We start from the raw sequence: 72,089 nt of genomic DNA on the forward strand, positions 1-72,089 counted from the left end.
CCTCGTTTTTCGGCAAATTGTCTAGTTTTGCTTGTCATAGGATCACTCGTTAGGAAGTGAAACCAACTCGCCGTCACAAACACGACTTAAAGAAGTATTTTGCATAATACATTAGCATCAATACCATTTGTTTGTGACATCCCACCTGATCATAAGGAGTCGTGATTAAACAAAATGTTCTTCCCTACAGACATGAGTGGATTGATTTTATCTACCCACCATCATGTTTTCTGGTCATTAATGCTTCCGTCCCTCCTAATTTGATGTTAGGTTCTCTTTAGTTTGTGGCGTGTATGGATATTGTTTTATTCTAAGCTCCTTGTTAGAATACACTGTCTCTACTAGTCTCACGTTAAAACTTCTGTATTGTGGGTTAGATGTTCATTTAGTATATCACACTGCTATAAAGATAACTAATGGTAAAAGTTATAAAACACAGGTCAGATTATATGTGGTTTAAAGATGGTAAGGACAGGTAGCAAATCAAAGAATATACAGGAGTTTAGAACTGTGAAATTTTCGGATTAAGAAAACAGAACTCCGAGCGACTCATAAGAATTTTGGACACTATAACCTAGCTAAACCACTAGTTCAGCAAGCTTATAGCGACTCACGTGCAAATGAGTTTAGTCTCATCTAACGCAGTTAAGCCCTTTTGCTAACTCATTTAGCGGACAAAGTCATCCGCACTATAACAACTTATTGTACCCTTATTATTTTGTGCTTGTATGAAATACGTATGCTTGAATATTGCTTACGGCCTACGCATTTATTCACTCTGCTAGTCTTACCACTAACTGATTATTCGATTCGATTACTCATTAATTTCACATGCTATATGTATGTCCATGTTATTCACACTCACTCACTCACTCACTCACTCACTCACTCACTCACTCACTCACTCACACACTCTCGTTTCGCTCTTGCTATGGCTCTCGCTCGCTTGCTTGCCTTTCGGGACAACTCTTCTATGCTTGTTTAACGCATCTGCACATTTGGATATATGTGTGTGGTCTCGTAATAAACGTAATCATACACTTCGTATTTGCCTTCTGATTAATAAACCGTTGGGACGTTATATAGAACGGTTATCAAGACGAACTGTATACGAAGTTTAAGGATTACATCGAATACCGACCACCACAAGCTCCGGGCATTTATACGACAAATCCGATGATCATTTATATGGCATTGTGTCACATGCAAAGTGTCTTGGACATCATTCTCCATTTAAACTTCACCACCCAAAAATTTACATATCGAAAGTTCTTTTCGCCATCATGTAATCTTAGTATATTTTTCTTCAGCCTTCAAATTTTCAATACGGTCAGTGGTTGACAAGTCTTTACGGACGGACTTTATTGTTACGTCCAAGTTTTGCTCGTCCCAGTTATTGAAGTACTGACTATCGATCCACTAGCAAATTACGAACCCAAATTAACAGCAGAACCAAGCTCCAGTTTAGATACCAAGTTTATTCGCAATTCACAAATATTTGACCAAACGTCGTTCTAACAACAATAATTATAACAATTACAAAACAAACCTTCAATTTTGTAGGTTCCCGGAGCAAAACTATTAGATACCAAATCGACGACAAAGGGAAACCAAAGTGTCCGAAATAATGGTATGAACAAACAAGTTCAAAGTTAAGTAAAACAAATACATCCAAAAACGCAGTAAATTATTGATATACAATAAAAGGGTTTTAATCCGCCAAATGTCTTCAGTTCTCCTCTAACAGTTATGACTGGTCGCCAATTGTTATGTCGGAATCGCTTTTGGAAAACAAATCAAATGCTACACCGATAAATCATCACGTTGGATTAAATCAGAAGTAATACTGAACTAAATCACAATGAATAAAAGAATGCAATTTTGCTTCCTAATACCGTCATATCAACGAGAACTATCGGTCTGCTTAGTTTATGTCCATTCTGTAGCATTAAGCCAGTCATTGAAAGCTTTTACTGCTGTATTTAGCAGCCTTATTTGATTTCGTCAAAGGCTTTCTAGTCACATAGTCTATTAACCTTTAGTGAGGTGACGACAGAGAGATTTTGAGACAATAGCTGGTTGAGTAGATCATTCTCCAAATGAATCTCATGCTCAGAACCAGTTTTGAGCTCAGAACATTCCCTTTATATGACTTTCTAAAGGACAACTGACCTCTCACTATGATCAGTTTGAATTTCTCAGCTACAATTATGGAAATCTGTTTTTCCTCTATGATACTAGGTCCTTTCCTACTTTTGGTTAGATCTAGATATTTATTGTGCCTGTTCATTGATAGAATAATGGTGACGTTCTTTCGAGTTCAATCATTCAAAAGACGACAATACCCGATAAACTCCTGACAATAGTGTAACAAACTTTTAAAATGGAGCACACGGTACCCAAGAAAGGTGCTATAGGAAAGATTATAGGTACAGACGAAAATAATGGTACATGAACAGTACACTTGATAAAACCCAATTATCACAGTTGGAACAACAGCCTACTCAAAGAAGAAGGATAGTCCGATTTCTTGTGCTCCAAAGATAAGCAATCAACTGGAAAACGATAGTTGCATAAAACAAATTTAACTACTAGTGCATAATACAAAACGACGCAAGAACTATAAAAGAATGTACTTCAAAATTAATCACAAGAAACAAAGGCAACCAGCGCACAAAGTATACACCAAGGTACAAGAATTCGGTATAGCGAGGGCCTTAAAAACTATGCTAAGTAAAACAAAGAGAAAGCAGTTATTAAAAGCTTCAATAACATCAAAGAAGTAGAATTCAGAATTTGTAAACAATATAGCAATAATAACTGCAACACATACCAAAAATGAGAACAAATATATAACAAAATACAGACAACATTAGGAGAAAGAATACATAGTGCAGGAACGCAAAGGACTACTCATAAGAAAAACAGGCATGGATGGATTTTTTCGAAATTCGCACAGGAGCGTACAGAAATGGGTTTTACACTCTTACTTTGTACCCAGTATTCGTTCTTCACTGGAGTCCCAGTCATAGTGGTGTTAGACATACTATAAAATCCTGAAGAATTTTCAACAACTAGGATGTTCAGGTTCTGTTCAAGACGGACCTGGTCTTAAGATTGGGTTTTCCAGGAGTTTACTGTCTACTGCCATTTTGAGGGAGAGGCACACAATCAAATGGCATTCTTATTCCTGACCGACCTCTGTGAAGTGAATCCTTCGTGCCTCAGCCCATGTCAGTACATTGACTCTGATCTTAATTAAGAAGACTGCGAGTAGATTTGTTTAACTACATAGCTTTCTCGCTTGTACTTGTTTATATGCTTCTTAGCAGCGTTCGCCATTGCAGTGGCTCTTGAACACAATCCCTATTGGTTCTGAGCAACATTGTTGACACAACCACACGCATCCAGATTTATTAAATCTTTCGAAAGCTGCAGATGATAGGCTTCTGCATACCTCGTGATACCATTCTTTTGACTTACAGCAATGCATACCACTGTTGAACGGATGTCGACAACGTGGGTGATGACAAACGCCTTTTCTACACTTTCACGTCATCAGTCAGAGGTTTTCTGATAACTTATGCAAAAAAACACAAACAGATGAAGACTAAAACCTAGATAAAATGTTATACAAACTGTGAACTGCAGTAAAATAAGTGCAGCAAACAGAAAAACCAGTGTACCCAATAAGAGTAAAAACTCAAAATTATTTTCCAGATAGAGCTAAATATTGTGTCAACTAAACAGAACTTACTACATTTAAGTTGAAAACAGCAGTCTTGATCCGTGATAAACGATAGGAACTATACATTTAACCTAGCGCACTTGGTTGTACTAATTAACAACAGAAATCGGAATTGACTCACCTCGTTTTTGGAAATGTATCTATTTGGTATAGTGGTAATGTGCACAAACCATATTCGCAAGAAGAGGTTTATTAAGGTTGATTTTGTCATCGTCTCTTTGAATCAGACGATAAGGCTTTTTTGTGTTGCGAGAATTCATCCAGTCATCTTGGGTTTCTAAGCCTTGCGCTTGTAACGGAATCAATTACAGCTTTTATCGGCGCAGTGTTTCATGTTTGAGAATAACAGTAGGAATCTTTTGAACATGTTAACAACTCTTAGCACATTGAATTTGTGGTATTTGATATAGTGCGCCAATCGGAAGTGGCTAGACGAGGTCACCCAACAACAACCAGAAATGACTCGTGGGATAAATGCGTTTCATTGACCAAACAATGGTTTCATTTTCTAAGGGGTAGACACATGTATATATAGATAAGTATATGTGTATATGGCTTGGTAACTCAACAGACTTTCTCTTCCTCTCTTGTCTTCTCACTCAAGTAATCACTTTGGAGAGGCCGCGCGTAGTTCTTTGTGTATCAGTATCAGATCTCGGGCACCGCCTGTGATAACAGTAACAAACTTTTCAGACGATTAATGTAGATAGTCTGCAGTAGTCAATAATGAAAGCTGTATTCGAAGCATCTATAGATTTTGTGATCTGAATAAAGGTGGTTCACTCTTAGTTACCAGAATTACACAGTTCATTAGCGAGGGTTTTTAATCTCTAATCAGGATATTGAAATATCCGGGAATTGGCAGTTTGTGACCAGTAATCATAAATGTAGGGATATTAACATGTTATATTCCAGCAGAGGGTTCTAGTGATTTTAAGTTTCTAACTGAAATGATAGATTTGATACTTCAACAACGAAATCATGAAACAAAGCATTTATTATGTATAATTGTTTCTGAACGAGAAATACATTGTCAGAAGCGGTTAATAAAGAAAGCATATGATTATTAGCATCACCGATCATATTAAGATCATATTCATAAGGTTTATTATCACTAGTTGGGAAATTTGCGATTGTTCTACACACCAACATGAAGTATCAGATTTTATCACACTCAGAGCATTTAACATAAAATAATGTCATAACTTGTTTAAAATCCGCAAACTGTAGAGAAGTAAAAGGCCATCGTTAAGAACTATTGAAAATAATCCACTTTAATCATTATCAAATTGTGTATTAGTTTTGCTCAAAGATCATTTCATCTACTTTGATTGACTGTAGGACATTTGATCTCATTTACTCATTTACTAATGAATTTTTCTAGATAACCGTTCTCGTGGTTGGGAAAAAGCCTGTCTTCTCAAAACTTGGCTTCAAAGACAATGGAATAGCTGATTCGACTGGTTTCAGACTAAAGGGAGTACTAAAAAGAACATATCAAGCAGCCAACTTAGTGTCTCGGTTACAAAAACAAATGCTCATTGCGACAATCAGACGTGGACAAATACTCGCTTTGTCATACCTCCAATTGTGTTTACCAGTTTAAATGTGCGTGCCAAAACATATATATCGGAAGAATATAAAGTGGGATTTATGTCTGCATTTTCGAACACATTCGACAATAGTTGAGATTTAACGGACGGAAGACTTTCAACAGTGTAAATGCTAGTCACTTGCTCAGCAGTGGGCATAATGTCGAAGTTGCAAAATATTTCAAAATAATCAACAAACAGATGAATTCAAAACTGATATTTTATTAATTAATAATCAATTGTGTGTAAAAATAAGTATATAAATAAGTGTATTTTTGACTAGAGTCGTCACTGTGCCTTGGGGTTAATATGTGTTCAATTGTATCAGTCTTGATACGCTTACTTGTCGTAGTTCCTCATTGTTAATTATAAGTACTAAGCGACGCGGGAATAACAACAATGCTCAGCTTAATTTTAATAACTGGTCGAACTCATTTCATAAATCTCTATTCTCTTACCCAGTTGTTTCAGTATCGGATCTTACCGTTGACTGTGTTTCAAGACATTATTATCACCCGGAACACTTCATTATCTAAAGCTTAAAAACCATTTTGTTTACAGTGATTTTTTTATCTGGTGACATAATTTCTGTGCAAATTTCTTGTTTGATTTGTCAGTTTTATGTGTTTCCCAATAGTCTAGTTAGAATCCGAGAAAGTATTCTATACTAAAGTTTATTTAATAGTGACACTTCGTTATTGTAATAACGGATATCATAACGAATGGAAAAGTGGTTAGTATTTCAACTCTTACGTTTATTAGATATTCAACCACCTTTGAATATCATCGGATATCAACAGGTCGTATATAAAATTTGCTGTCCTGCTGGTAGTGTCCTATGTTTTATTAGTCTATTTTTATTTAATTAAAAATACGTAATAAGATTAAGTAAGATTATCCCGACGAGAATAATGAGTGGTAACTGTTGGGATCTATTTCTGGACTAATACTATACATTTATCTTTATTGTATAGCCGTAAAGAAACTAACATATGTATACTGATGTTTCTCTCATTATAAGCTTTATTTTGACCCATCGACTATTATTATACGATTTACCGTTCTTAAGTTATGCCCAGTCAATTAATTACAGTCTCCTGCGTTCACAGACACATTTGGCTAGATCTTGCACAAATGTTATTTTCTATTTTATGGTACGATGTAGTCTTTTTAAGTTTGTATATAAAACCAGTATGTTTGAAATACGTGATTGATATCGCATAGACTGAGATTGGTGTTCTAAACTTAACAGGCAGGTCTAGGAAGGAAGATAGGACCGATAAAGACTCTAGAATGCTCGTACGGGTTTTATGTGTCATTGGTCCGGTTGGTAATTCGTTGTTCTCTATTTGGTGATATCATTACGTCAGATATTAATAGGGCACAAGGCCCACAAGTTATAACAGGTTAGTCATTCAAAAATTGCAACTATAATTCATATTAACACTATCAGTGATTATAATTTATTAGACTATTTAAATCTGATTGTCAGTAGTTAATTATCTATCACACAAAATCATCTATTTACAAACTTACTAAATAAAAACAGTCTATAGATTAATTTATTTATCTAAATTTCGGTAAGACTATAATTTATGGACGAACCAATCACGTATAAGATAACAGGTCTCTGATTTTGGCGCGAAATTCATTCATCCATTCGTCCAAATAGCGTCTTAAGATTTAAGCTGATCTCAGTTCATGATGAAAACCATAAATCTAAATCCTCAATCTTTACATCAACTGTAAATCATCATCTTTATTCTTCAAATTGCTTTCTAATCTTCATTTAGCCCTATTAACTAGGTGGACACTCTCAAGGTCACTTTGATATCTTTCAAAGGTTGTCCATACATTATAGTCTCACAGAAATTTCTTATTTTATTTTAGATTTACATACATCAGATGGGTTTTGTGGAGATTGTAGTAATTTCAATCGTTAAGATCATGAGTCAGTTGAAGCTAGACCATTATGAAAAACCTGGAAGCACTGGACGGCCGTTTAGTCCTATTGAGCAGTCCCACAATAGGACGAAATGGCCATCCAGTGCTTCCAGGTTTTCCATGGTGGTCTAGCTTCAACTGACTCATGATCTTAACCATTGAATTTACATACATCATTTATTTACAATCATCTGGATTTATGATTAAAAGATCGAGGAATCTATAAAATAGAAATTAATTTTTCTATTTATTTCTGATTCTTGAAATATGATTGGTCAATTGCAAGGATACATTTGATTGGTTAATTTATAGTTTGTATTTTTGTTTAAAAAATTTTTTTGGCGGCTAAATTATTCATTATATTCATCAATAGATAATGTGTATCTATAAAATAAAAATACAAACGATTTCATTTCAATTATTCTAAACAAAATGAATTTAATTTATATGAAATTTGATATAAAATTATTTTATTCTTATTATACAATATTTTCAATATTATTCATAATACATTTACATTTATCATTCATTAATTGTAATAAATTGAATTCTAATTGGAATGAACATGTCAATCCATATAATCAAGAAAATAATAAAAATAATCATTTTATAAGAAATTATTATTATAATAATCAACGTCATCATCGAAATATATTACCATCTTATAATGTACATGTGAATAATGACCAGACACAATTTCCATATAGTAATAATCAACGTTCACCTTATAGAAATTCACCTATTTATCGAAATCCTCATTTACAACAATCTAATACATATCGATTTCAAAGACGTTGGGTACCATATTCAAGAAATATAGAATATGTTAATCCTTCAGTAAGAAAATATTCACAAGAATGGTGGAAGAAAAATTTTCTGTCTAATAATTATCTTAATAGAAATATTGATTATAGGAGAAGAAATCATACATCATCAGATCGTGAAGTGAATGATTATGTAAGCATTTATTCATCAGGTAGTCCGATTGAATATGGTAATACAAAGCCTGAAAATTATTTTGAAAGTGTTATGACTTTATCCCATCCTAACGATCGTGTTTGGAATGCGAAAGAACAATATTGGGGTTATGCACCAAATTCATTTAGTACACAACAAGGAGCTGAAATATCTACTTATTTATGGTCACAAAGTGCAAGACAATTCGATGAATGCATACCACCGTTTTGTATTCCTGCTCAATGTGATTATTATTCAGATGGTCGATCAACTTGTACACAAAATCCTCCATGCTTGGGCTCTACACCATGTTATCAGAACGATCCATCATGTACACAAGCAAACTATGGTGTACAGTGTAATGTAATGAATTCAACAGTTTGTAAGCAAATGTTAAATCTGCAATGCAGTTTTGGCTGTGTTAGAAACGGTTCTAAACCTTCAGATGTATTATGCGTATGCAACCCCTGGGCATTACAAAATAACGATTCATCCTGTGTTTCGGTCGATCTAGATATATTCAAATGCCCTTTAGGATGTAATGGAAGAGGTCGTTGTGATCCGAAAACTGGGAAGTGCTTTTGTTACCCTGGTTTTAAGGGACAATCATGTGAATTGGAAGATAAATGTCCATCAGGTTTAACAGGACCTAACTGTGAGTATGATGTTGACGAATGTCTAAGTGGTAGGAGTGGATGTGAACAAAGATGTGTTAATACTTATGGCTCGTTTCGGTGCGAGTGCGAAAACGGTTATGTCGTTGTACAAGACAACCCAAAAAGATGTAAACCATCAGAGTGTTTGACAAAATGCCACTTAGGAAATGGAAATTGTGACACGACAGGCAAATGTCACTGTTTACCAGGTTATACAGGAGAGTGGTGCAATTTAGACATTGATGAATGTAAATTAGGAACACATAACTGTGAACAAGTATGCATTAATACTCCTGGATCCTACCTATGTGAATGTCACTCAGGGTACAAACTTAACTTGACTGATAGAAAATCTTGCCATCAAGTTACGTGCAATCCTAGATGTACTATTAATCAAGGATTTTGTTCTGATGATGGAATATGCACCTGCCGACTGGGATTTACCGGACCAGATTGCAGTGAAGATATGGATGAGTGTAAGACAGGGACACATAACTGCTCTCAAAGATGTGTTAATACATACGGTTCTTTTAGCTGTGAATGCTATGAGGGGTATGAATCACAAAGTGGTGACGGTTTGAATTGTAAATCTAAATGTTCAGAGAGATGCATGTCTAATAAGGGAAAGTGTGATGCCACTGGGAAATGTTTATGTCGTCGTGGATTTACAGGTCTTGACTGTTCTGAAGACATAAATGAATGCGAGTTGAAACCTAAGCCTTGTGTTCAAGGCTGCGTTAATACGTATGGGTCATATTATTGTACGTGTGATAAAGGGTATCATCAGGATCACAAAGGTCACTGTCTTCCAAATAAATGTAGTCCTGAATGTGTTCATGGACAAGGTGAGTGTACATCTGATGGAAAATGCCTGTGTAATCCAGGTTTTCGGGGGTTATCTTGTGAGACAGATGTAGATGAATGCGCCGAAGGAAAACATAATTGTCAACAAGAATGTATCAATACTCTTGGGTCTTTTAAGTGTTCTTGTCATTCAGGCTACAAATTATCCACTGTAAATTCATCAAAATGTGAACCTATTTCTTGTCCTTCTCATTGCAGTTTAATAGATGGAGAATGTGACTGTGAATGCAAGTTTGGACATTTTGGACTTAATTGTAAGCAAACAGTAGATTCATGTGCAATTAAACCATGTGACCAAATTTGTGAGGATTTAGGTGATGGGAAGTATATATGTAAATGTAATGAAGGTTTTGAACCAAGTCCAAATAATCCTAGACGATGTCAGCGTATATGTAAAGATGGTATAGACTGTATATATGGAAGCTGTCGAACTGTGTTTTCAAATGACACAGATCAAACTTTATGTACTTGCTTAGAAGGATTTTACGGAACAAACTGTCAAAACGATGTAAACGAATGCTTGAATGAAAATGGTCAAAAACATTTTTGTGAACATCATTGCATCAATACATTAGGATCATATCAATGTTTTTGTGATCCCGATTATGAATTACAATCTGATGGTCGAACGTGTAAAAAACAGTTTAAACATGAAACGAAGTGTCCTGAATACTGCCAAAATGGTGCAACTTGTAAACCAACTGGAGAATGTGTATGTCAACCTGGCTATGAAGGAATATATTGTGAGAAAATAAAAGATATTTGCTCAGTACTTAAGTTATGTGATCAAAAATGTTTTCCCAAAGATGTAAGTTGTCTACATTATTTAATAACAGACAACATTTGTGATATTGTATAGAAATAGAATATTACAAAACTAATTTATAAGGTAATGATTGTTGTATAAAACGTTTACATCAATCACTGATTTTGGTTATGTAACCGCTGCAAATATGAATGAGCAGAATAGATGTTGTGCCTTATTATTAGTCTTTTAAACGGCGTACAACTACGATCCCATGAGAAGTCGAGCTAAAGATTTTCAGATTTGATGGTCATCATTTAACTTTTATATCACTGAATTGGTACTAAATCCTGTAAAATTTCATGCAAATAGATGATGTAATATTGAATAACATCTAAAACGGGAACCTGAATTGGGACTTATTACGAGTGTTCACAGGCAAGCTATGATTATATAGGGTCAAACTTAGAACCGTTAAGTCCTCAGGTTAATAGGATAGCCTATATCAATTGATTTTACCTATAATGATAACAATTTTCTATACTTACTATTCACATCAAATCCATAGCTTTTGATATCATTCCATGCTAAAACGTACCTTTCAATATTTTAAGTGTTGATTAGACTGTAATAGTAAGCAATGGATAGAACAGTAGGTTAATCAGGAGATAAATCATTTCATTAAACCATTTCATTTTATTCTACTACTTAATTAATGTGCAGGAAGCTACATTAAGAAAAGTAATTACCCTTAATAAACTATTTAAAATGACTTAAAATACATGAAATAAAGTGAATTCACTTCTTCCTAACAAGTTATTTGGTGAAACTATAATTTATGGACGACCTTTGAGTGACTCTAGACTGAACTTGAAAGTGTCCATCTAATAACCAGGACTAAATAAAGGTTAGAAACCTGTGTGAGGAATTAGAATTATGATTTACAGTTGATGGTTAGGGTTACAAATTAGATTTAGGATTTTCACCATGAACTGATATCAGCTATAATGCCAAAACTCTATTTATCCGAATGAATGAGTGAATTTCGCGCCAAAATCCAAAACCTGTTATCTTATACGTGATTAGTTTATCCATAAATTATAGTCTCAACGTTTTATTTCTAGAAAATGTTCTTATTCTATGAAAAGAATTTATTTTATTGAGAATAAGCATTGATTACAATATTTTCATAGGTGAATTCATGAGTTGATCTAAGCTAGACAACTATGTAAAACTCGAATACACTAGATGGCCATTTCATCTTAATATGGGACTTCTAGTTAAATAATTAAATAAATTTGTCAAACGATTACATGTTACCCACTTTGTTTATATTAATTTTCAAGAGGGTTTCACATAACGATAATCGATTTTGTTACATAGTGCAGTAGGTTTGATTATGTCTAAATAAATAATAACGTACACTATACATATACATTGTAGGAATTGTTAAATTTTGTAGTTTAATATAACAGATACACTTTAATTAGACAATCGTTCAACGTTTCGCCTGATGAACGAGTGCTTACCATTCAAATCTGTGTGTTGACATTCAGTGGTTTGTGTGTTTAAATTCAATTTGTTTGCAATAAATCATGACCATTACCAATTTTCATAGATAAAATTTGTCTCATAGAGGATATGGATAATGGTTTCATAATATCAGTAATTAACTGAAGATACAAGTACAAACCACTAGATGTCAATTCAATGACCTGAAGGTCAACTAATCGCAGCAAGGCTTGATGATACTAGGCTTAATTCCTGATAGGATCGTGGATAGTTGCTTCTGAAGAGCACCATACTAAGACGAAACAGCTACTCAATGTCCATGGATTTCCATTTGTTACCAATCCGTGATACAAAACCAAAAACGTCAATGTTCTTTTGCTATTTTTATGGTTGTAAGAATACGATATGAAGTAATATGGTTGCTCAATATCGTGGTTTGGTTGAAGTTTGACTTGTATATCGTTACATAGCGGTTTAGTGGTTCAGAGATTAAACTTTTTCGCGTAAGACTGAAGGTATTGGACTCAACCACAGGATGAGGAGTCGTGGTGAGCATTACTGAGGGATCCTATACTAAGGTGAAATGTGTGTTCCGTGTTTTCAGGATTTCAATGATTTTCTGAGTTAGATCGGCTTGTATTCTTGGCATAAATACAAGTTTATCCAAAAATTAAATCTGTAAACTTTCAAACTTTTATGGAGGTTTCTTGCACACAATAATAAAAACTTTATTCAGTATTATATCTTTAGTGCAATATAAAACTTTCAGCACAGGATATTTTATGAAGATCCTCTTGATGTTCTGAGATGTCATTATATATAATGAACAAAGAGTTGGTGGGGAAAACCAGTTCATTGTTTTATGCAGAATTACACAGTGTTTTTGTAAAATATGAAAATCATATATTGAATACATAATTTATATATCTTCCTTGGGTTGTCCTCTACACACTTCTTCGTTCTCCCAATCCCGTTGTTAATCTGATTGCTCTCTCTCTCTCTTTCTTTTCCTTCCTGTTCCCTTCATTTCAATATTCTTCTGGTAAGTATTCCATTTCCAATTGCTACTACATGCTACTTATATCTATCTCAATGAGTAGTGTACATTACATATACAATACATGAATAATTAAAGTAAATGAATAAAATTATATAGAATAGGATAAAAAATTTTCTAATAAAATCAAAAAAGCTATACAGCAATGGATTGACAATGCTTTCAAAAGTATAAGTTTTTATTAAGGTCAGCTCTTACAAGATGTTCATGTTATAGCATATATGCTAGATAGGTTATTGTAGACGTTTTGTACATTTTTTTTCACTGGATGGATTCTAATCTATAGGCTATACAAGAAGAATATATGAATGGAGTAAATAATTTTTTCTGATAAAACAAAACTTACTAACTTTATTTGACATTGTTTACTTGAATCTTCCCATTGATACTTAGGTCTGCAATTGATCAGTCTTTTATTGGTATATGTGCATACTGTGGACACTGCCTTGATATTGCCTTAATTCACAAGCATTGTGAACAAAGACGGATATTAGCTAGCAGTGGAATCAAGGATGGGCGTTTTTTACTTTTTGGAACTCGTTAGCTGGATGTACCCGCATTTCAGAATTGATGTTCACTCTGGGACTCGAATCCAGTACCGTTCACGTCAAACGCCACTTAGCTACTGAGTCCGGATATCCACTTGCTTGTACAATGGTGTGAAGCTTAAATTCACTTAGTGTTGTTAACTTGTATCTTCTCATTGAAGTTTAGCACTGAAATTGATCAGTCTCCTACTAACTGTCCATATTACTTCACATTTTAGAAGTAGGTGTTAAGTAATCAATATTAACTTATATTATCTTTCATAGAGAAACAACAATGATTTGAATAAAGTAACATGACGATTATTTTTGTTAACTTCTCATTAACTGTCTAAAATATGAAATATGAATAAAATTAAAATGTACAGTAAAAGAATTGATTATTATCCAGAGTGATGAGGTTTCAAATTGTTTCTTTATTATCAGAGAAGGGTTTTTGTGGATATTGTAGTACTTTTATTGGTTGAAATCATGAGTCAATGGAAGCTAAATCATCATGGAAAGTTGAAAGCACTGGATGGCCGTTTCGTCCTATTATTGGACCCCTAAGCAGTGCGCATCTACGATCCTACCTCGCGAGATTCGAACCCAGGACCTATCAGTTTCCCGCGCGAACAACTAATCACTAGACCACTGAGCCAGCATTTGTTTATTATCCTTGTCTTCTCTTACCATTCATTTCTAGTCTAGTTGGCCTTTTATTTTTATATATAAATGTTCTTAACAAGTATATAATATGTGATCAGATTGTTCGAAATGTATTCGGCTAATGTATTACATAGTCCAGATAATCTTCGACTTCTTATTACTTTATCGAATCGATTATGAACCTAATGTTATATTAAGAAACAACTAACTAATTACAGTCACTATCTGTTATGTAACATTAAGTTATTGCACTTTAAACTATAGAAATGAAATTATATAATAGTAATTATATGATTTGATAATAAGTTTGCAAACATGATAAACATTAAATTCACTTAGTATTGTTTGTTTGAATCTTCCCATTGATGTTTACAAGTGTAATTGATCAGTCTTTTATTGGCATATGTGCATACTGTTCGATTCCCAGAGTGAACATCAACTCTGAAGTGCAGGTACATCCAGCTGACGAAACATGGATTCCTGGATTCAACCGTTAGTCACTATCCATCATTACATACAATGATAAACAATATATATTAAGGTCAAACATTTAAATATTTAGTTTTTGGTAATTTATTTATTTGAAAAAAAAAACATATATGATATGGTTATAAGTGTACTTACAGAACATGTTTATACATTTTTCTAAAGTTTGCAGAATTCTATTCCTCGTTTATAGGCATTAAATAATGTTGTATGCAATCACTGATTGACTGTATTAATATCATTCAGTGATATAATATGATATAACTGCTTTGAGGTAAAAAAAAAGTTGTTTGACATTAATGTAATTTAAAGGGAATAAACGAAAAAAAAGTGAAGAAAGAAAGAAAGAAAAGTTCAATGAACTTACATGAAAAGTACAAACATATATGTAAACTAAATATTTTTGTCATGTTTTGGATAGTTGCTAATAGTGCAATTCAAGACGTGTGTTTTGTTATATTTTTGGGATTGATCAGCGGAATGAATCTATATTACAGTGTTGATGTGTTATATTGAGTCTTGAACTTAGCATCCTTTACATCAGATTCATAACACTGATATGCTCGACTGATAAGTTTCAAATATGACGAAACTCATGTCCTGGATAGCATTGCTAACCATTATCCACGTTTACTGGAATACTATTGAATATCTTGGAATATCAAGAAAATCCAATTACTATACATATATGATCAGTTACACTCTATAATAAATGAATACGGAGGTACAAATACTTACGAAATAAAAGTAGATAAAATAGTTGTGATTTTCATTTTCGTTCCTTTTTAAATGATAATTTATTCATATTTTAAATAATTGAATTGATAAGTCAGTTGAAGCTAGACCACCATGGAAAACCGGGAAACACTGGACAGCCGTTTCATCATAGTATGGGACTACTTATCAGTGCGGGATTCGAGCTTAAGATCTCGCAAGCGAACGCTTAACCTATGAACCACTGAGTCGGTATTCAATGGTGTTAATGTCTAATTTCAACCAATCCAACAAATTGAGCAACACATCCACAATTGTCTTCAGTCAGTTACTATCTCACAACAGATCCGGTTGAACTGCACTGGTCACTAGAACTCCAGGAAACATCTCTTGAATCCCTAGTGAGCACATGATAATTAATATCAGACGAGGTTTTTGTAGAGGTTTTAGTAATTTTAATAGTTGAGATCATGAGTCAGTTGAAGCTAGACCACCATGGAAAACCTGGTTAATATTATTACTTATTCTTATGGTAAATAAATTCATGTAGAAGAAAGATACTACTAATATTTATAATAATCATAATGGTAACAATAGTATTAGTTTTATTTTATACCGTTGGTTTGGTTACACCATATTATTATACAATAATGAAACACATTTCTATCTAACATACATTCAAGTTGTAGTTTTACTTTGAAAAATACATTTACATTAATTAAAAGCTTCTGTCAGTTTCTATGCATTAACCATTGTTAATTCATCTTATCTAAGGTGAATCAATTTCATTGTATTCGTCTCTCGTTTTTTTACCATAAATTGCAATGTTTCTTTATGACTATTCCAACAACCAGTATCATAATAATCTGTAAGACTTTTAATATAACACCTGAGTACATATAGTTAACAATCATAATTATTCATTCTAAAGAAATTTATAATAAGTAGTTTAATTATTATATTTATACAGTTGGAAAATAGGTGATAGAAACTATTGAACCAACTTCAGTTAACACTTGATTGATATATTATTTGATAACAATTGTCATAATAAATTAAAAACAGTAAAGAAATTATAAGCAAAGATGGATAGTGACTAACAGTGGAATCCAGTTTGATGCACGTTTCGTCCTATTTGGGACTTATCGGCTGAATATACCTGCGTCTCAGATTTGATGTTCACTCTGGGACTCCAATCCAGTACTGTTCACTTCAAACACCATTGCATTATCCACCTAGCTACTGAATCCTGATAGACACTCGCTTGTACAATGGGGTGAAGTTTAAATTCACATTGATGTTGTTTACTTGTATCTTCCTATTGTTGTTTAGGACTGCAAATGATCAGTCTCTTGTTGGCATATGTGCATCCTGTGCGTATTGCCTCGATATCGCCTTAAGTCACAAGTTTATAAACAAAGATGGAAGGTGCTGGGTTCAAGTTCCAGAAGGAAAATCAAATCTGAGATGCAGGTACATCCAGCTGATGAGTCCCAAATAGGACGAAACGTGCGTCAAAATGGATTCCACGGCTAGCCACTATCCATCTTTACTTATAATGCTTATGAACTAGGGCAATATGCACAGTATGCACATATGCCATTAAGAAACTGATTAATTTCAGCCCTAAACATCAATGGGAAGATTCAAACAACCAATACAAAATGAAAGTAAAACAATTAACTCTGAAGTAATCTTTAAGTATAGATCTTTTTCAATCTAACTTTGAACTATTTTGATCGTATATATGGGTTAAAATTTATAACACTCATTTTACATAACTCATACTTTCAATCAATTTCATCATTTCAGTAATTTCTATTGGCATTCTTCATGTGAAGTCAGTTCATGAAAGTGTTGCCGTAAATTATTTAACCAAACTGTAGGAATATGATAATAGTATTATGACATATTTAAGCAAAAGATGTTCCTGTTCTGATGAAAAAAGAGCAATAAATGTTCATCAACAATTGATTTTTATTGCAAATTCCTTTCAACAAGATCAGCTACATCTAGTTTTTTTGTTGAATTCATTGAATTCATGTACTTTTAACTCTTCTGTGTTCACATTTATATGTATTGTTCAATATGATGAGGATTTTCTAGACTGATTTCTATAACATAAGGCTGCATAAACCGTTGATTTTAATTGAGATTACGAAGCAATCTAAGTTGGACAACCATTAAAAGCCTGATGGTAATGGACAACTATTTGGTCCTAGTTTATGATTAGCCAGTCGTTTACATCGGCGATCCTGTGTTTGCTTACGAAATCGAAGGTCTTAAGTTCGATTTGCGGTAGTGGGATCATGGATGCTCACTAGTGAGGAGTCACATACCAGGACGAAACGGACATCCAGTGGTTTCAGGTTTTCAGCAGTTGTCCAACTTAGATTGACTTAATAGATAAATTAAGTATATCAATATACTTAAAAATCTTAGTCTGCTAATTTTTGGATATATATATATATATATATATATATATATATATATATATATATATATATATATATATATATACAAAGAAGCAAATAGGTGAAAGTGAACCATACTGAAACCTGTCAAAGAGTGATGATTATTTTGCCTGATTTTAAGAAATTCTAATTACAATCAATAAGAATATCTCTATATCGATATGCTTAAACTAAAATGAAAAAGAAGGGAATTAACTTCCTATATTTAGTTTATTCAAATTACTGTTAACATTTATCATGGTTTTCTTTAAAAACGTTTTTTTTATGTAGCCTATGAAACACCAAATAGAATTTGGTGGAAAAAAACAGAGTTAATTAGTATGGACTAACAAGAGAATAAGTTTACTAATCCCTTGATATGATTCACAGTATAAATAATGTCAGTTGTTTAGGTAAATCTGTCAGTATTATATAGAGAATAGGGTTTCTTTAGTTTTCTATATCATAAACTATGTCTGACATATTGAATTGAATTATAGTAGTAAATAATGTTGTGTTTTTATTTTCTTGTTGTTGTTGTTGTTTGAATTTACGTCGGTTGATAATTGGCGTTTATGAAACGGATTGTACTGAGAAACAGAAATCTTATGTAAAATTAACAAGCATTATGATTAGTTACTTGAATCGTTCAATTGATATTATGAAATGCGACTAATTAGAGTATTATCTTGATTTTACTATAATTGGAAACTGTCTGTTAAGACTGATTATAAGGTTGATATCAAGTCAGTATTTGTAGTAGTGTACAAAAGCTTTCAAGAGAGTATACTAAGGTTTATTGAAGTCTTGGTTATAAGGAAACTGAAATCCTCTTTATGTGTTTAAAAACAATTGGTTCTCTTAACCTTAACCTACCTTGGTAATGCTGATTTATTATCCAGTGTGGTTATCACATTGTTTTTGTTTACTAGTTCACCTTTTATTTTTCATATAAAAATGTCTTAACAAGTATATGTGTGTGATCAAATTGTTCGAAATGTATTAATATCAAAAGGGGTTTTTGTGGATATTATAGTAATTTCAATAGTTGAGATCATGAGTCAATTGAAGCTAGACAACCATGGAAAATCCAGAAGCACTGTATAACCGTTTCGTCTTATTGTGGGCTCCTCAGCAGTGCGCATTTACGATCCCACCTCGCAAAATTCGAACCCAGGACCTATCGATTTCGCTCGCGAGCCACTGAGCTGACATCCAACGTTGTTAATGTCTAACTTCAACCAATCCACAAAATTGAGCAACACATTTACCATTGTCTTCAGTGAGTTACTATCTCACAACAGACCCGGTTGAACTCCACTGATCACTGCTTCTCACTATTGTGTAAATATATTACATAATTCTAATAACCTTCGTCTTCTCCTTGCATTATTGAAATTTTAATAATCTGTTGCTAACAAACGATTGCTTTATTTCATACATGTACTTTCTTTTATCATCTTGAAGAAAGCCAATTATCAACATTCTACTCACAATCTATGATATTTTCAAGACAGAATTATCATGAAAATCGACCTAACTAATATCATTGATATTAATTAGATGTATACATATGTATCATTATGGATAGAGTGAAGATTTAAATCAAGTTAGTATGGTTGAAAAACAAATTTCATTAAAATTTAAGTTTTTCAAGATATTCAACTAACTACCTACAGCTATTACACATGTATTAAGTAATTTTTAAAAAAATGATTGTAGAATATCGTCACCAAGTTATCCATGGTGGTCTAGCATTAGTTGATTGATGAACTCAACTATAAAAATCAAATGAAATTATCACGATGAAAATTTTCATTAATTTTCTCTTAATTTACGAATAGTTTCTTAGCCTTAAATTCACTTAGTGTTGTTTTACTTGTATCTTTTCATTGTTATCTAGGACTGTAGTTGATCAGTCTCTTGTTGGTATACTGTACACACTGCCTTGATATTGCCTTAAATCACAAGTTTTATAAGTAAAGATGGATAATGGCTAACAACGGAGTCCAAGATGCACGTTTCGTCTGATTTGGGACTCGTAACCTGGATATCATAGTTGATGTTCACTCTGGAAATCGAACAACACTAAGTCAATGTAAATTTTAACCCATTGCACAAGCAGGTGGCTATCAGGACTCAGTAGTTAAGTAGATAACGCGATGGCATTTGAAGCAAACGGTACTGGATTCGAGTCCCGAAGTGAACATCAACTATGAGATGCAGGTATATCCGACTAACCATTTTTAAATAGAAGGAACGCGTGTCCTGGATTTCACTGCTAGCCACTATCCATCTTTGCTTATAATTACATAGCCATTTATTTTCTATGTTATAAGCTTTATTTATACTGTTTCCAATGAGAAAATGTTGATTGAATATTGGCATGAAAAACTGAAAAACAACAAAAAAGCAAACATTAAATTATATTTCTCAGTTTACAAGGTATTCTAGTTGAACTGTATTCTGCTTAACGAATAAGAACTGATGAAGAAAAACATTTATTACATGTATTATATTACAAGTGTACATTTGTAAAAAATGGACAACCATTATGTTTCTTGGTACATGCTTAAAACATGAAATAATATTAAAAATTATAGATTAGATGGTAAACAGTATAATTTTGCACTCTAATTTTATCCTATTCGGTACCCCTTAAATATTATATGTACGTGTATCTGAGTGTTAGATTGGAACTTAATCACGATATAGTTTGCTACAAACTCTAAAGTATTATCCATTTCAATGGTTAAGGTCATGAGTTAGTTGAAGCTAGACCACCATGGAAAACCTGGAAGCACTGGACGGCAGTTTCGTCCTATTGTGGGACTCCTCAATAGTACGAAACGGCCGTCCAGTGCTTCCAGGTTTTCCATGTTGGTCTAGCTTCAACTAACTCATGATCTTAACCATTGAAATTACTGCAATCTCCACAAAACCCATCTGAATATTATCCATTTGTTTATTGAATCCAGGAAGCTATTAACTTGTTGAATATGTATGATTTTTATACTATTTTAAGGAAGGATTTAAATTATCCTGTTATTCATGTGTTTAAGTAAACTTTAACTTTGGCTTTGTATAGTAATTTTATGTAAACTTTATTGAACAGATAGATTGTGAGTAGCAGTGAAATACAGGAAAATGTTTTAGCAGTTATAACAAAAGAGACTAGATTCAAGTTTTGATTTGGATATTAACACTTTGAGGAAGATACTATACAATTGTTGAGTCTTAAATAAGGTTTTACTTAAGATTTCCTTACTTAAACACAATTAAGGAATACTAATTTTAAATAAAAGGAATTTCAGAAAAAAGTTTTAGGGCGAGACTATAATTTATGGATAAACCAATCATGTATAAGATAACAGGTTTTGGATTTTGGCGCGAAATTCACTCATTCATTCGGATAAATAGAGTTTTGGCATTATAGCTGATATCAGTTCATGGTGAAAATCCTAAATCTAATTTGTAACCCTAACCATCAACTGTAAATCATAATTCTAATTCCTTACACAGGTTTCTAACCTTTATTTGGTCCTGGTTATTAGATGGACACTTTCAAGATCAGTCTAGAGTCACTAAAAGGTCGTCCATAAATTATAGTCTTTTGTGAAGGCCCGTTATTTAATCGTCATTTAGATCGAACGATGTTGTTGAAGGGGCTCTCCGCTTTAGTGGCCCGTGGATCTGACTCCAAGTAGATCATATGGATAGAATGGGCTGTCCAAAAGCTAGAATAAGGTATATGGGCGTAACATAATAACCGACACTACTAGTCTTACCAGTTTTAGATAGAATACTGATAACTTATATTAATGTTATATAAATGACTAGTCATGCTCTAAGCTGTATTACATCCGAAAAGATATAACTGGTGAAGTTTTAATTACCTGTTTACACATGATTTTATATAGTGACGATTACCAGTGATGGACTGACTATCTATCGTCATCTAAAAACTACATTGATAATAGAAGACATCTGTAATGTGTACTGTAGTTGAACAAGACATACTGTCAAGACTGATTCGTATATAGTTGACTGTATTCAAAATAAATTCAATTAAAATAGTTTTATCAAGGATTAACATCAGTTGAAGAATCTTTTAAAATCCTAAAGCACTGACTAACTAGCAATATTTAACATTTCAACCACTATCTCATACAGGATTAAATCTAAAATTATTAGATATCATGGGAGGCAGGATATCAACACATCGCTCAGTTGTAATATTTTGCAGTTGTAATAAAGTGTAATGATCATTTAATGCTATTATTGATAGTCAACTCACCCTCGACAGGGCTAGACTTCATCAATCTCCATGACTCACTAGCATTGTCCAACTCTACATGATTCCCAAATTTTCTCTAAATAATAACATGATATGTAGTATGGTAATGCAATTAAAAAAACTGTACTGTCATCGATATCATTGTTAACAATACTATTTTTTAACTATCCAATAAACAAATGTAACACTTGGAAAGTATGTGATATTCAATATGTTAAATGTTTCTAACCTACAATTTGAAGTTGCTTTACTCCATGTTATTTATTTTATAAATTATTTGAGGATAAAATTCATCAAATGAATATGTGATCGTGGATGGGCACTATTGAAGAGTATCATAGTAGAACGAAACGACCGTCCAGTGCTTCCAAGTTTTCCATGGTTGTCTAGCTTTAATTGACTCATGAATTCAACTATTAAACTGATAAAATCACCACAAAACCCGCTTCTGAAAATGAGGATGTATTATGCGCTTTATCAACTAGTTTACTGATAGAAAATGAAGGTAAACAATGAAATTCTTGAACTTGAGCTTCCTTAGAAACTACTTATGTTCTACAAAGATTTCTACAATTATTGCCAATACCTTTAATTTCCTCGTTTGAGTTAAACAACTATGTTCATTTTTAAAACTCTATATAGATAATATGAATTATGGTAGTGTTTCTTTTTCAGTATGTATCTTCAGACAACCGTAGCGCTGTTGGTCTTTTATAATACAAAAAAACCTATCTATCAATTTCTTCCTGTGATAAATTTATGTAATTCGCAACTGACTATAGTTTTTTCCACAAGACAATGTCACTTTTCTCATTTAGTGGCCCTATATCGGACTCCAATTAGACTATATGCTGATTGTTATCGAAATATACATTTTGTCTGCTTTCGTATATAATCATCGACTTAGATCGTGTTAATGAATAACGGAATTAAATAAGTCAAATACGAGAATGAATTTCGTATACTTGTATTTCATACAATCGTTGATCCAGACAAATGATCGGAGAAACAAAGCGAAGAGAAGGAAGCGAAATGACGCGCGGTGGAGAAGGCTTCTAAGCCAACTCTATTTAGTCAAGCGTGAATCGATACTTATGGTCGAACAAAATTAAGTTACAGACACATAATGATTAGGTTAAGTAATTGGCACACATAAGATCATCTAAAAACAGTCACTGTTAATAAACGAATAACTGACAGGGTAAAAATATTTCCTAAGAATAATGAATTGATTGATCTGTCCAATGTACGCCTGACATAGTACCAGCCCCTAAACTCATACAAAAACACAATTTCAGGATAATTAAGGATTTTGACAGATAAATAAGAAAGAGATAATTGAATGACAATAACGACAATGACTGATATTAATTAGTTTAACAGACAGTAAACTAAATGATAAGAAGTATTTCAGTCAAAAGCTTGTGTGAAAAATCTAAACAGTGCGGTAAAATAAATTATGAAACTGATTGTTTAACTTAAGCTGCAATGCAGGCACAAAACTGAATATATATATACTGTTGTATTCTGCTACATCGGGGTGGTGAAATTTGCACTTAATACAACGGAATACTCTACATGTACAATCAATTCATTTATACTTTTATACATCCTAAAAAAATGGTTCAATCATAGAAACAGTAACTATTTGCCATTATAATATTAGTAGGTCCTATTTTTTGGAAATCTATTAACAACTAATAACAGAAGTTTCTAACTTAATGGGTAATTTATCATAGATAATACAGACATATAGTTGAACTGTTTTCTTTTATCAAAATCTTCTAAGCTTCTGTTTGTCTGCAAGAAATCCCACACTTATCTGACTCAGGAAGAGACAGGGATGTCACTTATTTCTTCTGGATACATAAACTACGGTTAAAGGTTCGTATCCCTTTAGCTTCTGCTATCTGTTGGGAATGACAAAATGACTCGATATACCACTCGAAGTGATTTGGTTTATCTACCATATGCTCACTATTAACTAGATGTACCGTGATAGAGCTAGGTATTATCATTGTCTTACCCTTTTCATAACCAAGCTCACTCATTCATTATTTAAATCACCTGGTAGCACGACTAATATAGCTATCTCCACAGGTGTAGTTAAATTTGTAAATGCACATTGAGTAGAAAAACTCAAGCAACTGATCTTTTTTTTAAGTACTTACTTACTTACGCCTGTTACTCCTCATGGAGGAGCACAGGCCACTCACCAGCACTCTCCATCCAACCTTGTCCCAGGCAATCCTTTCCAGCTCTTTCCAGTTGTTATACATCCTTTCCATATCCGATTCTATTTCCCGACGTAATGTGTTGTTTGACCTTCCCATTTTCCGCTCCCCTTCAGGATTCCATGTTAGGGCTTGCCTCGTGACGCAGTTTGGTGATTTGCATAATGTATGTCCTATCCAGTTCCATCGTCTTTTCCTAATTTCCTCTTCCGCTGGAGGGTGGTTTGTCCTCTCCCACAGTAGGCTGTTGCTGATGGTATCCGGCCAATGGTTGTTGAGTATCCTGCCTAGACAACTATTTATAAATACTTATACCTTCTTGATTATGGTTGTAGTAGTTCTCCAAGTTTCAGCTTTTTTTTCAAGTAGATGTTCACTAATACTTATTTTTATCAATTAGGATTGTTGACAACTGTGTTTAGGTAAATCCAAGTTTAGTTTGAGTACATACTGGCTAAATGGATGTAATTGAGCTAATAATATTTTTTGAGGCTTTATTAATTTGATTTTCCGTATGTATTTTTTTAAAAAAACATACAGGATGGTACATATCATTGTGGTTGTGATCCTGAATATGAACTTCAAGCAGATGGTCATAGTTGTGAATTAAAATCTTCTTGTGATTTCGAATGTCAAAACAATGGAAAGTGTTTTGATGGAAAATGTGTATGTACATCAAATTTTGAAGGAGAATATTGTGGAAAAGATAAAAATGAATGTGATCAATCTATTTTTGAACATGGTTGTAGTTATGGATGCATTAATACTTATGGATCATATGAATGTATATGCCCAGATGGATATCGAAGACTTGCCGATAAACGTACATGCGTTGTAAGTTTAAAAAGATCTTTTCATTATCCCTTAAATTACTTAATTATGTAAGACACATTACATCACTTGATATTTCAATGTTTTGTATTTCAATCTTCATAAATGTTTCCCCTTAACTTCATATGATAAATATATGACAGATAATTCTCATTTATTATCAGAAGGGCTTTTTTTGTGGATATTATAGTAATTTCAATACTTTAGATCATGAGTCATTTGAAGCTAGACCATCATGGAAAACCTGGAAGTACTGGACAGCCGTTTCGTCCTAGTATGAGACTCCTCAGAAGTAGGCGACCACGATCTCACCTCACGAGATTGTGACCCAGGACCTATCGATCTCGCGTTAAGCATTAAAATAAAGAAGTTCAGCAAAGGGATCTCTTTTCAACGAATTTATTATCAAGCTGTACAATCGTATATATATATATATATATATATATATATATATATATATATATATATATATATATATATATATATATATATATATATATGAAAATGTTTTGTTAAAGTACTAGTTCCGTGAAGAAATGTGAACAAGGAATAACCAAGATGATGTAATAGAACGATTACAATACCAGATTACTTAACATGAGTAATAACAATAGACTTAGTAGGTTAGTAATGAATTATAATGTGAATGTAGTAAGATGATTAAAATGTTTTTCTAACAATAATTAAAGGTTATTAAAGGTCATAGGAGAGTAAAAACAAATAATGTGATATCATGAGCATTTATGAAAAAAATAATGAGAATATGAGGCATAAGTAGAGGGCGAAATGCAGTTATAGTAATAAATTAAGACCAAGGTAATAATAATGATAGGATGTGCTTCTTTTGTACGCATAATTCTAGCTTGAGCTCATGGATGATAAGCGCTTCGGCTATTTTCAGAAATTGGATACTAAGAAACCTGGATAGATGTGGACGAATCGTATATACAACCTTAAAATCAAACTGAGGATACGTAGAATGATTACAGTCGTTTAGATGTTCAAGTATGGAACTTCTAACTGCTTGCCTCTCACCTTTGTATTCGCGTATCCGAGTTGAAAGCGAGAGCTGTCTACAGTCAATATACCATGATTTACAAGAGCAAGTGAACTGGTAGATGCATATAAAGGCGATCAGACGGGGAAGCTTATCTATTACGGATACAAAAAACAAGTTCCTACTAATGGAAGTTATTCGCAGTTTTGCTGCATAGAATGTTCTTTTATCGCTGTCATTAAACGATTTTTGATTACATCAAATGTTCGGTCACCTTTAAATTCCAATCTTATATAAAGGTTCTTCTTTGGAACGGAACAATCAGATTTCTTGTCATAACAACTCCTTTTCATATTCTTAGTTATAAAGCGGTCTTAATAACCATGTTTCGTCAGAGTTTTTTCTGAGGAATACTTATCCTTTGTCAATGCATCCCATACTACATATCTGATGTATTCGGTAACTTAAAGGGTGAATAACATTTCTCATTCTGTTTAAAGACCACTTAGTTTAATCTTTTAAAAATTCTAAAGTTATTTTACCGTGATATCGTGCTTTTAAAAACTTACCTGGATAACTATGAAAACAGGACAACAAATTATCACTTATTCAAATAGTATAAATACAGAATGATAGTTATTTTGGACCAATTATACTTATGAATCAGTTATAATGATGAAGTCCAGACAAGTTAGCTGGACAAAACGTTGGAATTAGTTAAATTTCAATCGCTGAGAATATTTCAAATATAATTTTCACATATAATGAGTTATAATGGTTTTTTTATCAAATGAATTCATGAGTCAATTAAAGCTAGACAACCATGGAAAACCTGGAAGCACTGGATTGATGTTTCATTCTAGTATAGGTTTCTTCATCAGTGCACAACAACGATGGATGAGCATATGAATGCTATATTCTTAACACAACAAATATTGTGACTAATACTGTACTAAAAGCGATTACTAATACTTACTTAAATAACCATAATATATCACAAGTAAGTATTAGTTTATCATAGAAATCAGTTGAATATGGTAAGAACATGATGTGTAAAGTGTACTAGGATTTGTCAACCATTAAACATGTACAATAAATTCTGATCTAAAAACTAAATCGGTTTAAAATCAAATGTATTGATCCTTCAAGTCATATTTTGTCATGTTCCTCTTTAGGTGACACAGAAAAAATATGAGAAGAGAGATAGTCACTTAATATGAGAGATTAAACAAGCGGCACAGTCATGTTAACATACCCTATTACGTTATGTTATATTTTAATAGGATCATTAAAATGATGTAAATAAACATTTGTAACTAATAACTTATCTTTACAAGAAAAAAAAAGAAAAAAAGGAAATCTAATATATGTTCTTCATTTAATGATAACGTTTTAGCATAGATACGAAAAGCTGAGACTTGTTAACTTTCAACATTGGGCTCAGCAAAAAGTGGCCATAAATCATGTACAAAAACTAGAAAGAAAAAGATAAATACAATTAAAGATATGAAATAACTAAAAAGAAAGCATGATTTACTGTATCTATGGGAAAACCTAAACTATAACAATTATAATCAGAGAGGGATTTTGTGGATATTACAGTAATTTAATACTGAAGGAGCTTTGTTCTCAGAGCTGGATGGTTTGGTCGTGGAGCTTTTATCGTTCTTCTGAACGACATCATCAGTAGCACAAACTTCAGATAGAAGTGAAGTGTTCGAAGAACGATGATAGCTCGACGACCAAACCATGCACCCCAGAGAACAAAACTTCATCAAAATCATCCACCTGAGCTACGAATCTTCTCCACAATCTCAGTAATTTAATAGTTGAATTCATGAGTCAATTGAAGCTAGACTATCACAGAAAACTTCGAAGCACTGGACGGCCGTCTCCTCCTAGTATGGGACTCCTCAGCAGTGTACATCCACGATCCCACCTTGCGAGATTGGGACCCAGGACCTATCATTCTCGCACACGAACGCTTAACCACTGAGCCGGCATCCAACGGTTCTATTATCTAACTTCAACCAATCCATGAAATTGGGCCACCGTCCACCATTGTCATAGCAGTTATGTAAATGTTAAAGTTTTCATAGGCTATTTGTCATTAAATAATATTATCGAATTAGTTTACTGTAGTTCGTAGGTAGATAGAAATGTCTACAAGTTTTAATTATTATCATTTTATTAAAAGTTATCATTGTTATTCATATTTTTTATTAACTACCATACTCAACTTGTGATATTCGGTTACATTAGTTGCTATAAGTTTGTTAACAGAAACTAACGAAAATTAATTGATTTTTTTGTATGTTGATTAGCACTTTTTCAAAAATCTTATTTAAACTTTTGAAGTGACTGATTCTTTTTGTAATATTAGAACTAGTATTACTTGGTAACATAATCAGAGACTGCTAGTGAGATTGTAGAGTGGTGACGAGTCGCGATTGACTATGAACACCACTACAAGAAGACTACGTGCCAGTTAGCCGATAAAATCCCCCGTAAGCCAAATATCAGAAGGCAGTTGATGGCTGTAGTCGAGATGTATTTGTTGGCGATCTCATGGTATTGAAAGGATACCGAGATCGTGCCAAAGGAGTACAAGCATGGTTACCGAGCGTAACCGAACCCGTGCAAGGTCACGATCGAAAGATAATGGAGCAGTAATATGGCTGTCTTTAGCACAGTTAAACAATCACTGGTACAATTGGTTATAATAATGATTGTTTCCATTAAATCAATCGCATTCTCTTGATAAAAGTAGGTCACTACAAGATATTCAGGGCCTAATTAAGAAGTTTACACTAACCATTCATTGAGTAGTAACCAATTTCATGATATCAAGCTTATATAATAGACAGTAAGATATGTAATTTGTGTTTAAATAGACTCCGACTAATTTAAACAAGTGAGATCGAAGTTACTCTAAGATTTCATAATTCAAGTATCTGACCAAGTTGATAGAGATGTTGTTTACTATAATTATTATAATATCGAGTAACAATAATTGTTCGTCTTTTGTGGAAACTAGGAAACTTTATAACTTATTTATGGTAGTCTGTAGTATTTTTACTCATCATCTATCATATCACCTCCAGAAAACAAAAAGGCAATAGCATGATGGTGCTGCAGCTTTGGGTGGAATGTTGAGGCAATTCATATTTGGAAAGACAACAGATGTAAAGTATTTTCTTTATTTTTATATACAACTCTGAAATATGAACTTAACTTCCTAAAAAACCTAGCCAGGAGTACTAGACTTATTGGCTCCAAATGTATACTTAAAGAGAGGCCGAGTAATTAGTTACTAAGAAAAGATACATGATATTTACATTCAATTTCAGTTCCATGGCAAAAGTGAACTGTTAAATAATATATTGTTCTAAGTGGCTGTTATTTTTGGAACATGGAAATAATGTGACGGTAACAACCTCAGTCTAAACAATCAACACTTAAGCAAGTAGACTCTCATATCCACTCAACCATACATACTCATTTATACAAATATAAGGATATATATATAATAGGAGAATTATTATGGACTAAAATAACACTATCTGTCTGCTAAATAAGTCGAATCAAAGGCTTAAATAATGTAAGCATACACAAACTTGTGTGTGAATAAGATTACTTTAAATGTGAAAAAAGTTTATAACCCTTTAGATTTCAAGATGAGTACCAAGCAGTGAGGCAATTGAAATAGTCTCCAAAACCCCATGGGAGAGAGGATACGTATCCGTGAATTTAAGGTGCATCTGTGTTTTGAACATTCCATGTGTATAAAGTATCAAGCATTTTCAGACCGTCGGTTGCCCCGCGAGGCGGGGCCGTGGATACGCACTGCTGAGGAGTCCCACGGCCGTCCAGTGCTTCCAGGTTTTCCATGGTGGTCTAGCTTCAAATGACTCATGATCTCAACTGTTGAAATTTTTTACTTCATTTACCGAATGTATGGTAGTTATAAGTGTATAATTTTTAGTTGGAATTTCATTTCAAACTCTAATTTTATTTACCTTTTTAATCCCTCAAGTTCGAATCAACTACAGGGATGCATATAAATAGTTTTAGACGACAAAACAAAAATCAGATGCTTAGTTGAAATTGTGTTCTTAAATAAGACACTCATTTATAAATTGAACGGAAAAATTCCCGAAAATTCTAGGTGAAACAATTTTATTGAACGTTGAATAAAGGATGTATAATTTCACAGTTCTCTTGTATGGTTATTGATGGATAATTTTCCAATATTATTTAAATCCTTGATTACATCACTGACGTCAAATGGATTAATTCAATTATAACAAGATTTATTATTTGTATAGTTGAACGCAAACAAGATAACAGTAAAACAATTGAAGATATATGAATTGTAAAGCTATGAGATAATATATTGTTATAATAGAACACAAATAAAGATAAACAATAATAAAAATATTTCTAGTATACGGTAATTAAAACAGGCACTCATCATATAAACATAAAAAAAGAAGAATGATTATACATTAACTTGGTAACACGTATTGAATATCAGATGGGTGAGATAGTCACTCAGTGAAGACAATGGTGGATGTGTCGCTCAATTTCGTGGATAAGTTGAAGTTAGACATTAACACCGTTGGATGCCAGCTCAGTAGTCTAGTAGTTAAGTGTTCGCGCGCGAAACCAGTAGGTTCTGGGTTCGAATCTCGCAGGTAGCGAGGTCGTGGATGCACACTGCTGAGGAGTCCCACAGTAGGGAGAAACGGCCGTCTAGTGCTTTCAGGTTTTCCATGGTGGTCTAGCTTCAACTGACTCATGAAATTACATATTGAATACTTAAGAGAAAGAAACCTATTGCATAATTCCTGTTACAAATAATATTGCACTTATATAAATTATATACTTTTGCAAACTGTTTTTGAAGGATAGAATGAATTGATTTAATATTATGATATTTCGATCCGCCATAGATAACTTTGACTTACAACAGATGTTTAAAGCATATTAAATGATTGATAACAATAATAATAATATTTTTTGAGAATGTCCCATGGACACTATTATTCATTACAATAGAATCGAATTTATTACAGTTGAAATTTAATAGCTTCTTAGCATGCTCCTCCACGAGGAGTAACAGGTGTAAGTAAGTAAGTAAGGAAGGAAGTATTTAATATAAATGAATGTTGACTTCTAATTTCTTATATGTAGATAATAAGAAAACAGTTATCACTGTGCATTAGTGTGAAACAATTATCATTTGAGAAACTATTCATTGTTATTTCTGATTTCATTTATATCTGGCCTATGAAAGTCGATCAAACCCTTTAAATTGTTATCAGAAAGGGGGTTTTGTGGAGATTATGGCAATTTAATAGTTGAATTCATGAGCTGACTAAAGTTAGACCACCATCGAAAAACTTGAAGTACTGGACGATTGTTTCGCCCTAGTATGAGACTCCTCAGCAATGCGCATTCACGATCCACGGCCATCCAGTGCTTCCAGGTTTTCCATTGTGATCTAGCTTCAAGTGATTCATGAATTCAACTATTGAATTACTATAATATCCACAAAACCCCTCTCTGAAAATATACTTTTTCAAACGTAAAATATAGAAATAAAATATTATATTATAATTCATTTTCGTATTGATTTTTTGAATCTTCCCATTGATATTTAGGACTGTAATTGATCAGTCTCTTATTGGCATATGTGCATCTTGTGCGAATAGCATCGATATTGCCTTGAATCACGAGCATTATAAGCAGAGATGGATGGTGACTAGCAGTGGAATCCAAGACGCACATTAAATCTTATTTTAGGACTCGTCAGCTAGATGTACCTGCATTCTAGAGTTGATGTTCACTCGGGGAACCAAACCCAATATCGTTCAATTCAAAAGCGCGTTCTGGATTCCACTCCTAGACACCACACATCTTTGCCTATTATATTATAATCGTTTCATGTTAAGAGTTTACAAAGTACACATTTAAGTGAATTACATAAATCTGATGAGTATTTTGTTTTTAAAGGTTTGAATCTTCCTGTTTTTTGATGTTAAAAATTCTTAAAATTGTTTTCAGTTTTGGCATATATGGTTGCTGTACGGAATACCTCACTATTGACATAAGTGTACATGTTTCTAAGTAAATTTAAACTAGTCTCAAAATAGGATGAAACTTAAGTTCTGAATTCTACTGATAGTCACTAACTATTATTGGTTAAGTGGTTAAGCACTCGTGTGCGAGACTGATAGGTCCTGTTTTCGAATCTCATGGGGCGTGATCGTGGATGCGTACTACTGAGGAGTACCATAACTAGGACGAGACGGCTGTCCAGTTCTTCTGGGTTTTCCACGATTGTCTAGCTTCAACTGACTCATGAACTCCACTATTAAATTACATATATTTGTTTTTAATAAGTTTGCAAGAAACATATGTTGTCTTTGTCAGATGATGGGAAATGTTAGTCAAAATATATTTAATTCATAATTCGTACTAATACCATCTTTCATCACTGATTAAAGAAAACTTGACCGATCACATATTATTGTAAATCGATTGATACTATTTGTTGTACCGATTTTGGTGAGGTTTATACCTCTAATCAAACTGTATATTTTAATTTTATTCAGTCTAGACTGGTATCTAGGATAAATAGTAATCTCACCGTTTTACAAATATTTATATTAACCTAATGAAATCATTGAGAAATAAACTAAGGAACTGAGATACTTATTATCATTTATACATAACAGAATGAAATAACGAAGAAATTTGATATATGAGGTAGACGACTGTATTGTATTCACATATTATAAATAGTATGGTTAAATAACAATGGATTATTACAATGTCGAAGTCTGTCATAGTTAAACCAGTCAAATAAAACTTACTCAACATTAACAATTGAGTACTTCATGTTGCTTAATTAATTTATTCACTTTTATATTGATTTTATGATAAAATATCGGTGAGACTATAATTTATGGACGACCTTTGAGCGGCGCTAGACTGACCTTAACATTGTCCACCTGATAACCAAATAAGAGTTATAAATTAATGTGAGGAATTGGAATTATAAATTACGGTTGATGATTAAGGTTAGGAATTAGATTTCGGGTTTTCATCACGAACTGACATCAGCTATAATACCAAAATTCTATTTACTCAAATGGATGAGTGAAAATCCGAAACCTGTTATTGTTATACATGATCGAGTTCATTCATAAATGATAGTCTCACCAAAATATTTATAGAACTTAGAAGTTTTACCATTAAAGATTAATAGTTGAATTTATGAGTCAATTGAAGCTAGACAACCATGGTCGTTTCGTCTTAGTATGGGACTCCTAAGCAGTGCGCATCCACGATCCCGCACCCCGCGAGATTCAAACCCAGGACCTATCAGTCTCGCGCGCAAGCGCTTAACCATTGGACCACTGAGCCGACATCCAACAGTGTTACTGTCTAACTTCAACTAATCCACGAAATTGCACCATTGTAATTAATATAAATTTAGATTTTATTTACCAACAGTACGAATAGTACTTTGAAAATGTTAGAAATAAAAGTTTAAAATGTAGTTTTAAACAACAACAAAAAATAAAAACAAAACAAAAAAACTTTTTATACCAATATTATCAATTGTATAAAAATATAACGAAAATATACATTAAACATACATAAATCACAACAAATTGATTTAGTAGGTTAACATACTGACCTGAGAAAGAAATAGTAGTTGAAAAAAAAACAATAAAACATACCTATTTCACTTAGTAACTTTATCCTTCACCTTAAAAATTTCAAATTCGAATCATTTTAATGTGACCGTTTTTAATAGAAATACGAACACACTCAACCACCCAACCACCCACCCACCCAGATACACACATGCACAAAAGGAAAGAAAAGTACGATTTGAAATAGTCTCTAAGTGTATTTATTATTTTGTATATGAAGAATGAATAAATAGTGTTTAAGAAAATGATTAAAAGTAGTGGTAGTAGTAGTAGTAGTAGTGTTAGTGTTAGTAGTAGTGTTAGTAATAGTAGTAGTAGTAGTAAATGTCTGTACATTTTTCAAGTGCAATGACCTTCTAACATGATTCTTATTTAATTGTTTAGATAATTAAAAGAAATTTACAAGTTATTGCAGTTTTTCTTTTCTTTTCTTTCCTTTTCTCTCTTTTTTCTTTTTCTCCAATGTAAAAAAAAGCTTACACGGAGTACATGCATAATGTATATAATGAAAAAAACAACAAGAGAAAGTAAAATCTAATTGAATGGCCAACATTCATTCTTTTTTTTGTTACAGAAATCTAATTAATTCAAATCAAGGTGAATAAATAATTATCAAAGTGGTTAGATAAAATATACTACTGAATTAAAAGGTTAAAGCTTATAAGGGATATGTAATTTTATTTGAAAACTATTGGATAATTATTATTATCAATATAATGTGGAAATAATAGTAACTGATAATAATAGTAATTCTACACAGATTAAATAGTTTTTTCTAAGTTGAAATATATTTAAGGAGTATAAGGAGAAATGAGGTAAGGATAAAACTAGAAATCTGTTATGGGTGTTATAAAACTAGTAGTGTGGTGAATAAACTTAATTACACATTACATACTTAATATCATAGAATGAATATGGTTAAATAGCCAATGAAATACGGGGAGAATTGAATAATTGTTTCATCGTAGTTTAGAAACCGTTAGCGGTGAGTATCTACAATCGCATCATCAGCCATCCAAATGCCCTGGTATGGCCGAGAGTAGGGAGAGTCCACTCTCCTTCTCGAAACGCTCTCACATGGTCACGGGTATATAGACTCTGTCAGGGAAGTCCTACTCACTGCCTTCTCGTGGCGGGGGTGTTGTTTACGAAAATGAGAGGACGAAAAGCGAATGTCCGGTGCTTTAACAGGATTCCAAACCAATGGTGCACATGGGCTCCAGTATCCTGAAGGAATAAATGGCGTATGAACCAATTGTCGGTCACCGGCTTCCATGGGACTGCATCTTCTTACGATGCTCCACTGCATTGTAAATCAGACCTTCAGGTCGAAGGCTCGGGGTGTGGCCCTCTAAGAAACACACCTGCTTCTTTCTGGGCACCCGGGCAGTATCACGGCCCTCACACATATCAGATGAGATTTGTGTGGCGCCTATGTATTTGGTGCCTCCTTGTACCAATATCTATGTGTTAAAATAATAATAATAATAATAACAATAATAATAATAATCGCATCATCAGAAATCGAGCACAGGACTTTGGTTATATATGAACAATTAATCTATAGATCAGTGGTTTCCATGATTAATTTCAAGCTATTAGTAATATCACGTCTATCTATGTATCTATCAATGTATTTGATAAGAAAAATTTCCATAAACCCATATAACAGTCAATTAATTATATTTCAATAGTTGAGATCATGAGTCAATTGAAGCTAGACCACCAGGAAAGACCCAGAAGCACTGGACGGCCGTTTCACGTGCACATTCACGATCTCGCTTCGCCAGATTCGAACTCAGGATCTATGAGTCTCGCGTGCGAACGCTTATCCTCTAGATAACTAAGCTGACATCCAACGGTGTTAATGTCTAATTTGAAGCAATTTACGAAATTGCACCACCGTCCACCATTGTCTTCAGTGAGTTAATTTCTCACAACAGACCTGGTTGAACTCCATTGGTCACGGTTTCTCACTAGAACTCAAGAAAATATCTCTTGTAGTCAGTCACTAGTGAGCACATGAAGATTAATATCATAAGGGGTTTTATGGAGATTGTAGTAATTTTAATAGTTGAGATCACGAGCCAGTTGAAAAGATACGGTCATCCAGTTCTTCCACATTTTCCACGGTGATCTAGCTTCAATTGACTCATGATCTCAACTATGGAATTTACTTTAATATCCACAAAAACCTTTTCTGAAATTAATTATATAATTAACATTTTTACAGATTGAAATCTATAAGAATTGTTAATATCAACGGTAGATTTTGTTAGATAATTGAAGTTGTACATTCATTGAAATAAACAAAATCAGTCTATATAAAATTTAAAAACTACCATCTAATATTCAGTGTGTGGGACATAACATCTGATACCAAAACATTTTATTAGGATTATTTTACTAAATCTAGTGTTGTTATCAATGATCAATGTGAGTTAATATATACAGAGCTGTATTCTAGGGGTTATGTGACTTCAGGCAATATCGAGGCAATCTGCACAGGATGCACATATGCTAACAAGAAACTGATCAATTACAGTCCTAAATAACAATGGGAAGATACAAGTAAACAACATCAAGTGAATTATCTTAACTATTTTAATGTTAAACGTTCACAATATTTAAAGTAAATATCTTTTCATTAATCACATAAAAGCGTACTGTACTTTTCCTTAAATGAACTAATGCTTTTTAATAGTTGAGTTCATGAGTCGATGTAAGCTAGGCAAATATGGAAAACCTGAAAGCACTGGATGGCCGTTTCGTCCTCAGCAGTGTGCATCAACGATCACACTGGCAGGATTCGAACCTAGGACTTTCGGTATCACGTGAGGACGCTTAACCTCTAGACCACCGAGCTGGCATCCTACGGTGTTAATGTCTAACTTCCATCGATCCATGAATAACTGTGCAACCATTCATTTATTGTCTGACGAAATTCACACGTATCAGTTATTTATTCATAAATAATGATGGGCCTGACACATATGTCCATTGCGTTTAGCTACCATACAACATCAATACAGTGCGACGAAGTTATCAAGAAAAATGGCAGAGTTTTAGAAATAGTGACAGTGTTGACAGTAGTAGGAAAAATTTAGCATAAGCAAAATACTTCAAGAAGAAAGTTTATATTTGTGGAACAGAGTGCACAAGATTATTGTAAAACTAAAAATTTCAGGCTAGACAAAGAGTGAATGCATCTGTTGTGTCTAGTACTAGGTCAAGCACACATGGATTATTCTAGTTTCCAGACAGACCAATCAACTTATCATTATGACTCTTATTTTGAATTAGTCAATTATTTGCTTATTAACCTTGACTGTGTTTATATGAGCGCACGTATGCGTACATCTCTTACCCTATTAATCATATATCAGTTTGTTTTTGTCTGATTATAAATATTGAGTCACGCTTTGTCAAGACGAATTGAGAGGTTTTCCCTCTCCGTTCTGCTTTTCCGCCTTGTTTCCCTGATTAACTGCTTGAATAAACGTGTGTCTGAAATAAATTCATCCAACTTAATCCATATTTGGCTTCTTATTACCGTCGTCACACTAACGCGGTTAATCCAGGTGTAATATACGGAGTTAAATGGCGTACTAATACGTTCATCCTAATCGCATTCTGATCAGTGGACCACAGAATATTTACGCCACTGCTAATGATATGATTAACGTTACTTAACGTATCTGATAATTGGTCACGACAACCGCAATGACCCTAACCAGGAAGTCTATACCTGCCAACATCGTTACGTAAAGTGATCAGTAACTTCTTGAACTGATATCGCGTCATCAAGTGGTCTATCCTCACTTTTTTTCCAAAATACTCCTGCGTTAGTAAACATCGCGTGTCGATGTAGGCAGCAGTTAGGCATGAGCATACATATTCCAACCTCATATGTATAACTTTCGGTAATGTTTTTGGTCTTATAGTTAATCTTGTATCTGTTTGCAAAGATTCAATAGCTTTCATCACCAGGGTTCTATTATATAACTCTTCTTCAGCCTATGGTCAACCATGAAACAATCTTTAACGATTTGCCTCCGAAGACAGCCTTAACCTAGACTAAATCCCTAGTTGAATTAGTGCACAAAATTATCAATACTTAATCTGCCATAAAACATCTATCGGTTGTCGAGTATTTCAACAACCGGTTGAGATACTATTCTAAAGAATGTCGGTCACTAGATAGATTTTAGATTTAACTTCCCACTTTTATACTACCACTGGATGCAAATCTTATATATCTGTCTGATAATTCTCATGAGCAACTTTTTCTCACTTTTAATCTCATCTTTTGAAGACGAGTCTTCATAAATATTTAAGATTCGTAGAAGGCATACTATATACTTTAAACCTTATATAGGCTGTCTTAAACATACATGCTCAACTTCAAAACTATTTTTCTTGCTAATCGAGAAAATGAAACTTTGATAAATTTTCCACCTTAACACAGAATCAATCTTCTAGATAACAAACACTGAATTCATATGAGCTAACATTCAAATAAACTTGGTTGTTATAAACAAAATTATTAATTTAATATTTGAACTCATCAATTGAAGTTAGACCACCATAGAAAACCTGGAAGCACTGGACGGTCGTTTAGTCCTAGTATGGGACTCCTCAGTAATGTGCACCCATGATCCCGCCTCGAGAGATTCCAACCCAGGACCTTACTGTCTCGCGTGCGAACGCTTAACCTCTAGACCACTGAGCCGACATCCAACAGTGTTAATGTTTAACTTGAGCACCTATGTCATGATGATGGTTCCATCTTTATCCACAAATGTTTGTGACATTGACTATAAGCTGGAAATTTTTATCTGTTTTCAGTAAAGATTTAGTAGGTTCCATCGATTTAACTTGTTATATATCTTTAGTAATTAAGAAGGAATCTAACTTCTATATGTAAAACGTCTATAAAACCACTAATCAAAATCATGAGAAGTTAACCATGTATCATTGTAAATGAAATTCTTCCAATACTATTAACATTCTTAATGAAAAGGAACATTTATATGAGCATATACAATTTTGCGGTTGAATAACAAACATCAGAAGGGTTTTTTTAATGAATATTATAGTAATTTCAATATTTTGAGATCATGAATAAATTGAAGTTAGACGATTATGGAAAGCCTGGAAGTATTGGATGATCGTTTTGTCCTATTGTATGACAATTTATTGGATAATCCTTTGAATTGCATAATGCAATTCTTTGTTTTTTTACCATCCTATAAATGAATACATTTTCATAATCTCTAATAAACATTTTGAAACTAAAGCCATGTGTTAGAATAGTTATGTAAATACATGATTCATTTATTATAGAAAACAGACTATAACTGTTTTCAAGAATCAATATGTTTACAGTTCACAGACATCTTGGAGATTAAGGTGGGCGTTAATGATATAAAGGATAAATGTGAAATATTTACATATTACATAATTAGAATTTAAATCTAGACGAATTTTATTGATTTTTTCTAAGAATCATTTTATTCAGAATAGTACTGTGGTGCGTGCTACTTATATTGATATAAGTAGTATGTAACGCGAGTTAAAGGACGTAGTGTCTGGCAGATTGTCTCCACCCGTGTTCTGTTCACTACATTTGGTGTCGCTGCCAACCAGGAGAAGAGGGGGAGGCTGTTCTGCGGATGCCGTTGCGGGCCTGGAGCTGAGGTGCGAGTTGAGGCAGTCTGGTGCGGAGAGGTGGCGTCGAGTGGAGTGTTCTGGCGGGGCGGCGTTGGCTGTAGTGAGTGCTGTCGACGGAGAGTAGCGGTGGGACGTGCGGCTGCTGGTCGGACATCGGATGTAGTTGGCTCAGCAGGCCGGTGGAGCACGGGTGTTAAGCGTCGCAGTTGCCGGGTGGATGTCGGATGTGGTTGCCCCGGCAAGTCGACGGAGCTACAGAGGTCAGCGCGCCGCAGACTCGACATTTTGACGAAGAGTGTGGCACAGACTGCAGAGACGAAGAATGTGGCACGGCGAACATGGACCATCGCAAGAACGACTGCTTTAAATGGGGGATGAGTGTGGTTCATGCTACTTATATTGATATAAGTAGTATATGACGCAAGTTAAAGAACGTTATGTCTGGCAGCAGAAGATGGAGGAAGATCAAGAAAGGAAGAGCGAGAACACAATGGAATTTGTAAGAAACCGCATGAACAATGAAATGTGAAGCAATGGATTGATGTTTGCAACGGCAACAGTTCTGTTTGATATGATAAAATGATATTTTGCAAATTAACGATTTACTATTTTATCGAGTAACTCTGTAATTTTGTGCTAATTGCATTCGATTGTTCCCACCCATGTTCTGTTCACTACGATACTGTGATTGACTAATTTACACGAGCTAATCACTAATCACTTTATATATGATAAAGCCATAAACTGGAGTGTGTTTATACTTTGAGACCCATAACAAGGTGTATATACAATAATAAACAAGAGCTAACATTGAACTGTTTGACATAGGGGTTAGTGTGAAGACTGTAGAATAATGACTTGGAATTGGCTGATCGAATTTTCAGTTTTCAATAGTTCATGATACAGCACAACCACACCCTCTTCTTCATATGATTTTTACCTCATAGATCATAACATGTCAATAGAACTACAGAAAATTCGTCTCAAAGTTAGTGATTAGTAAACACTATAATGTTTTTTAAGAGGGTTAAACATGGAAGTAATATACATTCTTATAATGATCACAATCAGTTGAATAAATTTTAAAAGATAGGTACCATTAAACGTTTATTCCATCCTTGTCTCGAACTTCACATAGGATCACATTCACAAAATTATTTTAAAATCTTATAAATGCTCCTCAAGATTATTTTTTTAATCAAAGATAGAACAACATATAGATCACTAATGTAGATGGTTTATGTCTAATGATTGGAGGCCTACTCGGGTTAGAAAGGAATGATGTGACCAATAGCTAACTTTGAAGTCACACCTCACAGTCAGCAGCTAACGTGGATAACCCCTTCAGCGTATCGAGATACTATGGCTACTTTTAAGACTGTATAACACAAAGGACGTTATTACGGGAATATATTAGTAAGAACAAGCACAGAGAAAATTCTGAGACCACCATCGTATGAGCCAGTTCATGGCATACGATTAGCTGATGCGCATTGGTTGTCCTTGACCTTAACAGGGATCGATAATCTGTCCGATATTCAGTGACGAAACTGCCGAATCATTTATCTAGGGCTCAGTGACAGTTAGCTGGACGGCGAGATTATAATTTATGGACGAACTAAGCAGATTTACGATACCAAGTCTTGGATTTTGGCGCGAAATTCACTCATCCATCTGGCTAAATAAAGTTTTGGCATTATAGCTTATGTCAGTTCGTGATGAGAACCCTAAATATAATTTCTAACCCTAACCATAGACTTTAAATCATAATCTTTATTCTTCAAACTGCTTTATAACGCTCATTTAGCCCCAGTAAGTAGGTAGGCACTCTCAAGATTAGTCTAGTGTCGCTTAAAGGTCGTCCATAAATTATAGTCTCGCCCACTAGCCCTACAAACATATAGTTCGGCTGATTAATGATGATCAATGAAATCTATACAAAAAAACAACAATTAAGCCACAATACGATAAATGCGCAAAATGTACTTTTTTTCATAATCAGTTTTTTATATAGATTCTGTACATTCTAATGAAAGTAATCAAAATGAACATATTGTACATTAAAGTTAAGTAGAAATTGCGTAAGAAACTGGTTGGATAACTGATAAAATCAAGAGACTGTGGTTGTTTATCATCATGTCAGAATTTATCTTGATATATGCATCAATAATGTAACTAGTAAATAGTAGATTTTAAATGAATTAATGCTGAGGAACTCCACAAAAGGACGAAACGACTGTTCAGTGTTTCCAGGTTTCTCATGTTAGTCTGGCGGTAATTGACTCATGATCTCAACTATTAGAAATAATGTTCACCAAGAATTTAATTTGTTCTTTTAACATTCTCTTCATTTACACTATTAATCATTGAATGTAAATGTTACATAATATTATGAAGGATAATTAATGTTAATTATTGTTAATACCATGAATGTTGTTTAAATGACGTTAATAAAATGTGTATAATTAAGACTGAAATTACGTTCTAATAAAGGTATTAATTGGATGAACTCTGGAAATTAAATATTTTAATATTTCAGTGTTTGAAGCTACATATCAACTTTAAATGGGTTTGCCCAGTTTAATAATTTATGGGTATTTGTTTAATTATACATAAGAACGCTTACATGATTGACCTGATATAAACTGGAGAAATAGTTGGAACCAGAAATCACCAGAGAGTTATTTTGTTTTATATTAGATATTCAAAAAATTCTCGCCCACAACTTTATATGAAATTGAATCTAATATACTGAGGTTTTTCTATAACCACGTAACCATTAGAATATTGAGTAACAGATCATTCGTTTAGTTCTGTACCATTATATATGCCTAACATAGTGTGATGAACATTTATTGAAAATAAAGTTATCTGTCTCAATCCTGCTATGGTTAAACTCTTTCAGTTGTAGCTGACAACTAGAACCAGAGAGTAAACAATGGTCATATGGTTTAAGTAGTATTTCATGGTTACTTGATAATGGAACCTAGAATGGTTATTTCGTCATATTTTGGACTTGTCAGCTTTATTTACCTGCATCTGCACTGACATGAGAATACTAATACTTGTTGTTTCAAGAGTCAATGCGTTATCCACAAAGGTACTAATAGCCGTATACCAAATATTCTAAAAAAAAATATCACTATTTTTACTTCGTTTGCTTGACATTTACATATTTTAATTATTAACGATATATCTGTTGTTTTTACTTTTACTTGATTAGAAAGAAGACAATGTATCTTGTAATCCACCTTGTAAAAATGGTGGTATTTGTCGACTTGGCAATCTATGTGAATGTACACGTGGTTATGAAGGTATTCAATGTGAATTAGATATAAATGAATGTGTACGCCTTAGACCATGTGATCCAGATTATGGAATTTGTGAAAATACACCTGGTGGTTACACATGTCAATGTGTACCTGGTTATAAATTAATGTATGATGGACAACATTGTATTGATAATGAACATGCAAAATCAAATCCAAATTTAGTATTTCGTGGACGAGGTACAAAAGGTGTATCAATTGCTACACGTTTAACTAATACAACTCATATAAATCAAACAAAATATTATCCTCGTCAACTAAATAAACGTAGTCTTCAGCCTATCATCAAATATACATTAAAATCAACTCATCCTGCAGATCTTCATAAAAATAAACATTTTCATTATCAAAATCAACAATCTGTATTATCAACTAGGCATCATTATAAAAAATTATCATTAAAAGGTGATCCAGATATTATTACTACTAGAAATGGTAAATAAGTAGTATATTATTAATATACTACTTATTAAAATCATTGTTTAGCTATAAAGTTCTATATATATATATATATATATATATATATATATATATATATTCATTCTAATCCATTTCATACTTTCATACAATATACAGTTGAATTTTCAAAGTTTATAACAAAGAGATAAATCGAACGTTTGTATTTTCTATTGAATGGCCTATGAAATTGCATTATTATTATTATTATTATTATTATTATTATTATTATTATTATTATTATTATTATTATGTAATATTATACTCAGATTATTGTAACTGTATGCAACAGTTTCCCTTTTTCTTAATAAAACAATCTCTTTTCCCCATATATTTAGTACATTTCTTGTCTATCAATATACTACTAATAATATAAGTAGTTTATAACTAAATGATTGAAGTCAGTATTTTGTCCTACCTCTTAAATGCTTTAATGTTTAGAAGAAGAAAAAGCAAATACTATACTATTACTATTATAATGATTATCTTGTGATTACAAATATGTTTATCATCTTGTTTTATGCAAATACTGAAATCTTAGCTTTGGATCAGCTACTGATTTGTACGAAATGATTTGTTACTATTACCATTATTATTATTATTGTTATTATTATTATTACTATTATTATATAGATATGATCATTGTTTGACAAAAGTCATTCATACAGACATCAATATGATGATGTCGGAAAGACAATTTAGGATATACTATATTATGTACTGTTTTGTTTATGCTAAATAAAAGAATAATAATAACAATGATGACTTCATTCGGAGTACAGTATGCAGTTCTGAGGATACTATGTTTGAACAAGTACTAATGTAGTGAAAGAGAACATAAATAAGGACAGTCGAATATATTTGAGCATAAAATCTGAGAACCATACAGTAAATTCTTCATTTGTATAATGTCAATCAACTGTATCAGAATTTATTGTTCCATCTTCTGCTGCCAGACATTCTATTCCTGACTAGTGTTATATACTACTTATGTTGATATAAGTAGCACACGCTACATCAGTTGGTGTTTGTAAACCTTACTATGTATATATATCAAAAAAAGTAGGCAAGATTATATAAAGCTAAGTGAAATATTTGTAAGAAAATACGGATCTATGCCACAATGAATTAAGTACATGTTTATGAGTATAAATGTTTCATTAAGCCATCTTATACAATCTGTTTATTACAGAATGCATATGCTCATTACAGTATATTTCTAAAGTTTTAAGTGTATGAATTGAAATGTCTCATTCTTCTAGCAAATATACAAAAGGAAATTTTGGAATACAGTGGATTGTTGATTTCTGGTAAACTAGCAATGGTTAGTAGTTTGCTAAATTTTGAATGTTTATCCATAACCATAATGGTAATGAAATCAAAAGATCCGTTATGTACCTTAATAGTCTTCTTCAATATTCACCATAATATAACCGAATCTTTTGTTAAAGGTCCAAAAAGTAATAATAATAAACAGTAAGATACACAACGGGAAAAGCAAGATTCTCCGATACAACACAGAATGCACCGATCCAATCACAATTGACGGAGAAGATTTGGAAAATGTAAAAACCTTTACATATCTGCACAGCAACATTCATGAACACGGTGGATCTGATCCAGATGTGAAAGCGCAGATCGGTAAAACAAGAGCAGTGTATTTACAACTGAAGAATATCTAGAACTCAAAACAACACAACTCAACCAACACCAAGGTCAGAATTTTCTATACAAATGTCAACACAGTTCTACTGTATGGGGTGGAAACCTGGAGAACTACGAAAGCCATCATCCAGAAGATACAAGTGTTTGTTAACAGCTGTCTGAGCAAAATACTTCGGATCCGTTGACCAGACACTATTAGCAACAACCAACTGTGGGAAAGAACAAACCAGATCCCAGTGGAGGACGAAATTAGGAAGAAGATCTGGAAGTGGATAGGACACACATTGAGGGAAGACCAAAGAACACATTATGCTGAGTAATGGAGACAGGCATGACAAGAATGAACAACAGTCGGACAGAATTAGAAAGGAAGGCCTAGGAGAATGCTGGTCGGCGCCCTATGCTCCATTAGGAGTAACAGGCGTAAATAAGTAAGTAATATATAACAGGCATTATACATGAATTTAGGAGTCGTTAATGCTGGAAAATAAAGAAATCATGTATCTTTGTTTAGATTATAAGCGCGATGAAAAACTTTATTCGATATTCACAGAATACATGAAAGATATGACAAATCAAATGTAAACTTTATGCCAAGGTCAATGACATTTGACATAGATTTTATTACCGAATCTCCAATAATACAAACTTCATGTGATTCCAACAGGGTGCTTAGACACTTTTTATATGTCTCCCTAAAGTGAACAGTTTAATATTGAAAAAGATTAAATGCGAGACTATTAAAAGAAGACCATTCTTCAACGAATATTGTATAGTCATCGATTTCAAGGGGATTTGGAGAAAAGGTATTGTTCGAATATTTTTTACACTTAAGCCATGTCACAAATTGACATTATATTCATAATAACAGAAAAATATTGGTGAACGGTTGTTTGGTCTGAATCATCCAATAAAGTATATTGAATTTTAAAAGTAAAATTTAGTTAGTGATGTCACAGAAACAATCACAAATAAATTGTAAATGAAACGTTATTAGTGTTTAGAAAAATATGAAGAGATTTGTAGGGTTCGAAATTGAGATCATGTGGAAGTAGGAAATTGACTAAATCTGTTTTGAACTTCCCTGTATTCAAGCAAGAGCTCTAAAATTCTGAGGTGTATTGTTTCTGAATGATTTTTTATCTTACAGATAGTAACTAAAACAATTCTGTGATTCAAGCAATATAAGCAAAGATGGATAGTGACTAGCAGTGGAATCCAGAACGCGTGTTTCGTACCACTTGGGACTAGTTAGTTGGGTCCAGAACATAATTTTTCAGTGTTTTACAGTTCATAAACATAAAAATCAGACGTCGTATAAGATATTGTTCCATCACTGAAAAATATCTATCATCTTGATTAAATCTACAGAATCAATGTTTTGCTCCTTATAATTTCCAATAATTAACCATCTTCACTATGGTCGAACGGTGAACATTTTATAATTTTGTTCAACCATGGTCAGTAAATCATGTAGATGGATACGGTGATTACAGATGAAAGAGGTTAAGAATACCAAGATGTGATCCACAACGGACTCGATATAAATGATTATCTAATCAGATTCACTCAAGCTAAAATAAAACCCATTGCTAGTACAATTTTTAAGAAGCTTATATTCCTAATTCGAGATAAGTCATTCCCGAACTATTTTCGAGCAAATAATAACCACTTTTATGGAGTGTTCGGATGACTACAATTTGTTTGTTTAGTGTACTTGACATTTGGTTGTCTGACTGGATTTGCATTCATTGGTTAATCTACGCTTTTCTCCTCAAGTAGTTCCTCAGTTCTCCTAATATATTCTACATTTCCCATAGTAACTACAGTACATGTTTTATCCTCTGAAACTATGATAACATATTCTCTAATTCTGATTTTCTCTATGAATTTTGTTCTTAAATACAAAATCATAACAACGTTAATGCATGAATGTTGAATGTTTGACCAATACACAAAAAATATTACGTATTCGCATATGATGTATATAGAAAGTGTACAGTTTGAAATTTACATTAGAGACAAAGTTCAGCTAAACCACAATTGAAGATCAAGAAAAAAACTAGAAGATTATTTTATCTGATTATGAAACTTCTTGACAGTACTTACTTACTTACTTACTTACTTACTTACTTACTTACTTACTTACTTACTTACTTACTTACTTACTTACTTACTTATTTGCTTACTTACTTACTTACTTACTTACTTATTTACTTACTTACTTACACACTTACGCCTGTTACACTTCGTGAAGGAGCATAGGCCGCTCACCAGCATTCTCCATCCAACCCTGTCCTGGGCAACCCTTTCCAGCTCCTTCCAGTTCCTACTGATCCTCTTCATATTTGCTTCTATTTCCCAACGTATTGTGTTTTTTGGCCTTCCTCTTTTCCACATCCCTTCACGATTCCAAGTTAGGGCTTGCCTCGTGATGCAGTTTGATGATTTGCGTAATGTATGTCCTATCCATTTCCATCGTCTTTTCCTAATTTCTTCTTCAGCTGGAAGCTGGTTTGTTCTCTCCCACAGAAGGCTATTGCTGATGGTATCCGGCTAATGGATGTTGAGCATCCTGCGTAGACAACTATTTATAAATACTTGTACCTTCTCGATGGTGGTTGTTGTAGTTCTCTAAGTTTCAGCTCCATACAGTAGAACTGCCTTGACGTTGGTATTGAATATTCTCACTTTGATATTGATTGGAAGTTGTTTTGAGTTCCATATGTTCTTCAATTGTAGGAATGCGACCCTTGCTTTGCCAATCCTTGCCTTTACGTCTGCATTTGAACCTCCTTGTTCATCGATGATTCTTCCTTCTTGACATTGCACTTGTTGAATCTTATCACGAATAAGATTTAAAATCTTCAAACCATTGAAATTACAACTCAGTGGTTCAGGCTCCAAACTTTAATCATTAACAATATAATGAAATTGATTAAAAGGAAAGTTTATTTGTTCTAGAGAATCATTCATTTTAATCCCGGTTTTACATTGAACAGTATAAGGGTATGAACAAATTCTGTTAGACATCATAACATTGATTTATATAACTTGCAAGAGCTTATCTTCAATAGAAAGTTTAAGAAAACTAATTTATTTTAAATTAAATTGTATAATTTAGGGTAAAGATAATGCGAACTGAATGACCTTGGCAGTTGCTATTTATCCTTTTCATTTCTTCTTGAAATTCTCAACGCAGTGTTTCTTTGACTTTCCTCTTTTTTGTTTCCCTTCAAGATTTCAAATTAGCGCTTGTCTCGTGATGCAAATACATATATTATACATAGAACTAAATTTCTATAGAAATTTTTATCTACACCGTAACCATGGTGATACTTCGGATCCGTTGACCAGACACTATTAGCAACAACCTACTATAGGAGAGAACAAACTAGATTCTAGTAGAGGAGGAAACGCAGGAAGTGCATAGGACAGAAACTAAGGAAAGCACTCAGTCGCATCATAAAGTAAGCCCTCACATGGAATCCTCAAGGTCAAAGGACGAGGAGGAGGAGATGAAGATTAAAGAACACATCACGTCGAGAAATTGAAACAGACATGAAAAAAATGAACTTCAATTGGATAAAACTAGAAAGGAAGGCTCATGACAGAGCGTGTTGGAGAATGCTGGTCGGTGACCTATGCTCCATTGGGAGTAACAGGCGTAAGTAACTAAGTAAATAAATAAAATACTTGTGATATTTGAATGATTCACGTGTATCTATTAAACATTCCTAATAGTTTCTATTTTCTCAAAAAGCACATATTTATGAAGTCAGACATATTCAACAAGATGATTCATCAATAGAACCAAACAAAAACAACAAATAATAGAATAGAATTAAATTAATTAATAAATTAATTAGTTTTTTTCTTTTCAAACACTCTTTTCTTAATTATTATAGATTAATTGACTTGACTTTCAAGGTTCTTTTTTCTAATGATCCAATTCTAGGAACAAGTAACGAAATCTACATACCTGAGTATCTATGACTGTGTTAGGACCCGAGAAACATAATGAATGGTAACTTTGGGATGTTTTTATGAACCAATACTATGAGTTTATTTTTATCGTATAATTGTTATGTAACTAAACTGTTCATATTCGTGTTCCTCTTATTATAAGCTTCATCTTGACCTATAAACTATTATTATAAGTTTTACCATTCTTGAATTGTGCCCTATTTATTAATTACTACCTCCCACATTCACAGCCACATTTGGCTAATTCTTGTACAAATGTTGTTTCATATTTTATTGGTACATTGTGGTCTGCTTGATTGGTATATAAACAGAGTATGTTTGAAATATGATAATTCATATCGTAGAGGCTGAGACTTGTGTTCTGGACTTAACTGGCTGGGCTAGGCGGAAAGCAGGACCAGTCAAGACTCCAGGTTGCTCGCACGTGTTTTACGCGTCATTGCTCCGATCGATAAGTCACTGCTCTCTAGTCGGCGGTCACAAGTTATAACAGACTGACTGATTATTCTAATTCAAATTCATGTGGAACTATAATATGACAGATTGTTTGACTTACAGAGAATAACAGTAGTATAAACATTAAAAATAATAATAATAATAATAAATTTGTAATGCTCCTTTCATTGGTATCATGAAATGAAAATGTAAATATTTGTTATAAAAAGAAATAGACATATTAACGATCAAATTAAGGTTGAAACATAAAAATCAAGTTTCTTAAAAATTAAATACGTGAATGCTGTAATGTTGGTTACTATGCTAAGCCCATAAAATTTATTCTAGCTTCTGGACAGGTCAATTTATCCATTCTTCTTCTTAAACCACGTTTTGGCTTTGTTAATCATTCACTTATCAACCTTGATTGTTTTTATATGAGTGTATGTGTGTACACTTCTTATCCTATTCCTCACATTACTCACTTACTTGCGCCTGTTACTCCTAATGGAGCATAGGCCGCCGACCAGCATTCTCCAATCCACTATGTCCTAGGCCCTCTTTCCTAGTTCCATCCAATTCTTCTTCATTTTTCTCATGCCCATCTCCATTTTCCGGCATAATGTGTTCTTTGGTTTTTCTCTCCTCCTTCTCCTCCTCCTCATCCTCTGGCCTTGAGGATTCCACGTGAGGGCTTGCATTGTGACACAGTTGAGTGTTTTCCTCAATGTGTGCACCATCCACTTCCAGATCTTCTTCCTAATTTCGTCCTCCACTGGGATATGGTTTGTTCTTTCCCACAGTTGGTTGTTGCTAATAGTGTCTGGTCAACGGATCCGAAGTATTTTGCTTAGACAACTGTTAATAAACACTTGTATCTTCTGGATGATGATGGTTTTCGTAGTTCTCCAGGTTTCCACCCCATACAGTAGAACTGTGTTGACATTTGTATAGAAAATTCTGACCTTGGTGTTGGTTGAGTTGTGTTGTTTTGAGTTGCAGATTTTCTTCTGTTGTAAACATATTGGTCTTACTTTACCGATCTGCGCTTTCACATCCGCATTCTTCACATATCTGCAGATTATTTTTGTGGGACAATAAATATCGGATAAACGCTTGATTAAATCAAATAGGTTTACATGACATCTCCACTGCATGTCATTTCGTTTCGCTCTCTTCTCTTCGCTTCATTCCTTTGGTTGTCTGTTCGAATCAATGAGTGTATTCTAAAATTCATCCTCGTATTTCATATCCGTTATTCACCAATGCGATTTAAGTCGATGGTTATATACGAGGATAGGTGATATTTATATATATATATATATTTTAATAGCAGTCATTGGTACGATGCAAATGGAGTCAGATAATTCAAGAAAAAAAAATATTTTATGTGTCCTATTTCAAGAAAAAGTTAATCAGTTATTTTAATACTATCGAATATGGTTATTTTTACAATTAACTAGTGGCTTATTAACTTTTTCATTCTCTGTTATATTGACTAAATGTACTTGGGAGATTCTTAATTGGACAATTTTCAAATTTTTGCAAGATTTAAATGGGAAATGATACGTTTAATCTACCGTTTAAACTCTGAGAAATTTGATTTAACCAAATTCAAATGTTTTCCTATTTTCACTCAATTTCAAGATTAAAATAATCCTAGAGATAATTTTTTGTTTGTTTGATGCTTGAGAAAGAACATAATCTCTCTCATTGATTTAGCCATTTTCTTTTTCGTAAAGATAATGAAGAAACACAGAATCTTCTGACGATTGATAAAATCGAAGCCGAATATATATTTTTTGTGTTGCCTTGGGTTTTCAAGAAAGTACTCCTCAAGTGTCTCATACTGGAAGTATCCAATGATTAAATCTTTTTCCCTGAATCCCTCCTATCAGTTCAAGATGAAAGCCATTTTCAAAGTTTTACACCCTAATGTAATAATTTATTATACAAAAATATTTTATTGTAAACCTCCGGTTGGCGAACGATATTTTGAGAGGGGTAACTAGCATAAGTAAATTTTATTATGCCTTCTATATCAGAGTACGTTCAATATTTTGACTACGACCGAAAACTACAAAACAACTTTCCAATATGTTAAGAGTTCTAGTAATTTTGCGCTTAAATCTTCTAAGGATAAAAGAATTAAGATTGAAGAAAAGAAAGCTTTCATCCATATTCTTTGTTTCAAAGCTACATGGTCCCATCAATATAGATAGTCTTAGCAAAAAGTACATGCACACAAATAATAGAATTTTCCTAAATATTAGTGCAGTGATGTCGTAGTGAACAGAACACGTGTGGGGACAATCGAATGTGTTTAACACAAAACTACAGGACTTGTTAATAAAATCTAACAATCATAAAGTAAATGCTTAATTTGTGAAATGTCCATCAATTGTCTCAAAATGACTCAGACTTCATTGTTCTTGCATTTTCATTCAAATTACATTCTGTTTCCATTCTTTACTGTTCGATCCTCTTGTCTCTCTGCTTCCAGACCTTCTGTTCACGACTAACATCATATACTACTTATGTCTATATAAGCAGCACACACCACACTTGTCCCCCATTTAAAGCAGTCGTTCTTGCAGTGGTTCATGCTCGCCGTTCAACATTCATCGTCTCTGCAGTCTGTGCTACGCTCTACGTCAAAATGTCGAGTCTGCGGCGCGCTGACCTCCATAGCTGCGTCGACCTGCCGGGGCAACAACATCCGACATCCACCCGGCACATGGGACGCTTAACACCTGTACTCCACCGGCCTGCTAAGCCATGTACATCCGATATCCAGCCAGCAGCCTCGCGTCCCACCGTTCCTCTCCGTCGACAGCACTCACTACAGCCAACGCCGCCCCGCCAGAACACTCCACTCAACGCCACCTCTCCGCACCAGACTGCCTCAACTCGCACCTCAGCTCCAGGCCTGCGACGGTGTTCGCAGAACAGCACCCCTCCCCTCCTAGTTGACAGCGACACCACGAGAATAGAAAGTAATTAGTACGGAAATGCAAGAACAATGAAATCCGAGACAATTATTGAACATTTTGCAAATTAGGTACTATAGTGTGGTTTTTCTATTTTACCAAGTAACCCTGTAATGTTGTGCTAAATATAATTCGGTTGTCCTCATCTGTGTTCTCCTTTACTACATTAGAATACTAATTAAACGATCTCCCATTGAAATAATCAGTGTGAATAAAACAGAGGACTTTATTTCATTTTGACAGTAAAATCAAGAAAAAGGTTGATAATTTATTACCAAATGACAAAGTTAGAAATTACCTGGCAAAAAATTTCTTAAGCGACAAATTATCACTGGTTGATTGGTTCATCCACAAATTATAATTTCACTGTTTTATTTGTTATAGCTGCTCAATTATCTTGTCTTGGATAAAACCCCCAGTAAACCGATCATACATTAGCATTAAGTATTGAAGTTGGCGCTGTGACCTTGAAATCTCTCAAACCCTTCTGATTGGCTAGTCCATAAATTATAATCTTGCCGAAATGTGCTTTATTTGATGTTATCTAAAAATATAATACAATGAAATTCCATAATATTCAACTTTATACATGAATTCAGTTCAATAAAATTTTTTATACAACAAGCAGATATCTATGTGTTAGGTGTTTAACAATTATTGGCGCGAAAATTGTTATGATGAATCAAAATCAGTAATGGTATGATCAGATGGTATTAGATCAAAACAAAAATTGTTATTGTAACCTTTTATATCTTGCACATAGTTCCTTTTATAAATATAAACAAATTAAGAAAGTTCATATATACAGAATACTATGAATTTATTGCTTTCTTTTCACTTACATATAAGCTAATATATTTAATTATTAACATAATGTTAAACAGCAAACTTTAATAGTTGAATTTATGAAAGCATCAGTTTTCAATGATGCTTTAGATTAGATCAACTCATATATATTCAATCATTAAAATCACTACTATCTCCACAGACCCACATTCTGAGTATGAAGTTTATTTATTTATTTGAACACAAAAATATTGATAAATATGGGCACCGAATACAAATGCGCCACACAAGTAGCTTGATTTGTGTGTGGGCTATGATACTGCCCTGGTGCTCAGACCGAACCAGGTGGTTTTCTTAGGGGGCCACATCCGGAGTCATCAACCTAAAGGTCTGATCCACAAGGCAATGGAGCAACGTCAGGAGATGCAGTCCCATTGTAGCCAATAATCGATTCATACACCATTTGTTCCTTCAGGATCCTGGAGCCCACGTACACCATTGGTTTGGAATCAGGGTTTTCCAACTATGTGATATGTTAGCGCAATACATGTCAAACAATCTGGTCACACATATACTGTTTCAAAACACTTATAAAATGTTAACTAGACAGATGGAGGTTAAGAGGATAAAATAAATATGAAAAAACAATTTCAAACCTCATCACTCTGGATGATAAGTTAATATTACCAAGGTAGATTTAAGGTGAGAACAAACTGTTTTTGAATACACATAGAGGGTTTAAATTTTCGTATGGATAAGGCTTCAAGAAACCTTAGTATACGCCCATTTACACTTCTGTACAACACTACAAAAGCCGAGTTAAGATCAATCATATGACCTGTTTCAATTATGTGTTTTGTCATAGATAATGATGGATGTTTATCCTCTACTCTTATTGGGTCATTCAATTCTATTTGTTTCTGCAACCATTTACCCAAATGTTCACACACCCTAATTTCGAGATCACGACTACTCTTCCCTATGAATGCATGATCACACACACACACACACACATTTAAACTGGTAAACACTATCGAAATTTATCAAATGGACTAATTACTTTAAATTTCTTAAAAGAAGACTCCTTGCACACAATCATGTTTGTTCTGTGTTAACTTGGAAACAATCTAATAAATAAATAAAACACTTCTTAACACAATACCATCCAGATTGTGACAGATCATAGAGTGTTTGTTTGAATGATATAAGAAAATACCGAATGTACAACAGAAGTTTATTTGTTTACTGTGATTGTCTTTAATTGTACAGGATGTTAAGGGTTTTAATGAAGCAAAAAAAGGTTGAATACAATTTTCAATGAAAGTATCACATCATAAATTAATTTTTAAACAATTTAATTTATCCATAACAACTAATTTACATACCTAAATATGAGACTACTATCACTTGGTATTGTTTAGCTTGTATCTTCCCATTGAGGTTTAAGACTGCAATTGATCAGTCTGTTATTGGCATATGTGCATACTGTGCATATACCTCAATATTAACTTAATTCACAAGCTATTTGTAAGCAATGATGGATATTGGTTAGCAGTGGACTACTATCTTATATAATACCATACGTGAATCAGTTGCGGTGAACTATATTCTTTCTTTTGTAGATTTTCACCTGTTCAATTGTATATACATATACATATATCTTTCTGGAAATCCAAAATATCATCTCTTCTTTTATCTATCATAAATCCATTTGAATTATTTAAATAAACAATAGTATAATCATCAAATGATAGTTAAATTACATTGAGGAATGTCGGAACTAATATACAAAAACTAGATCTTTAATAAAATATACAAAAATTGATAGTTAAAAATATTACAACAGTAATATAGTGTCGGTTACTATGTTAAGCCTATCGGATTTATTCTAGCTTCTGGACAGACCAATTTATTCATTCTTATTGAGTTATATTTTGACCTTATTAATTGTTAAGACCGGTGTCAGGCAAAGTTGCTTACTCACAACATTTCTTTTTCTCCTGGTGATCAACTGGATTATGAAGACGTTACCACCTAGGGAGGAGGAAGCATCGAATACAATCGACAGCTAGGATGCAGTTGGACGATCTACATTTCTCAGATGATCTGGCTCTTCTACAGCACACGCAACAACAAATACAGGAGAAGACGACCAGTGTAGAAGCAGTCTCAACAGTAGTAGGTCTCAACGTACACAAAAGGAAAAGTAAGATTCTCCGATACAACACAGAATTCACCAATCCAATCACAGTTGACGGAGAAACTTTGAACGATGTAAAAACCTTTACATATATGGGAAACATCATTCATGAACATGGTGGATATGATGCAGATGAGAAGGTGCGGATCGGTAAAGTCAGAGTAGCATATCTACAACTGAAGAACATCTGCAACTCAAAACAACACAACTCAACCAACACCAAGGTCAGAATTTTCTATACAAATGTCAACACAGTTCTACTGTATGGGGTGGAAACCTGGAGAACTACGAAAACCATCATCATCCAGAAGATACAAGTGTTTATTAACAGTTGTCTAAGCAAAATACTTCGGATCCGTTGACCAGACACTATTAGCAACAACCAACTGTGGGAAAGAACAAACCATATCCCAGTGGAGGACGAAATTAGGAAGAAGATCTGGAAGTGGATGGTGCACACATTGAGGAAAACACTCAACTGTGTCACAATGCAAGCCCTCACGTGGAATCCTCAAGGCCAGAGGATGAGGAGGAGGAGAAGGAGGAGAGAAAGACTAAAGAACACATTGTGTCCAGTAATGGAGACAGGCATGACAAGAATGAACAACAATTGGATAGAAGTAGAAAGAAAGGCCTAGGACATAGTGGATTGGAGAATGCCGGTCGGCGGCCTATGCTTCATTGGGAGTAACAGGCCTAAGTAAGTATGTAAGTAAGTAGTTATTTACTGATCATTCGTGACTGTTTTTATATGAGCGTATGTGATTGCACTTCTTATCCTACTCATCACATATCTGTAGCTTGTTTTTGTGTGACTCTAAATATTGATTAACCCTCAGTTAAGTGGAATTGGCTCACACGCCATTTCCACCATACATCATTTCGCTTAGGCCTCTCCTCTTCCCTTCGTTTCTCTCTTTGTCTGTCCAGATCAATGAGTGTGCGAAATATATGTATTCAAGCAACAATTCTCGTATTTGACTTATTTAATTCTTTCCGGAATTATATTGTTTATGTTTAATGTTTTCTACCACAATTGATACCGTTACTATTTCTACCATTATGGCATTTGTCTCGATAATTCCATTACGGTGTACTGATGTAGTGACGTTATTTTAACCAATGAACATATGTCTTAGGATGTATGTTGTGCATAACTGGCGGACTATTGGGTGCGTTAGATTTGTAGAGATTTTGGTTGGATTGAACGTTAATTTCATTTTATGCTGATAACAGGAATCGAAATAAATCACTGTAGATCACTAAAATAGGTGATTTATGTCAATGATTGCAGTCTACTCGAGATGGATGGAAATGGTGCGACCTCCTAGCTTACTTTGCAGTCACATCTCACGGTTAATATTTATGCCATCGTCATAACCAAGTGAGTCGACTTACTAAGTGGCTGGCTAGAATAAATACTGCCAATAGGCAACAGCATATATCAGTTATGAAAGTTAATAGAAGTACAATGCGGAACCATTATCGGATTCACATGTCCATGGAGCGACTGACTAATGAGCGTTCCTTTTCTATGACCTTGTCAAGGTTCGGTACACTGTTCGAAATTCACTGACCTGCCTCGTACATGTTTTGGATAGGGTTCAGCGACATTTCATTGGCCCTACAACACCATAAAATATATTGGTCATAGACGAATATATTTGTGAATATTTCATTCACAACTGTACTAATCAAATGTTCTAACTATGAACTGAATGCGTTCAAAAAGTTACATTTGTAATATTATGACTTATTTTTACATCACATTGAAGTCCACACCATTCCAACAAGATCTATATCAATAGTCCATGTTTTTTTAAGTTGTGCCACATCTTGATCTGGCTGCCCTCAACTTTTCTTCTAACTTAATTGTATCTCAGGCAGAAATACATATTCAAACCACTATAAATTATAAAAATTCCGTCTTATGAACCAATTTACCATCTTTCTCTATATCTAACCACAGTATTACTTGTTCGGTTGTTCCATCATATATGAGTAATGCTTCTAACTATTTCGTTGAGGTCCGCGTGACTATCGTAACCAATGGCTGGAGACTCTGTGTGACATGGCTCAGAATCGATTACAGTGGCATCTGTGTACACACTCTCTGTCCTCCCATAAACTATGAGATTAGAATCCTTTCATATCTTTCTTTCTACCAACTAATTCTTTCTTCCTGTACTATATCCTTAAATACAATCTTTCTTTAATTTATTACCACCATTGACTCAACTAATCCTATGAATTTGGTGTTGATTTTGTTGTACTAATGAAGTGTGGCTACTTGGACCGAAGCATATATGTGCGTGGTCCAACGTTGTAGCTGATTGACTGAATGCTTCTAAGACATTTCTGTATTTTGTTAATATCTTTATGAAACAAAATTATTTTATCTGGACCATATAGTCTAATCAATAGCAAATTCTTATTTATACACAAATTTAATCCACAATCAATTAAACTAACATACTATCCATTGAATAATTATACTTTGATTAGAAGTTTTGAAAGTATAAAATAAAGAATCTTACCACTTAGTGAAACCTGTAGGGGGAAGGGAGGCTGTTTTGCTTTACATACCTGTCTATAAGTAAATTACTTTGTTAATTCTGCTAGTAAATAAATTTGTTGAATAACAAAAACTCCATCTTAATAACTCGTCTGCATGTATACTACTATGATTTAATGAATTCGGTAGATGCATGTGAATACACAAAAAATAATATGTACACTTTGATAATGTCAATTGTATCCTTTTTCTGTGTTTTTTTTTCTCTCTCTCTTTGTCTTAAGATATAAATGTTACCGGTGAATAGATAGATACTGGAGTCGAATATTGTGCCGATAAACTCGATTATTATTATTATTATTATTATTATTATTAACTATAGTATTGGACAATCAAAACAATATTATGTAGTAAAGTAAATAGGAGAACTAATTTCCCCCATTAAACTTTCCCAAAAGTTACTTACTTACGCCTGTTACTCCTCTTGGAGGAGCACAGGCCGCTCACCAGTACTCTTCATCCAGCCCTGTCCTAGGCAGTCCTTTCCAGTACTTTCCAGTCGTTATTCATCCTTTTCATATCTTCTTCTATTTCCCGACGTAATGTGTTCTTTGGCCTTCCTCTTTTCTGTTTCCCCTCAGAGTTCCGAGTTAGAGCTTGCCTCATGATACAGTTTGGTGATTTCCGTAATGTATATCCTATCTATTTCCATAGTCTTTTCTTAACTTCCTCTTTATTTGGAAGCTGGTTTTTCCTCTCCCACAGAAGGTTGTTGATGATGGTATCCGGCCAATGGATATTGTGTATCTTGAGTAGACAACTATTTATAAATACTTGTACCGTCCACGTGTCAGCTCCTTATAATAGGACTGTCTTGAGGTTCGCAGTGAAGATTCTGACTTTGATAATGGTTGACAGTTGTTTTGAGTTCCATATGTTCTTAAATTGTAGGGATGAGGCCCTTGCTTTGCCAATCCACGTCTTTACGTTTGCATCCAATTCTCTTTGTTAGTTGACAGTGAAATAATAAGCAGTTTATATTGGTAAATATAAAACACAGAACTTGTAATTCTTAAATCTTATTCCCGAATGTATTTAGTTAAATTACATTTATAGAACAAATAACGACAATTCAGTGGGTCGCTTTTTTGGAAGATATCATTTGGTTATCAAACATATTCATGAAACACAGAATGAAATAAAGATATTTGGAAGTTTATAATATGAAAAAGGACAAGAACTTATACCGAAAACGTGTATGGTAAAACTAGTGTACAAATGAGATGTATGAAAAGCAACTGTCAATCTGATAAATATGAAGACGTTTGATGGTGAGATTATAATTTACGAACGACCTCTGAGCGACGTTAAGTTGACCTTGAGAATGTCCATCTACTTACAGAACTAAATGAGGCTTATAAACCAGTGTGAAGAATTAGGATTATAATTTACTATTGAAGGTTTGCATTAGGAATTAGACTCAGGGTTTTCATCACGAACTGACATCAGCTGAAATGCTAAAACGCTATTTATCCAAATGGATGAATAAATTTCGCGCCTAAATCCAAGAATTGTTATTCTAACTGATTAGTTCGTCCAGTGTATTCTTTCTGACTTGAGTACTGATCCATTGGTAACCAATACAGTATGTGTTAAGGGATTTTCAAAATTACTAAGTGGCGTATCAAATTCAATCTTAATACTTACGCTTTTCATAAGAAGGTATAAAAGAAATGAAAAACAAAATGGAGCTGGTGATAACGCTTGAATTATAAGTATAAAGATTAGAAGAAAGGTTAGGAAGATAGTATAGTAAATAAATGGATACACTGCCGCTACTTATGGAGTCATCAGTACACATTAATCTAGTCGCCGAAGATAAGTGAAATTTTGTTCCTTTACCAAAATTTAATAATTCTCTTTAAAAATTTGCTTTTTGTATACTGGTCATTTTAGGGAGTCATTTTGTCTTCTTTTCAGTCAAACATTCAGGAATTAAAATTACGAGTTCGTAGCTAGTGCCATTGTGAACTTGACTGAATTGCAGTTACCGAACTCTTTCAGAGTATTATTGAGTTCATCATTTTCCGTCATAGGTGATGAAATGTATATTCGTATATATCGTACATAAATCAATAATTCTGATCATTAATCAGAATACAGAAACCTCCAGTTGATCACTGAATTTTCAACCAGAAGGGTCAGAGGTAACCCCATTATCAAGTGATTACTTTAGCAACCTGCTGGAGTACCTCAGAAAACATATCACCTAACTTCTGGTTATGTTGGGGTCTCAGTATCAGTCCAAAGTGGAATCTTGAACCAGAATCTTTCAACTGTTGTGACGTATCGGTAAGGAACAAATGAAAGCTTGAAATGTTCTCTTTTTCGAGAGTTCATAGTTCAGGAGTTGTAGTACTGTTCTTTTAAACCAGAGATCGGGAAGTAAAAGCCTACTTTGCTTCCGATAATAATAATAATGGCTGGAAAAAGAGTAAAAATGTTTGCATCACCAATTATGTTCGAATTGCTTATCTCAAATATCACAACTTTATATTTGTTTCGAACGAACATTTTAGCTAGCTTCGTTAGCTATCAAATCATGTTAAAAAGTAATCAACACTCCATAATTTTCAAGACATGGTTTTGTAGTGCCTTTGTATAAGTGTGAATGAAGTTTTCATTACAAAGAAACACACCTTAGAGGATCATCGAAATCTAGGGAGGATCATCCAAATTTTAGGATCCTTAACTATACCTTTCTAGAGCTTTCACGTTTCGAGCATCACCCAATAACTGTACAATGCAGATGGTCAAGTTGGATATGATCATAACGTATCATATTCATCCTAACAGATCACTTCCACATTTCAGCATTCAACAAATTCTATAAGGATATCATATAACAATGGAACTTGAAAGGGACATGTACAAAAATGATTCAGAACTTTTTCATGATGACAGTTTGCAAACTATGGAATTCACTTTTAGACGACATAGTTATAGTACTTTCTGTTGTTGTGTCTTTCAAAAGCATACATGAAAAAAAAATACTTCAGATCCTATCTTGCTAATGTAGACTACTTCAACTCATATTTAACTAATAATAAACACTTTTCTTCCCTTTGATTTCTGAAGGATTAAAATAAGAATTATACCTCTTCATAAACGATCACCTACTATTCAGATCAAGATTTTAAGAAAGCAACAATAAAGTTTGAGATTTTATAATAAATCAACTCCTTAGTTTAATCATAATTATAAAAATCTATATAGGAAAAATTGATCCCATATTAAAAGCATAAATGTTATTTCCTATTGTTATGAATCAATTATAAAGTAACACATTCATTAACTGACCTATTCGACTAGTAACAACAGAATAGAAAATGAATAACATTTATCAATCACTAGAAAATAAATCAATTGGTGAATTTATTTGTTAAGAAGTAGTAAATTTTGGCAGTGATCATAGTATAGAATCATTGCTCATTTGTCATATACACGTATTGTATTATCCTTTGCACCATACGATTTATATAAGTAAGAAAGATTGATACTAACAGATTACATTAGTTGAAATCATGAATTAATTGAAGCTAGACCAACATGGAAAACCTGGAAGCACTGGTAGGTCGTTTCGTCCTAGTATGGAACTCCTCAGCAGTGCGCATCCACGATCCAGGTCTGTCGTGAGATATCATCCGCTGAAGACACTGGCGTACGGTGGCGCAATTTCGTGGATTGGTTGAAGTTAGACAGTAACATCGTCGGATGCCGGCCCAGTAGTCTAATGGTTAAACGCGAGGCTGATAGGTCTTGTGTTCGAATCTCGCGGAAGGCGGGATCGTGGATGCTCAATGCTGAGGAGTCCCATACTAGGACGAAACGGCCGTCCAGTGCCTCAAAATCTGTCATGGTGGTCTAGCATCAATTGACTCATGATTTCAACTATTGAAATTTCTAAAATCTCCACAAAAACCCCTTCTGATACTAACAGTTTACTTGGATCAAAAATAGATAAAATGAAATTCAAACTTGTAAATAAGTAGACAAAAGTCGTGAGACTATAATTTATGGACGATTTTTGAGCGACGCCAGATTAACCTTGAGGATGTCCATTTAACAACTAGGGCCAAATGAGGGTTATAAATCTATGTAAGGAATTGGAATTATAATTTACAGTTGACGATTAATGTTATGAACTAGATTTCAAGTTTTCATCACAAACTGACATCAACTATAATGCCAAAACTATATTTACCTAAATGGATGAATGAGTTTCGCGCCAATATTCGAGACCTGTTATCTTATCGTGATTGGTTCGTCCATAAATTATAGTTTCGCCTGTAAGTCAATGGTCTTCATCAATAAACTATCAGTAGGTTCGAAGTAATATAATCCATAGACAAATAAAGTTATATCCACAAATCATTCAATGATAAAGTCACTGTAATAAAATATCAGAAAACAGTATCAAAAAAACAAAACAAGGGATGTTTCACTGAATGCTATTTCCTTGAATAGATTGAATATCTCTAAGAATAAAATGGTTGTACACAACAAAGGGTATCAACCTTATACAAAGAAGAAAATAGACCAGTTTTCTGTTAGATATAAAGCTTGGAAAAAATGTATATTAATTAATTAATTCATTCATTCATCATTATTATTTATTTTATCGACATTATCCATTTAGTGTATTACTTTTCAAATGTCATTAGACATTTTACAGTAATTCAATCAAGGAGCGCTTTTAAGCATTAACTACCTACAATGGTAATCAATTTTAGACAAATATATTTTATATTGGGAAAAAAAGGTTCTCTTCAATGTAATTTTGATCATAAGAAGTTATTGTTTATCTCGTCTACTTTTATTATTTCTATGTAACATTTATAGACATCTGAGAGATTTGATGTCGAAAGTTATATTCATAGATATGTAATGGCTGATAATATGTCAAGCCTATATAGGGTATTCTAGCTTCTGGACAGATCAATTTATTCATTCTTCTCAAGCTACATTTTAATCTTGTCAGTTATTCGCCTATTAACCCTGACTACATTTATATGATCGACTGGATTATGAAGACGTTAACATCTAGAGGGGAGGAAGTTTTGAGACCCGTCAATTTGATTTTGTCCTCGTTTAGATCGGAAGATGTTCGTTGAAGGGCTCACCATTTTTAGTGGCCCGTTTGATCTGACTCCCATTTAGATCGTATAAATGTTTGCTATCGCCTATTCTCGTATATAGTCGTCGACTTAATCGCGTTAGCCAATAACGGAATTAAATAAGTCGAATAACGAGAATTGATTTGTGAATACATATATTTTGTATATGAAGTGAATGAAGCATAGCAAAGCAAAAATGACACGCAGGGAAGATGGCTGGGAAGCCAACTCCATTTTAATTAAGCGTTACTCAATATTTATAGGCAGACAAAATAAACTACAGACATGTGATGAGACATGGGTTATGAAGTGTACACATATATACGCTCATATAAAAAACAGTCTGGATTGATAAGCGAATAAATAACAAGGTCAAAGTATGGCTCGAGTAGAATGAATAGAATGGGATGTCCGAAAGCTAGAATAAGGTACTACAGAAGCATAGGATACAATGGACAGCTAGGATGCATTTTGACAATTTAGATTTCGCAGATGATCTGGCTCTTCTACAGCACATGCAACAACAAATACAGGAGAAGACAACCAGTGCAGTAGCAGCCTCAACAGTAGTAGGTCTCAACATACACAAAAGGAAAAACAAGAGTCTCCTATACAACACAACACAGCATGCACTCATCCAATCATAATTGACGGAGAAGATTTGGAAGATGTAAAAACCTTTACATATTTGGGCAGCATCATTGATGAACAGGGTGAATATGATGCAGATGAGAAGGTGCGGATCGGCAAAGTAAGAAAAGCATATATACAACTGAAGAACATCTTCAACTCAAAACAACACAACTCAACCAAAACCAAGATCAGAATTTTCTATACAAATGTCAACACAGTTCTACTGTCTGAGGTGGAAACTTGGAGAACTATGAAAGCCATCATCATCCAGAAGATACAAGTGTTTATTAACAGTTGTTGACGCAAAATACCTCGGATCCGTTGGCCAGACACTATTAGCAACAACCTACTGTGGGAAAAAACAAATCAGATCCCAGTGGAAGAATGAATGAGGAAGAAGATCTGGAAGTGGATAGTACACACATTGAGGAAAACACTGCGTCACAATGCAAGCCCCCACACGGAATCCTAGAGGCCAAAGGATGAGGATGAGGAGGAGAGTAAGTCCAAAGAATACATTGTGTCGAGTAATGGAGACAGACATGAGAAGAATGAACAACAATTGGATAGAAGTAGAAAGGAAGGTCTAGGACAGAATGGATTGGAGAATGCTGGTCGGCGGCCTATGCTTCATTGGGAGTAACAGATGTAAGTAAACTTTTATATGATCGTAGTGTGTTGATTGCCTACCCTATTCATCATATTCGGTCTAGCTATAAATATTGAGTAACGCTTGATTAAACTGAGTTGGCTAACACTTATTCTCCACTGCGCGTCACTTCGTTTCGCCTCTCTATTTCCTGTTCACCTTTTACGCTTCGTTTCTCTGATCATCTGTCTGGATCAACGATTGTATAAAATATACATATTCGAAATCCATTCTCATATTTGACTTATTTAATTCCATTATTCATTAACGCGATTTAAGTCGATGATTATGTGCGAGGGTATCTGGAATGTATATTTCGACACCAATCATACTACCCAACTGGGATCAGATAAATGGCCACACTAAAGATACACTCATAGGTTACAACCATAAGTTAGTCAGTTTATCCAATTTAGTCATCAAAAGTCTAACGTTCGTAATTATTTGACGTCTTCATCTGAAAATAAATTCACGAATCCAGAATTCTGTTACTTAGCAGGTGCGTGGACATGGAGTACCTAACGGATTCATGTACCAAGTTATCCTTGACTTGGAGGGAGACCCTGTCGATCCACAAAACTTATGGTGGGATCCGTTTATGAAGTATAGAGGGATATGTGCTTATAAAGTTACTTATGTTACCGAACGCACACTACTTGCACCAAAACAGAATTGTGAATGCCTATGAATCTGTAGCTGTACTAACTGTGAGATAGTACGGTATTTAATACGAATTTGACCTAAACTTTATCTAGTGAATTCTGGGTAATTAAATAGCCAGCTTTCAAACGTCTTCATGAAACCAGCGGTCCTAAAAGTTCTTTATCTATGATTCCTCTCAAATCGTAATGAGCGAATAGATATTTCCACAGAAACTCAATTTTCTGCCTACATATGCACGGATAGTTCCATTAGTGATAACAGAAAAAAAGGTTATCTTCGTGAGTCAACCGGGTTAGTGTATATATAGGAGCAACTTAAGGAGACCAAAAAGCCCCGGCTCCTAACCAATAATACACATGAGCTTCATAACAACAAGGAAAGAATAACAAAAGAAATGGTTTTAAAATTTTGTGACCACAGTAATACATCTCCTATTAACGTTTCAGAGGGTTATAAACTACATAATTAGATTAAAAGCTCCAAGGTTGTTCCTTAAAAACCATTTATTTTGTCTTGATAACCAAGGGAATATCACGACTGGAGTATCAACAAAAAGCATACACGAACCTGAGATATAAACAATTCACTCTATAAATTCCTAATGTATGACTATAAAAAAAACTTTATTTCATGTAAGAATATATCTATGTCCTATTTGTTCAACTTTGTTGATTCTTTTTCCCACTTTCTCACATTGCATCATTAATTGAAATAATCTTGATGTAGTGACAAATTAAACTGGAATTCAATAGCTCAGAGAAGTCTTACTCACCACGATCTGAAGGGTCTGAATCCAATCCTGCGTGAGCTCTTGGATATAAAATTCAAAGCAAGAAGTACTAGTTATCTACTGCTCTCTGCTTTTCAGCACTCATATAGTTTATATAAATCCATTTACACTACTTTTAATATTTTCAGTAGTTAAAAATTAACTAACATTTATTTGAATAAGAAGGAATTTTTGTTGGGAAAACATGAATACGTAAAGCAAAATTGATCACTTATTTTGATAGTATGCTACTCCAAAAATAAAATAATTACATAGACAGTCGGGTAACATATCCTGGAAAAAAAAGAATTACGTCTTCGTAATTATTCAATGACTTTTTAGTACTCAGGAACGTCGATCGACATATAAATCATCAGTTTATTATTATTCTTAAAATGAGTAAAATCTCCATACGATCAAGTAGATTAACACGATGATAGAAATGAATCTACACCAAAAAAGGCCAAGAAAAAGAACGGTTTTTACCACGAGTTCTCATTAAGATAAAGGAATATTAGAAGACAACTATTCTGTGTTATTGAAGAATTATGATTTAATAAAAATACAACTGCAGTTTAAACATTCCCATAGACTATTCAAAAATGAGGAATTTTTAAGAGAACAATTAATTTCAATAACTTTATCATTAGGCTCTACAGTTATAACTCCCTAATTATTGTCATATTTTGCAAATGCCAATATATGGCATGTATTATTACATTTGATAATTTTATACGTTAAAAATGGTGAAACGTTTGCATCTGTTACGACATATATATATATATATATATATATATATATATATATATATATATGGACTCCTCAACAGTGCGCATCCATGACCTCGCCCCTGCCAGACTCGAACCCAGGACGAGGTCGTGGATGCGCACTGTTGAGGAGTCCCACAATAGGACGAAACAGCCGTCCAGTGCTTCCAGGTTTTCCATGTTGGTCTAGCTTCAACTGACTCATGGTCTTAACCATTGAAATTACTATAATATCCACAAAACCCATCTGATATATATACTTCAAAATTGTGTTATTTGCAAATTAAAAAGGTCATTTAATACACATCAGAATGATCTGGAGTAAAGTGTTCAGTCACAATCAGTATAATAGTAATATAGCAAAAATGAAAAAAGAAAATAGTCGTATGAATAAAGTGCAACTCTTTATGTACAATTTCAAACAACAGAAAACCGGAATATTAACTGAGTAATGTATATATGTGAAAATTATATTTGAAATAATCTCAGCGATTGAAATTTAAATAATTCCAAGCGTTTCGTCCATCTAACTTGTCTGGACTTCTTCAGTGTAATAATCAAAATCAAAATCATCAAAGAGATATATAGCTTGTTAACAATCAAAATATACTGTGTTACACCAATCAAATTTGGATGTTGATTTTTTTTGTAAAATAGGATAAAATGAGTCACTTGTTGAAATCATGAGTCAATTGAAGTTAGACCACCATGGAAAACCTGGAAGCACTGGAGTTCTAGTGAGATGTCATTACCAGTTGAGTTCAACGAGGTCTGTTGTGAGATAGTAACTCACTGAAGACAATGGTGTACGGTGGCGCAACTTCGTGGATTAATTGAAGTTAGACATTAACACCGTCGGATGCCGGCTCAGTGGTCTAGTTGGTTAAGCGCCTGGCGCGAGACTGGTAGGTCCTGGGTTCGAATCCCGTGGGGTGCGGGATCGTGGATGCGCACTGCTGAGGAGTCCCATACCACGACGAAACGGCGGTCCAATGCTCCCAGGTTTTCCATGGTGGTTTAGCTTCAATTGACTCATGATTTCAACAAGTGAAATTTCTAAAAATCTGCACAAAACCCATTTTGATAATAAAATGAGTCAGTTAACTACAAATCATGTGAAAAATTTAACTACATGGAAATAGTTAACTGAATAACAATTTGTATGTGTGTGAGTGTGTAGGTATGTATATATGTATGTGTGAGATTAATTATTGATGTTCTGTGTTGATATGTGATATGGGAAGGAATAAATAAATAAAATAAAAGTGCAAGTTCAAGGTTGATAGAATTGTTAATGAATCATCGATGTACATGTCAAACAAATGCCTAAATTGTATTGCTAAAAAACTCATTGAAATCAGTCCATAATTACGACGCATGTATACAGAAAAGCATTGTAGCGGTAAATAAATCCCCAAAATCAATAGCTCTGTAAGTTTTCGACATTGGATGCTGACCACATGTTTTAATGAACTCACCTAGCTGAAGGCGCTCGGTCATGCATCCGCACCAGATCACGAGTGGGAACGCCGTGCTCAACAACCCCTACAATCGCTAGCCAGATTAAATCAAACGATCCTCGATATATTGATAGCTTATCAAATATATCTTCAAACCTCCTCACTTCTGTCTTTTGATTTCACTTGGTGGGTACGCTTCATATTAGAAGGTGTTACTGGTTAAAGCGTTGTCAAACTCCAAATACCTGTGGCATCTTCGGCATCAACAGTCCAATAAAAAATATATCAACCAAGTAACAGGATGTATCTAAATGTAAAGTGTAAAAAAACAATCCGATTTAACCGATCAACACCTTGAATTATTAATTTAATCATATTCTATCAAATCTCACAACAAATAACAGTCAATGCATAATCAATCTTCACTAACTAAGAGTATGAATTAGTTTACAAAAGTATAGTTGTGACTTAGAAATAAAAAAAGATCTCGAAATTCATTTTGTGTGATTGTTTATCATTTTATATGTTTAAACCCATAAACATTGATACAATGGAGCACCCAAATAATTATTTGCCGCATAATAAATCATTAATCTTTTGTGTAGGCTGGAACGCTTCCCGGGTGCCAAAGCCGAAGATTTCCTCAGAAGACCACTTCCCTAGCTTCTGACCTAAGTGACTAACCCACAATTCAGTGAAGCAACATTAGGAGATGGGGTTTTATGGTAGCTAGTGACAACGATACGTTTGGACATCATTTGTTCACTTAGGATTCTGGAGACTACCTGTTATATCCTAGTGAAGATTAAATCATAGGTAACTTCTGAGAACTATTAATGGACTAATATCATATATATATATTCTTATTGTATAAATATTCAGTAACTATGTTGTGTATACCTATATTCCTCTTATTATAAGTTTTGTTTTGACTTATAGACTATTATGATACGACTTGCTATTCTTAAATTATACTCAGTTTATTAATTACAATCTCTCACGTTCACAAGTACTTTTTAGGTTGGACTTTTACAAATGTTATTTTCTATTTTGTGGTGTGATGTGGTCTGTTTGCCTGGTATATAAACCAAGTATGCTTGAAATAAATGATTTGCGTAGTGGAAGCTGCTATTGGTGTTCCGGACTCCACTAGTAGGGTTAGGAGGAAAAAGGACCAATAAGGGTGCTAGGCTGCTCATACCGGTCGAACGTCATTGGCTTGGCACAGTATTAAGATAGTATAAGTCGTAGTCCGATTGGTGGATAAGCCACGTGATGATTAGCCGGACTTAAAGTCATAACACGATGTGCACCATTGGTTCGGAATCAGGGTTTTACAAATTCAAGCACGAGAAAATCCAACTGGCTTCAGACCTGGTCGTGGTTGCATCGACTACATACCATTAGTCAGGTTCTGGGACACAGACATGCTTATCGGCGTCCGAAAATGATAGATTTTGACTTAAAAGCAGCACTTGATTCTGTAGACCGAGAGGTTCCGTGGCAGTATCTGTCATTGAAAGGTGAACCTCAGAATTACATAAACATTGTGAAGGCTCTTTACTCGAACACTACTAGTCGAGTCAGAGCTTATGAGGTTACATGATTTCGCAACCTCAAGTGGTGTTCGGTAAGACTATTCACTATCTCCATTCTCGTTCAATTTCATCATAAACCTACTGCTCTAAATAACATTCTCGTCCCCTAACTCTTCAGGAACTGATCTCCTTCTGGGAGGTTCACATATCGAATTAGAATATGCAAATGATATAGTCCTGACTGGTGAAGACGGTGACAAAATGCAGTCTTTTAATAGCACTGAGCAACAATGCCAGGATGTTTGGGATGCGTTTCTCTTCCTCTAAATGCAAGTTGTTGCTTCTGGACTGGTCTGAGTCAACACCCGAATTAAGGTTAGGGAGTAAAGTAGTCGAAAGCATCGACAACTTCACTTGTTATGGAAGTCTGATCAGCCCTAATGAGTTGGTGTCTGACGAAATCCCAGCACGGATTCGAAAAGCTCGTTTGGCTCTTGCCAACTTACGTCATCCATGGCGAAGGCGAGATATCTGTCTATCAATAAAAGGACGATTATACTACGTTTGTTCCCTTCTACTTTACGGTTGCGGAACGTGACCATTAAGAGTAGAAGATACTCGTAAGCTACTAGTATTTGACCACAAATGTCTTAGAAACATTGCTCGCATCTGCTGGGATCACCAGATAATTAATAGTGAGGTTGTGAATCTTCATCGACTGAGATGGTTGGGCCACGTGTTCTTACGTATGCCTGAACATCGATTACCATAACGCGCAATGCTGACTAGTGTTGGGGATCATTGGAAGAAAGTTAGGGGCGGCCAAACCAAGACTTGGCATCAGTGCTTGAAGTCACTAACTTCTGGTCTGAGACATGTTGGTAGATGCAGACTACTTGGTTGGGGTCCACATGATTGTCGTAACCAATGGTTGGAGACTCTGTGTAACATGGCTTAGAATCGATCACAATGGCGTGGGTGTATACACTGTTTGTCTGCCCTTCAACCGTGAGATTAAAATTACTTTGTCTTTTTTCTGTCAACTAACTCTTTCTCCCTGTTTTCTATCCTGCTGAGCACAGTCTTAGATTAGCTAAATTCAGAACAAGTAAGATTTTTAGCTTGATAAACTTTTTCTGCTTCTAAAATGTAAATTAAAACTGTTTGTATACTAAATGAACAATCAATACAGTCTAATAAACAGGGGCGTTGGCAGTTCATCAATTCAAGCTTGAACACTGCATACAAAAGCATTACGTGAAACCTCTCATCCTTCCGTGGCACTAAGATCCTTTTCTAGTATGTTTTGGTCTCATTTTGTTTTTATTGTTACTTGGTCCTTTCTTCAAACAGTGATCAGTTATTATTACCCTCTAACAATTTTTTTCCAAGATGATTATTCAAATGTTATTATAACCTTTATGTCTTTTGTTTCATCTTAAGTTCTGTCAAGTTGATAATGAATTTTATTTGAAATGTTATTATTTATACTATCTTACTGTGTAATAATGGCAGATCAATACATTTTAAACTTTTATTTCTAACATTTTCAAAGTACTATTCGTACTGTTAGTAAATACAATCTAAATTCGTATTAATTACGATGGTACAATTTCGTGGATTAGTTGAAGTTAGACAGTAACACCATTGGATATCGACTCAGTGGTTAAGCGCTTGCTCACGAGACTGATAGGTCCTGGATTCAAATCCCGCGGGGCGTGGGATCGTGGACGCGCACTGCTGAGGAGTCCCATACTAGGACGAAACGGTCATCCAGTGCTTCCAGGTTTTCCATGGTGGTCTAGCTTCGATTGACTCATGATTTCAATCTGTGGAATTTCTAAAATCTCCACAAACCCCTTCTGATAAAATCAATACATTATTATGACCTTGTATAGAAATTAATTATACTGCTTTAATATTTTCAACATCATTTATAATTGATCTTCATTATTTGTTCAAATGAACTCTGATGTAAAACAATTTAGTTTTAAGAAATTCCTTATTAGTGGGATAAGCAGTTCAATTTAATCGTACATATATTAATATATTTGATCTGGATCATAATTAGTCAACATTTGGATCATTTTAATTATTTTTCACTAGAATGAAAAATTAAACAAATTAATTCTGATATAAACTAAACTATTGATAGCATACAATGGAGGAATAGCTTAGAAGGTCAATTACACAAATAGTACAAGATAATATAATAAAATGTGAATGATTCATTGGAATTACTAATAATTATACTAAAGTTGATGGTAATAATAATCATACTGTGGATGTATAAATGTCAAATATAACATCTATACACTATACCATTGGATCATTCGAAATTATTTATTTATTTTAACGCATAGATATTGGTACAAGGAGGCACCAAA

General features: G+C 33.8%; 1 protein-coding gene across 1 annotated transcript; it reads left to right on the top strand.

Annotated features, from left to right (window-relative positions):
* Positions 1–7,731: 7,731 nt before the first annotated feature.
* On the top strand, positions 7,732–44,213 carry MS3_00002328 (uncharacterized protein; the record flags this gene model as incomplete). Its single annotated transcript, XM_012941791.2, has 3 exons — positions 7,732–10,569; positions 24,993–25,286; positions 42,907–44,213. The coding sequence occupies 3 exons, from the start codon at positions 7,732–7,734 to the stop codon at positions 43,453–43,455; spliced, it is 3,681 nt and encodes a 1,226-aa protein (XP_012797245.1). The 3' UTR covers positions 43,456–44,213.
* Positions 44,214–72,089: the final 27,876 nt, after the last annotated feature.

Source organism: Schistosoma haematobium, chromosome 1, assembly GCF_000699445.3.
Source record: "Schistosoma haematobium chromosome 1, whole genome shotgun sequence".
NCBI classification, from domain to species: domain Eukaryota; kingdom Metazoa; phylum Platyhelminthes; class Trematoda; order Strigeidida; family Schistosomatidae; genus Schistosoma; species Schistosoma haematobium.